Consider the following 72089-nt stretch of genomic DNA (forward strand, 5'->3'; position numbering starts at 1 on the left):
TTGAGTTTTATTTATGCTATGCTAAAGTAAGGCAGAGCATCCTTGTCTTATCCAAAACCTCATGAAAAAGTGGTGCTCTTCCCTCCGACTTCAGCAACCTTTGGATAAAACTGCAAGTGCCATGTCAGTGACAGTTTTGGCAATAAATCCAAAGGTCCTGCAGACAAAACTAGATTTTGTTGACATTTATAAGAAGTGGCAAATCATCTTCAGAAATTTCTGGAGGAAAGCCTGCAGTATGCACTGTGAAGGCATTTCTTGGTGTTCCAATTATCTTTACTGTATTTTATGATTTCTTTTGTCATTCTAGAGATCCATATTTCCTGCTTAAATTAAATTTGGAGTATCAAATAAAACTATGTTCTTCAATAATTATTTCTCCCACAGTCCTTCTCTGCTCCATCTTTGTGTTATTTCCCTCTCTTCTAGGCAGCGACCTTTTTCCTGCTGTGGGATGGAATGTCTGCTGATGATAACTCAAAAAAAGTAATGACAGTAGTTCACAACAGATTATCATCTCATCTTATCAAAAACATTCCCTGTAATATAGCTCATGGTAGATATTACCTTTTCCATCAAAACCTGGCACGTTTTACTCCTGTTTCTGCCTTTGGCACATCAGTTTGTTTTCTAATGGGCTCTTCTGAATCTCACCTGTTTGTGAAGTTGGGTTACATGAGTCGCATGGGACTTTCTCATGCCTAATTAGGGGGCTGTAACATCACATGGGTGCAAATGTTAGTTGTATATATTTTTTCCTAGCATGTAGATTCTGAACAAATGTATTCACATAATTGTGAATATTCACAGTTTTAATATTTATTCAAATATGTTTCCACACCAGTATTCAAGCATTTCTTGAGAATGTATGCTTGGTCCTATTTTTTCTTCAGCCTTGTAGATAGAGTTATCTGATGACCCTTTTCAATTTTTCCTCATTTTTTCTTCTTTTCTCCTCGCTGATGGAGCTTTTTACTTTTCATTCATGAAAATGATTCACTGTTTACTTATACCAGCACACTCTTGCTGAGACTCTGCAGGTCACTTTGTAGCCTACTGTGCCGGCAGTTAACTGATATTCTTTAGTCTTCAGTATCCTACCTGATAGCTTAATCCAGTGTCCTTTAAAGTGGAGTTATTTCTGCTAATAACACGTCATGGTTTAGTGGGTCGCTTCATGCTCTCAGTAGCATGACAGGTACTTCATGTTCACAGCCCAGCTGTTTGCCCTTCCTCTGATGGTTGCTCAGATTTTGTAAGGCTATAATTTTCACCTCTATGGAACTAATGAGAACTGTGGGCTTGGGCTCTTCACAGTACGCATCGCTGGCGCTATATGTAGAACTTCCACATTCATTAGAAAAAGGAAACAAGGGTATACTGATAAACATGTGAAGGAACTCCCTGTGTGCCTTTCTGGCAGATTAACAAAAGCTCTTTGGTTAGGAGTTAAGTCCATTGTCTGAGTGTGCAGTTTATCTATTTTTTTTAACTCTGCAGTCTGGTAGGCAACCACTTCATCCCCTTTCATCCTCACCATGGGTATTGGATGAAAAATTTTAAAGGCTATTGAATGTTAAGTTTTCACATTAGGTTGGGTGTTTAGCACAGCTCTGTGTGAAATAGCATTATGTTCATAAAGGGCATGGCTTGTGATAGCCTTGCAATTTCCACTTCCATCTGCACGTGAAGTGGGAGTCTTCCATATGCAACATAGGCTGTAATTTAAGTTTATTAACAGGATGGTTAGTACAAGGGAAAAGAATGGGTGGATTTATTTTTTTTTTTCACCAAGCAGACTTTCAGTAGGTGAAGCTGTTGGAGATCAGTTAGTCCCAATAAATCTGTAGTTGATCTCTTCTGCCTAAATTTTTCCCTGGTGAATTTATCTCTGTTACACTCCAGAAGTTCGTCACACTGAATTCCTCGTTTAGTTGCTTAGTCTGTCATAAAGGCTTGTCAGTCAAGGGTATGATTACAATCTAATCTGTTTTATTCACTTTTTTTTTCACTAAACATATAATTGTATCATATATATATAGTTACTGTATCATAATATTTGTATAATAATAATTGTATCATATATATGTATAAATGTATAAATATGTAAAAATAATTGTATCATATATATATAGTAATTGTATCATATATATAGTTTTTTTCTTGTATTTCCATTTCAATTATAAAATCATAAATTACAAGAAATTACAAGAAAAATCTGTGCTGTATAACAAGTACAGTAGTTCTGGTACAAATGATTACTTGTGCTGAGACTCAGGAAACTTGCAAAGATAGATGAACATTTTTACATAGCTGTCAGGAAAATCGCACAAGAGTGCAATGTAATTCAGTATGTCATAGCAAACAATGAATAATACAGCTGCACAAATAATGCAATCAGAACTCAATAATTTATGAATGCATTTGCACATTAATTTTGTATTTGTGTAGTCAGGGATGGATGCTTTGTTGTTCTTCCATGTTTCTTTTTTTCTATTGACAATATTTTATTGTTATTACTATTATTATTTTTTTTTCTTGTTTTTGTTTTACATTATACTAGAACTGCAGAGCCAAATAATAAACAAGGCTTTCTTGTGTGATTTGCTTTGCTAAAATATACAGTAGCTCTCCTGAATGTGTTACAGAGTGGAAGGAATTGATGGAAGGAAAGAAAATCAAGTAAGGCTGAGAAAACACAAGAGTGAAATGAACATATTTTGCATAGTGGTTAGTATATCAGACACTACTGTGTATTCATGCTTAGAGTTTATAAGATAAGCATAAATATAACTTCATTTTTGGCTCATAAATGTTGTAAGTAGGGGTAGGATTTTTGATGTTTTATCAGTAACTGAAATGGAACAAAAGAATTCAGACACAGTGGGCAGTCTCACATATGCCCTGAACACACAGGACGTATTTTCATAAATGTCATGAGAAGGGAGGAACTGAAGGTCTCCGAACTGCAGTGGAGCTTAGTAAATCATTGACCAAGTGGTTCAGAGGTAACTGTAAGAACGGAGTCGAGGAAATACATACATACAGGAGTCTTACCAAGTAGTCAGGTAATCATCTCTGTGATAAACCTTAGATGCTTTTTCTCTCACATTATTCTCAATTGTCCTCTTGTCAGAGCCTTGGGCCCGTTGTATCTGCTGCATAACTTGTCTATCTGTGGTCCTGCATGCATTTACAGCAGTGGTATGGATTTTAAGCTCATCTGATTGCTTTTGACAGAGAATCTAACGCTGAAGCAGCCAATTTGGGGATTTTTTTTTCACTTTTCAGGAACAAGAGCGAATTTTAAAATGGTCCTTCTGCTTTCATGCTCTTTATTACCTGCACCACCTGTAGCCCTCTTTGAATGATTTTAGACTTTCCCGTGCTTTTGAAATCCAGTCAAGTGTTTGAACCAAGGCATATTTTGTCTTTGTGACACTGTCACTCCATTGACCTTATGCCCATCTCTTTGATGAAAAATAAGCAAGAATGAAAGGCACATTCTGAATAATATCCCAATGCAGGGATCTCCTCTGAATGTTATCTTACATTTCAGCAGCTTTCTTGGCTCCAGGACTTGGAAGCATTTACATTTTCTGCTGGCTTTGCTGCATGCTTGTTTTTGTTTTTGTTTTGTTTTTTTCCTAAGTGTTCTCAGCTTGTTTTTCAATATGTGCTTGACTAGTTTATTCATACTCACTTTCTCAGAATGAGCCTGGTAGCTGAGGTCCAGGGAGCAAAGCAATGCTCTTGTGAACAGATACGTGCTACTCAGTTCCAGCTTGGATAGGTGTATTGACTTTCTCAAATGCAGCAAAGAAACTGAAAGGCTAGTGGAACATTTTGCAGAGTGGTCCCTCCTCTCCCCTCAAATCAATAATTTCCATTTTTCATTGTTATTCTCTTTCTTCCTACCTTCTTGATGAAATATCTGTTTTGTTTGCTGACAATGTTGTGAATAGCTTATCTGGATCTTACAGAATTAAGGTGAGAGAATATTATGCCAAAAAATACATTATAGGATACATGAATACAAGAAATCATAAATTCAGGCAGTCTAATGTGTGTTTATTGCTAAAACATCTATCATGCACACCAGCCTCAGCTTTGATTGTGGAATTACCTTCGTTGCGTGGTAACATGAAATCCAACAATAAGGCACTCTGATGTTGGTACAGCTTTGCTGACAAGGCAGGGAATTCCCAGCCTTTGCGAAACCAGGGCCCGTAAGTGATAGTAACTGAAGTAAAAAGGACATGGTTCTGCCACTGTCACCAGGAGCCTGTGCAAGCAGGGAATACTTTGGTCATAAAATCACACTGCAGAGGTAACACTTGTGACTGTACTCTACATATGGTCTTGAGAGTCTTCAAGTGAATGTAAGTATAGTTTAGTGAGTCCTGTGTGCTGGCAGCATGATGTAGGAAGATTTAAGGGAAGTAAGAATCAAACCCAATATGGATTTTTTTTCCTCTTATTTGGACAAGATATTTCCTAGTGCTAAGTCTTTAGAAATCTGTAAGTCAAGTATATAATCTGTATTTCACTGAGACTTATTTTCCATATTTGTGAACCCATGGGTATTTAACAGCCACAGTACTAGGGCTGTTGAATTGCAGGGAGTGCTCCCTGTGCTGAACACTTTTGATGGGAGATGTCAGTGTCTCTGGGAGGAATTTCCATGATGGAACATGTCCAAAGAAGTATGGAGGCTTTGGTGAGCTGTGAATGCAAATAAGCCTATAATCCTATTGGTGCAGCTATGAAAATCTTTACCTTATTTGACTATTTTTTAACAATCTCTTTGTAGATAGGTTTTAGTAATTATGAAAGTATGATGAAGGATATAAGGTGCTTACTTTTACATAACATTAGAATTCATCTTCCAAATTGTAGATCAGCTCGGTTCTCCTTCTTCCTGCTTTTATGCCAGTCCCAGAAGCAGTGTGTATGCAAGTATGCCTATTTTGTAACTTAAGTTTCCACTTGATAGGAATTCAGTCCATTTACACAACTGGGTACATGTCCAGTATTTCCCTAATGGCAGGGCTCCAGGCAGCTGTGTCATGTGGTGGAGGTGCACAGCTAACTGCTCATTTTGCAGCACAGTAAAGGTCCTTGAGATAAAACATGACTTCTTTTCAGAAAACATACATTTATCTTTGTAAATTCAATGCGTCCCGTCTGTATCTCTGATACTCATATTTATGCAATGTTAATAAGTTGAATATAGGAGAAGGAAATCCTGATTCCCCTGAGAAATGAAAACTTTCAGGAATAGTGAGGTTTAAAAAACATTGCCTTTACTTGCATGAACTGTCCCAGGTTTTTTTCAACAAGACACATTAAATAAAACCAAATCAAGCTCAATGAGGAAATCAATGTGATATTCAATAACTTTATATTGACCAACTTTAAAATTATGCTTAGATCTTCTTGGAAAAGGAAATTTTGGTTGACAGATGCGTGACTGATGGACTGGGTTGTGTACCATCTGTAGCAGCTTGTTTCAGGTCCAGGACTTGGCTGGAAGATGCTGATCTATGGGCTGGATTTTCTTTCAGTGTAAATCAGAGCAAGATGTCTGTTGCATGCAAAAATCCCTCTCCATTATGGAGTTTCTGCTCTCCAAAGAGTCAGATCGTATGCTTTGTTTACTCTTTTGACATGTCTCCAACTCAATTATTAGAACCTACCACGATAATGCTGTGATTACTTTGACAAGACATCATCATTATATTATAGCAGCTATCTTTGCTGCTTTTCAGAATAAGGATGGTATTAACAGGGCACAGACAGCACAGAGACCTTGTTCATTATTAAATGGCTTAAACTGAAAAAGTCTTTGGTAAAGAAACCTGGACTAGTCTGTATTGTAGTGATTAAAAAAGCAGGTTGGATCTGCATTCAAACTTCTGTTCTCTGATAGTCATGATTTGTTCCTGGTACCCTAAATGAAAAACATCCCTTGTCTGTCCAGTTCTGGGTTACCTTAATGCCTCATCAGAGTAAATATAGTGCTAATTTCCTGATTGTTTCAAGTATTAATTATTTCCTGTAGCTCTTTAGACATGAAATCCTCTCTTCATCATAAAAGCTTCCAAAATTCTGCCCCGAAATAACTTTCAGAAGTAACTGAAGTAAAAAGCCTCAACCAGTCTTTGATGTAAGCATTATGTAATTATATTTGTTTATCATTCATTCTGATGTTTCAAAATTACCAAAATACCATACTTCCCCCTACCTTTAGTATTCTGTTTTGCTTTAAAAGGCTCTCTGAAGTGTTATATTGACTGTAATTGGATCTGAACAACTCAATTACTTCACTGTTTGCACTGACCACCTGTTGAAACTTAGACATATATATTTTCAATTAAGATGCTGCTAATTCAGTTAGGTTTTCTTGCTAACCTATGCATAGAGAAATATTAGGAACGTTAAATATTAAAGTGGGAGTAGACAAATACAGGGAAAATAAAAAATAAAATGAGGACTGATTTTGAAGTTAATGAATTATTCAGTGATGACTGTGAAAAATAAATAATCACAGATGTAATTATTCAGTGACCCTTCTGGCCTCTTTAAATAATTACCTTTAAATAGAAAGCATCAAGTCTTCTATGCCATTCTGCAATGTGACAAAGCATTGACAATGAGTTCTTACTCTGTATTGTTCCATGTCGTGTGCAAATGATTCAGTACTATTCCATTTTGCATTTTCTTTGATCTTCTGTACTAATATAAATTTAGGAAGATATGATTATTAAATATCCAAATCATATTGCATTGTTATATAAATGAACAAAGTCATGTCTTTAAGATAGGCTGAGATTACAAATTAATTTTGGGATTTACATACACGATTCAGATGCAAATATTAAAATTACTGAGAATGTTGATTCTGAATTCTCTACAAAAAGCTGCAATTTCAAGCTTTTTAGAAGTATCATGTATGATTGTCAAAGCACATTATTTCTCATATTGGAATTAATTTCATTTTCTTCTTTCTGCCCCATGGAATAGAATTAGACTGTAAGCAGATAGATGATACTCAGCAAGAATTTAACTGGCCTTTGGATCAGTATGGTTTTGTGAGGGACTCTGGAATTCATCAAGATGGAAGTCATTACAAGCGTGACTGTTTTCTGCCCACATCAATTGTTACCACACGGCCTATAGTGGCATCTTCTATTCATATTCTAACATAAACTAGTTTATCACTTGATAAGAAAAGATGCATGTCATGTAATCAAGGAAGATGAAAAATATTAGCATACTGAAGCTCTCTATACATAAACTTTATTTTGAGCACTCAGCATTTCAAGCTGAGACCGTCCTTTCTGAAGAGGAGCAAACTATCATGTACGGAAAAGAAAATTAACTTAGAAGTAATTTTCAGTATTCCTTTTGTCATTATCTTTAGTATTTGTCTTTGAGTAAGAATTCTGTCTTTAAAAATGAAGCACTTCTCTACTACTCTGTCCTTGAATTAAAAAACTTTATGGAATCCCATTTTGTTGCCATGGAGAAGAATGATAAATTTATCACTGGATTCTCTGAAGGGAATAATTTTAAGGGGAAGACTGGGGGGGGAAAGGAAGGGCAAATTTTGAAGTTGAATAGATTTATTTTGGAATTAGTTATTATGAGAAGAAAAGATACTGATTGAAGGCAGAATGCCCCAAATACAATACGCTCAGAAGGCAGCTTGGAAAAGGACCTCTGATAACTTCTGACGTTGTGTCCTTGAGGAGGGCTGCATCATTTCTCTGCTTATTCATCAGGCATGGGACTGTTAGCCAACTGTTTTCCTGCCCAGATGCTCTGCAGAGATTCTGAGAGAAAATGGACTTGCTTTTTGTTGTATTTTGAGCATTTGGCTGGAGGCATGCACGTCACTACTGAATCACGCCAGTCTGCTGCATCTCTGCACATCTAGATTTTGGGAAGATGCCACAGACTTACAGCTGTGTCGGAGGCAATGGTTGCACAGGTCTCAGCAGATTCTTTGTTGGTGATTATCTTTCACTGATTAGACATTACTGAGACATCAGGCAGGAAGGACAAAGATGCTTTGTTTTCTTTTTGTGATGAGTAACTGTTTATGCTATGATGCCAGTTTATGCTATCTGATGCCAGTTTCTCCTGTTAGCCTGCTGCTCTGGCTAGTGCCTCCAAATACAAGGAAAGCTGCTAATTTTTTTGCTCAGAATAGTGAAAGTTTGGGTCATTATTTTTTCAATTTTACCATGTGAATAAAAAACACAGCTGTAGCTGTTGCCTAAGGATGCTTTACGGTTGTATCACTTAACCAGTTCTTAGGAAGGAAGATGGTCTTGCTGCTTTAAAAGCTGTCACCTTTTCCAAGCGCATAAGAATATTCTCTTTATTAGTAAATTAGTAGTGGGAAACTAGCAGTGAAAGGATATGCCAAGTTCTTCTGTCTGACTTGATCTGCCCTCTGGGAATTTAACTGTGGAGAGATGCTTTTGGTTCATTCTTCAGGATTGAAATGAGATTCTCTGATGTCCATTGTATGCCCTCAGCAATCATCATTATAATCAAGAACTCTCACTGTCTGTTTGGAGCTTCAAAGGGAGATGTTTCCCTTGCTACCCTACCTGGCTACATAGCTTTTCCCTTTTCATTAGTTTCAAAGCATGCCAACAGATTGGATGACTTTAGAGACCCAAATTTGTGGCATAACATAGTTCTCCAAAACAGAGAAATATTCTTAAACATTGATTCTCCCCATGACTTTCAATCCAGCTTAGTGCCAATCCCCCGAGGAACTCTCATCTCCCTGAACTGGCAGGGATCCTTAGAGATTCCGGGGACAGATGTTATCAGAGATCTGCCAGTCCTAACAATATATATAAAGGCATATTTTGATGGATACAGATTTTGTACAAGCTCATGACTTGCTTATTCTATACCTCAGTAACTGCTACTAAATTAAAAAAACTGCTTGCCTATTCAAATTCTAGTTTAATAGGATTTTTATCAGTTGCTTCTTGAAAGATACAGCTTTCAGATTTTTGTATTTGTAATCAAACTACATAAACTTCTGTCATTCAGTCTCAGCTATCAAATAATTACGATCTTCGATAGGTGTAACTGAAGCATATCTTAGCCAAAGCAAAACATATTTAGCATATTTAGTCATCAGCTGTGCACATTTATTTCACGCATATTTCACTTTGTCTCAGTGCTACCAGATGGAAGTGCCACAGAGGGTAATATGGAGGCAAGGGTCAGACTTCTATCTTCATTTTCCTGATTTAATCAACGGGGACCTTCAAATGTTTTTCCCTGCCTGTTCAGTTACAGTTGGAATATCTCACAGGTACTTCTGAACTTCCAGGATAGAGGCTTGACACCCCCTTATGTATTCCACTGCTCAACTCTTTTTTCTTCACTCGTATTTTCCAAGCTGCATTTGATGACATAGACTATTCATTTCATCTTTATAGTAGCCTTTTTGTATTTAAGGAATCTGGCACAGCCTGCATTCAGCTGTCTCTTCTTAGAACAATGGCTATATCAATAGCAATATCTTCCTTCACACATAGTGTTTTCAAGTCATTGAATGATTTTTTTTTTTGTTCACCTCTATGTTCCCCCTGATTTGTGCATATACCTTGTATGTCACTGTGCCTCACATCCATCACAGTCCTTTAGCATCACCTACATTAAAGCTTGCTGTACATAGTCCTTAGGAATGTGAGTACAAGGACTGCTGAAAGCAGGTGATTTGACATCCATAAGTACAGCTTGAAGCATGCCAGCCTCAAAACTCGGTTCCATGCTGTTTATGCATGCACAAAATTTCAGTCCCACTCTCTCAAAGTAGTGATTAGACATTACCAAAATGACACATTCCCTCTTTGTAAGGGTGAATTTCATCCATGAGATGTATACTCAACAAGACTTTTACAGTCTACCCTTTTACACCTACAAATATGTCCTTTGATCAAGTTCATGATCTGCATTTTGATGGATCAGTTAGGCAAAATTAATTATTGATGCTTTGTATTGAAGGCTTTATGAAAAATCAGCAAGGCAAAGCTTTTGCACATGAGTATTAAAAACATTTTGGCATTTTTGGCTTTCCTGAAGAAAATGTATTTTAATGAACTAGAGAAGTCAGTTGCATTTGAAAATACTAATAATCATTAAATTTCAAAGAAAATCTTTATGAAATTTGTATTTAGCCCATCAGGTTATATTTTCAAATGACCATCCACTGGCATCTTTAAAACATGCAGTTTTAGTGAAAGCTTTCATTGAAACACAGTTTAGATGCATCCTTGCAGGTTTGTGTTCTGGATGACACCATGTGCAGGCTTTATACTGAACTCTTCATTACATCTTCTAAAATTGCTGTATGTTGATTAATACATTTTAATGAAAAGAAGGGCTTTTTGATTTCTATTGCTGATGCAAATGGTCTTACTGGCAGTGCTTGTCTTTGCTTTGTTTCTCCTTTTACTGCTGAAAGGATGATGTTGTCTGCCTTGTACACATCATTCTATAGATCCTCAAAACCATTCCCATCAATGGATAGGAGAGATAACTACGTGTCATTTTAATTTAAATGAAATAATTTATTTTTGTTTGTTTACGGTCACTGAATAAAACCAGTGAAAATTGTTATTTGTATGTGAATTTGAATTGACATATTTAGCCTTTAAATGTGTATTTTAAACAACAACTGTGAATAAACAGAGTTCTTCATATGACTTTTAGAAAACAAAGGCAAAGATCCTCTAATTGCTGTAGTCTTATATAGTCAAGCTGCAATTGATTCTGTAATAATAGTGTCTTACCAAGGATGATGCGTATCAGATAGCAAGTCTTTTGTAGGAAAAGATTGTCAAGTTAGGTACACTGTAATTAGTCAGGGGCAGACAGTTTTGAAAAGCAAGCATACAAGAAGGTCAGGCTGGGCAATTATTTTGGTATAGAATAAACCTCCTCTGGAATATTATTACTTGCTGTAGAGTGTACACAGCTCACAATCAGTGTTGAGAAACAGCCAACATGCTTATGTTTGTGACTGTAGTGGTTGACCAAAGGCATGTTGTGAAGTTGATAGAGTGAGTCAGCTGTTGGATAGTAGATGGGAAGCTAGGAAGTCTTCTATGTGGGAATTTAAAAGTGTGTCTCACATAGAGCTCAGTGTGCTGGATTTTTAGTATTGTATCTAACCATGAGATTTACTGTTGTAATTCAGTTTGTTGATTAGCTGATCTGTAAAACAGGTTGGCTGAGGGTGGGACTTAAGAATGTAGATATAAAGTTTTTCTGAGGAATTTGAGCCTTCTGGGTTCTCAGACCATGATGTTCTTTATGCTGCTGGTGACAATAAAATGCAGAGACAATGGACTAAACTGAGTACATTTCACCTTTTCTATGATCACAACTTTATTAAATATTTCCATATATGTATTTAAATTTTATTAAGATTGAAGGCTAGAATTTATAACTAAATTCTGGGAACGACTAATTTTACAAATTTTAGTTTTATTTCTTTCATGAAGTAGTAAAGGAAACGTGTTTGTGCATACATACAAATATGTACAAATTTGTACATTTGTAAGATGACACAAATGAAGAGACAGAGATAGGAATGAAAAAGCTGAGCTTGTAGAACTAACTCCCCCAGTATTAGAGTGGCCCCTGGGGGATTTCAGAAGTCAATAATACTGTTTTTTCTCCCTCTTACTGGCAATGGCAAAATTACTTTAATGAAGCAGGTAAATATTGTACCTCAAACAAGTAGAAATGATTTGAATTAAAGCTTCTTATGAAACTTGCTTTCGGAGGCTTCAAAACATGACAGTTGCCCCTGACATAGCAATCAGACAGTACATAAATATTTCTGGAGAGCGATTCTGATCTTCTAGATGCATAAAATCCTCAAAGATTATCTGGAGGAAGAACAACTGCAGTTGTATTTTTGGTCGCTTCATTATCTTCCTCGAGTCTGGCCATTGGAGGGCAACTTCCTCTGTCTGTTTACATAGAAGTAGACCAAAACACACCTAGGCTTTACTTAATATATCTGAATAAAGTTCTCAATTCATGTCCCAGCATGCTGTGTGCTCAGATTAATATATAATGAAACCTGGGTTGGATTCTCGAGGGACACAGATTCTCATTTTTTGCAAAAACCTGCATCTAGTTGATGGTCTGGAGGGAATTCCTGCAGAGCAAAACAATATCTGTTTCAAAATATGACTGACATATCTAATTGGCTATTCATAGCAATGCTGCTTTCTTCTAAGGTAGAAATATGCTGAACTAAATATACAGACTGTGGAAAATGAAGTAGGTAGTGAAAATAAAAGGAAGATTGATTGTTTAGGATAACACTTTGTTGATTTTCTCTACAGTACCTGAAAAATATGGTATCATGAGTAATCTGTTTTAGTAGTCAGACACAGATGTCAAGAGTTAAGGCACAAAGATGTACAATTCTATTGAATAACTGTTTGCTACTCTGCAAATATTAGACGTAAAATGTGAGTATTTGTTCAGAAGTTACATATATGCAGAACAGAGATGAATGCTGTAAGGCTAGTATTCACTTATAGTGGCACTGCATAGAGGTGAGGAAACAGTTCGAGTGTGGGCTTCTTGGTTATCTTTTATTTTTGGATGGAGAAATGAATAACGTAAAGTGATTATTAAATATTCAAGTAAATTACTGTGTAGTAACAGTGCTGCGCTAGACAATTTGGTGCTGCTAGCCAAAAACTTATTCTAATCTGACGTGCTCTAATTCAGGTAACAAATCAGGGAAAAAATAAAGAAAAAATCCTTTTTAAATAAGTATTAACATGTCAGTAGAATGGGGAGCAGGCTGTAAGGTCATTGCAGAATGTGGATGAGAGTTACAATGCTGTGTAAAGATGATAACAGAGAAAGAGAGCAGATGGAATGCATAGGCTTACAAAAGTTCTGCCTCCAAAACAGAAATGGGTCATACAGTGTGGAAATAAGGCAATTTCAAGACAAGAGAATAGTGACCAGACAAAATACAGCATACTGAAAAGGAAGAAAAGTTCTGGGAGTGAGGAGGGAGGATGCAAGTCATGAAGACTGAAGCTGACAAATGAAGGGCAGAGACAAACAAGGGGATGAACCTGCAAATGATTAAATAGACAATTTAAAAGACATTAAGTTCCTGTGGGAGACAGATGGTGTTGGTATTAAGAGAAGAAAGCTCTAGATAGAAATGGGAGGAGCAACTGAACTTTGGATTTTTTTCTCTCCTTTTATATAGCCTTTTTTATTTTTTCAAATTAAACTGAATCAACAGAGGAATACAAACTCATGGCGAAAACATTATTTTAAATTCACTTGCAGTAGATCTTATTGGCATGTAGATCTTATCTCCACCCTGCATTGTATCATATGTGTCTGGTATGCTAGACTCTTAGACTAATTAATCTGCATTAACAGTGCTGATGCGTCTGATGGCTTATGCTCAGTATCACCAATAACTGCTTGAAGCAGGATAACATGGGTTTACTGTGGAAATAAAGATCCGTATGATTTTTGTAGGTAATTGTGGATTATGGTTGTGTATAAATGAGAAGCATTAGAAAGAGGCCTCTGCTGTGCAACTCTGGTGTGAGTCAGCAGTTTGATACTCCCCTCTAATTTGGATGTATTCAGTTTTGAGTTGGCTCATTACGAATGGAGAGACCAGCTGCAAAATTTAGATGCTCATCTAAATTTGGACTCTGAAACTCGCCAGAGGTCAGGGCCTCTCAGAGATGAAAGTGAGGTTCAGAATAATCTCTAACAGGAAGATGATATATGTTGTAGAAGGAGTAACTTCAGACTTCCTCTCAGCTGTGATTTACTAGGTGCATCACATAGTGGAGGTTTTTATGGAAGCTATGTTTGCTTGACCCTCTTTGACACTTCTCTTTATTGTCTGGATCAGATTCTTATCTTTTGCTGCCCTCTGTAAGCTGTAAATTTGATCAGATAGGAGAATAGAGTAGCATGATGGAAGATTATATATAGTGCAAATGAGTATATATCATGGAGTGGTAGAATGGCATGGATTGAAAGGGACCTTAAAGCTTGTCTGGTTCCAACTCCCTCCTGTGGGCAGGGCTGCCAACCACTAAATCAGCCTCAAGATCAGGTACTCCGTTTGAGGATTCTTAGAACTAGATCATGAAAGGACTTCAGTGCCTAAGACAGAATTTAAGAAAAATGTAGACACAAAATTCCAAAACTGTAAGCTGAATGTTCCTGATACTGGTTACTCATGTCTTTTCCACAATGCATTTGTTGGTGCTTCAGAAGCAGATTCTGTATCTAATTCTCTTAGCTGGGATCCTGGATGGCTGGTGTGTCCCAGACTACCTCACAGCTAGGCAGAGTTATATTTATCAGGAAATGCAGAGATTATTCACCCTTTCTTTTTGTTTTGTAGTACTCAGGCTCTCATCCAGGAAAAATCTAATCCTTCAATGTCAAACCCAAATGTCAGGCAGTGCTGCTGGGATCAAAGGGGGATAGGAGTGGGAAACCATGAGACCTGCAGAGCACTGCAGGGATTAATGAGTACTGCTTGTTTCTCTGTGCTGATGGACTTCTTTAAAGCACTGAAATATTGTGTTATGCTGGTGTGCTTCTGGGTAAGGAAGATATAGGAAACAGTCCTCTAAAGAGGCTTTGGCAGGAGGGGATGGAGAGAAGCACTGCGCTGTCAGGCTCCGCTGATCAATTAAAATCCACAGGGAATGGAACAGACCTTTGTCAGTGTCCTTGGCTCTGAGTGATGGCTGAAGAGCACAGCGTGAATTGCATACCAGGCTTGCCACATGACATTGCTAAATACCTAACACAAAGCTGAAACCTGAATCATTCAGGTGTCACCCCCCATAAAATTTTAGGTGCTCTCGATGGGCATGCAGTAGATTTTTGTTTCCGACACCTTGTCCCTGATCTATGGCCTATATCAAGGTTTCATGCATTTAAAATACCTTGCTGAATACTTCTTTTTTACCTCACAATAACCCTCTAGATTTTGAATCGATCCCAGCTTCTGCACTTAAACAGTAATACGCCATTCTTAAGGTAGTTTCATGGTAGCATTGTCTGCCCTCAAGGCTTTTTCCTATTTGGAGAGGTGTTGCCCAGTAGTAGTCTCTTTCATCCCCAATTCTCATTATATTTCAAGGACTTTAAAATCCCTTGCTGATTCTGCACACTCAAGTAGCACAATTTTATAAAAATTAAATTATTTCTGCTATCGTATGCTTAATTGTTTAAAACCTTGGACAGGTGGTGGATAAGCTTACTACTTAGATGTGTTTTGTCAGTGGGTAAATACCCAATTGGTGTTACAGTTCTTATCAAGTTTGAATGGTCTTATGTTCTTAAGAAACTATTATGGAGCAGGCTCTTTGCATATTAATAACCTCATTCTGCCCTGGAGGTATCCTCAGTGCCATACCTTCTCTTAAGAGGTAGATATCTCAGTAAGTCATCTGCCATAATTATTCCATACAGTCTACCTTGAGACTATTGTTACTAATCTTTTCAATATTTGAAAGAAATTGAAGAGATCACATGAAGTCTTGTTACGAGAATTAGACCTTACAGGGTTCTTGGGCTGCTCTCTCTTTATGCAGCAAGATAATTGACTCAGTCATATTATTTAGCAAGACTGTATTATCAGTCTGAGCAAGGCCTTGGGCATAACAGCCAAACAGAGGAAGAGGCTGGGGGTAGAGAGTAGCACACACCATCTCAAGATGGGTTCTGTGGTAAGGGCTTTCAGGAAGAGAGGAGATACAGAAAGATTAGGTGGAAGAGATTTACATCAGTGGGGGCATTTAAATTCTTAGTGTGCATTAGACATGTGTGCAAGCGCTGTTATCTTTTATATATATGCAGTTCTTTGAATTTGTTTCCTGTTAATTTTATCTGTGAGAAATACTAATTGGAAATTTTGATGAACTGCCTTTGAATAACAAAGGAAATACAGACCTGACTTGAGACACGCATCACAAAAGCATATTTCTGAATTGCTGCTGCAGTTGGATAGTGAGGATGTTCAGATTTCTGGGCAGGACAGGTTTCTTATTCTGTTTCATTTATTTGCTTTTTTTTCTTCTTCTGTTGTGTGGATTTGGGTTTCTTTATGTATTTACCAATTTTGTCAGATTTCTTAGAAAGTGGTTATTCCGGGGGCAATGAGCATATGAAGTCTCTTAGACCTTTGTCCCATACATGAAGTAACTCGCCAACTTTAAGTCTCATTTTAGGGGCTGACAAGATAGTAAAGGTTACCCTTGTTAAATGAGTGCTGCAAACCTCTAGATGAGGTATGGCTCTGACATGCACAGTTTGGCAAGAAACCTTGATCTGATAGTGCTCTTTGTCTTTCCATAAACATAGCTTTGCCACTATGCTCTCTCTGCTCCATAATATTTGAAGCAAATATGGCATTGTTAGTTGGGGGACCTGATCTTAGAAGCCCTATCATAAAAAAATGAAATTACTAATTTGGTGCTCATCAGCAGTAGCCCAAGCATACAACCTCTTCTGTCACTTAAGCGTTCTTGTCTTGATGCCTCCACACTGTTGGAGAACTCCTTTATGGTCTGGTTTGTGGAGTGTTGAGGTATAATTAAGTTTGGGTTTCACTGGTTCTGTAACAGAAAGGGGCTTTGCTGCACCAACATACTTCATTCAGAATTTCCGTGATATCTACTTATACACTATGCAGCCTGTCTGATTTTTTTCTTTTTAAGACAGAATAGAATGAATTACTTTTATATGCAAGAGGAGGTAACAGTAATGTTATGCTAATTAGTATAGCATTAAACTACTCAATAACCTCTAGCTCAAGTAAAGACAGCTGTAAATCTCAGAGCAGCTTCTATACCCATTTAATGGGAAGTTCAGCACCTGAAATGCTTTTAGAGACAGGATGAGGAGATAAGTGCTGATGGGCTTGACAAAGGCACGAGGAGTAAGTTTTACCTACTTGTGCAGTTAGTGGGTTTTTGGAATCCTTCTCAGTAGAGAGATGCAATATTGAAATAGCTGGCCACTGACTTGCTTGTCAGTGATGTGAGCAGAATACACAGAATGTTATCATTTTAGTTCTGCAAATCCAGACCTGAGGCCTGTATAACTTTTGAGAAGAAATGGGTGAGAAAATACACTCTGGATTGCTTTCATTACATGGAGATGAACGCTCTTCATTTCAGTGTCTAAATGGATTTACAAGCTAAGATTTCAGTTATCAGTTATGGTTGTTTTCTCGCAAGTACAATCCCAGCAAAATGTGTATTCCATATATCTCCACATTCATGGAAAGAACAGGAATTAAGAGAAGTACCTACCTTAAATGTAATTTAAAAGGGCTAAGGAATATAATCAGTGCTTGAGGCAGTATGTGGATTTTCAACAGGAGAGAATTTTATCAAGAGTAAACCGACAGTTACAGTTTGCAGCTTCAGCAGACCTGGTAAGAAAATCTAACAATTATATAAATTTGCAGAACTTAAAATGTAAACACTTGAGTTAACACGTTTGTTAAAGCCTTTCAAAGTGCAGCTAACTAAAAAAATTTAAGTAAAACTGAAAAATGTTTTAGTCAGTTTAATGTGAGAACAGAATTTAGTAACTTCTGTTTTAATTTAACTATACAAGAAAATGGAAATATTTATTTTAATGAGAAAACGAGATCAACTATCAGAGTCATAGTGCCAGGCTTAGGAAATTGCTATAAGGTTAATATAGGAAGATCTTTGTCCTAGGAGTGACTGAAAGCCAGGAAACATTTCCAGACTTGGACTCCTTTCCTGGTGCTCAGCTCCAAAGAATCTCCTCTGGAGATTTTTGCTGACATTGGTTCCAAGGCTCGTGGAGATGTGTGGCTAGTTCATCTTGCCAGATATGTTTTCTGTTTCTGTTTGCAAGGAAATCTTTGGAGGAGTTACTTGTATGGGAATGTTGTTTCATATCTTTAAAAAATTTGTTTTGTGATTTTCTGGTATCCTCTCTAAGAAATGTTGACATTCTGATGTTACTGGTAAACTTACAGTAGCTCTGTGGTATGTAAATGCTTTGTCCTTGGGATAACTAAAACAGCAAATTAGGAAATACAGCTGTAAAGCTCCTGCTGATTTCCACTGGATTAGATTCATCTTTTAATCCCATTGACAAAACAGAATTTGTAATAGCAGTCTATAATAATTGGGAATGACTGAATTATTCTTTACAACAAATTGAAATATATTTATGGTGCCATTTCAAAGTCAATAGCAGTATGAAGGTTTGTGCTTTATATCCATTTATAGTTTTCTAGAAAATAACCACAATAGCTTTGCAGATTTACAGAAAACGGGGGTGATAAACTTAAAATAAAATACTGCCTAATCTAAGTGCTTGGGGAAAAAAGGTGCTTTCCTTGCATTCAGAACCTGGAGGGAAGTAAACTAGCTAATTTTCAGAAACTAAGAACTCTACTTCAGTTTTATTTCTTCTAAATGGTTTAGATGATAAACGGCAAAAACTATAGTCTATGTAAATAAATAGCTGAATATATATTAAAAAAAAAGTAGCAGATGTAAAAGCAGAACAGAGTTGAGTAATCATTTTCTTTCTAGAAACAGCCACAACTGGAAAGAGACTTAATTGACGGCTATTTCTGCTGCTAATGTCTGAATGCATATTAACATGGCACTGTGATGATAAGGACCACAAATGAAAAGGCAATTACTGAGGGCATGATAGGAATTCAGTTTTTAATTCCTTCTTTTAGCTGCAAAAACTGATTTCTAAACTCTAGATTCCTTTCCTCTGCTGCATTTATACTAGCAAAGTTGTGCGGAGCTTGGTGCAGTGAGCTGCTGTGACCTTCGTTCACACACTGGTTGATTTGCTGAGAAAAAAGGGCCCATGGGATTCCACAGTATCAGAGGCATTGGTTAATGGTGGATATTATGAGTAAAAGTAGAACTGTGCTATTGTGCCATGACAAGAGAACTGTGCTTGGATAAAGGAGATACCTTGTGCTTCAAGGCAAGTGCTGTCTTCAGCCTATGGGAACCAGGAAGAGCTTTTAACTATAGTTCCTTCTAATGCTGCAAGGAATCCCAAGAAAAAGTCTTCAAAACTGCAGTAAAACAGTAGAGAGAGAAACAAGGGAGCTGCTTTTTAAGAAAGTGCTGAAAAATTTCTTCAAACTCTTCCAAGCTACTTTTAATAAACAGTGAGACAAATTCAGATTATTCATAGAACAGCAAGTGATGATTTTCAAATACAAAAAGTGAAAAAAAAAAACAACGTAGTTGATCATATTGGAATACTCTGTCTTGAAGTATATGTGATTGACTTAAACTAACTCAGTGAAAAGTGGGTGGCAGTTCCCAGTGCATTTATACGGAAGACGCTAATGGATTTGTTATAAATGAGGGTCCTGGAATATTCCTGATAGAGAGGTCAGCATGACTGCCATCAATAATAGCATCACACACTGACATGGCATGACCTGTGCTTCTGCTAGTTCTGTTGAATAATAAAAACTTTCTAGGACTGGAAGTGAGATCTGCACCTACATTAGCATACTTCTCATAGTTTAGGAGCTTTAGTGAAATGAAGAGGGTCTTTTGATTTTTAAATTATGCCATTAGCAAATACAAGTAAAATCAACTTTTACATGGTATCCTACCACCATTCATTACCTAAAGAAGCATGTATATGCTGTCACAGTGTACTGTTTCCAGATTTTATTTCACACACGTTTTACTAAAAATAGTTGATAAAAATATTTCAATGTTATGATTCTGTCTTTCTGTGAAAATATATGGTAGTTAATTGTCCTGTTTTTGATCATGGGGGAAAAAAATGCGGAGAAGCAATGAAATTTGTTTAGGTTTTTCAATTTCTTTTTTTGGTATACAATTTATCTGAAAGGAAGGCATTATTTTAGCATCTGATCAGCATTGCCAAAATTTCTTTGAACTGGCCTTTGTATCTGGTGTCTGCTGGTCGATCACCAGAATATCAGGTTCTCTGTTAAATTCTTCTCTGAAAGATGCTTAGGAGAATATCACCAGTGCCAAATGCACAAATAAGAATTTCTTTTGTTAATGTTTCCTTCACTTTCCATTAAATTTGACATCTCTCAGGGAAAACAGCAGAGATTAGTATTGTACAAAGCTGATAATGCTCTGGTACATCGCTTTGGGGAGCTGCACTGATGGCTTAGGTGTCACGTGGAATTCAAAATCTACTTTTTCTGAAGTAGCTACTCCAATCCAGCTAACACAGGGAGAGCCTAAGGAACCTGTCTTAGGCGTCTGAATGGAGTGGTGGTTGCGGAGGTGGAGGCTGAGCTTCGTGTATTTCATAATGCTCTTTTAACTCCAGGCATAATGGTCTTTTGAATTATAGCTGTGCAGATTTCATTTTAAACACAAACCTATGGTTATATTTGCAACAGGCTACACATTCTCATCTATAACTCTAAAAAGGCACAGGCCAAGTAATATCAAAACAGAACAACATCAGCTGTTGTCAAATTGTGATGAAGGCTCTGATAACACATTATTTTTTGCTGGAAGGAGCTCATATGTGAAAACATCAGTCTTCCTGACCAAGCTTCCACTCCAAGTAGAAGAAGGCATTATTTTAGCATCTGATCAGCATTGCCAGAATTTATTTGAACTGGCTGTGGCAGCTGATATCAGTAGAATTTAGGCTTTTGCTAGCATGCAAATGAAGAAAAAGAAAATAATTTATTGTAATAATTTTTTAGCAGTTTTTCTATCCCTTGTTGACAAATGAAAGGCATTATTAATACACAGAGCAGCTTTTTAATTAAAAGCTTCCTATGTAAGTAAAGTGCCAGACTAACTTTGGTTGTTTATTTTTTAATTTATTTTTAAACGCAGATATTAAATAAAATAGATTTGTTCAGGTTAAGATTTTTTTAGATGTACAGTATGAGTTTGTTTGGAAGTGGATTGCACTGACATCATATTCCATGCTGATTTGATTCTACACCCTCTGAAGGCAAAGAAGCAAATCAGGCCTTGCTGAAATGAACCTATTTTACCTTTGATGTTTCAAAGAGATTCACTTCCTCAAGATCTTTCTGATCTTGAACAAAGTAATTTGTTAAAAAAAAAGTCGTATAGCTTTAACTGAGATGGCAGAAACACTTAAAGTCAGGATAGGAATTAATTGTAATAATTAAGTCTTCTGTGCCAGATTTTACTTGAGCTCTTAGAAAGATACTATCCTACTCAGTAATCATCAACATTTCCAGTACCTTGACCCCACTCCAGTTAACTCTTCATTAACAAACAGTTTTGGAGTTCTAGAGAACAACAGAGTGGCAGAGATATTCCTGGAAATCCAGAGTTGTAACTTCATGAGTACTGGAAGCTGAAATTGCTCAAAACTCAGATGCAAGTCTGAATCTTAGGGTTTCTTCTTAAGCTGTTTACTTTTCTTAACTTTATCTTCCATTTGGTTATATAGAAGTCCTATGGTATGAGCTCTGCAGTGGTCATTGTTTGGGAAGGAAAAGTGGGAGTTAAAGTCTCTAGGTTATTTTCTTTGCATTGATAATGACTCAGAATTAGAGTTTCTCCGTGTCTCCCTTCAGTGATAGATAAACTCATAAGCCTTGGAGACTTGCACACAGTACGCAGAAAAAAATAAGTTAAAATGGTTGCTTGTTGAGGTAAAGAACGATGGAATCAAAATATGTCCCCCAAAAGTGCATATGCACCACTGTTAGGCTCAACAATCATGGTCAGTTGGCTATGCTACATTAAGTTTTATATCAGCACAAGTTAGCCCTAACTGATTTTATTTATAGTGCTTTTTGGTAGCAGATCCCTAAAATGCTTTGAATTATCCACAGCTTGTATCTGAATCTTTTTCTGCAGTGTATTTGTCCAAAAAGTCTTGGAAGCTGCACGTGACGTTTGTGAGAAAGATCTGAAGGGCTATTTATGAGTTGACTTTCCACTTTATCTTTTCCAATATGTGAATGAAACACAAAAGACCTACTGGATGCTCTTTTTTTTGTAACTGGAGAGGAAACATTTGTTGGCTCTCCCAAGGACCAGTAGTGTGGATTCTTATTAGTGCTTACCTAAAAATGAATGAATTTTCATTTTAGAGAAGTTCGGAGAGGTGTTACTTTCTCATGCTGTGGGAAGCTGCTGCTTTTCGAGTGCTGGGGTCTGGACGACCTCTGATAATTCTGAGCCTTTCTATACCTGCTTCTATGCTGTGATTCCTGTACTTTCTCCATTTGAGCCAATCTTTGTCTTTCTATTAGGATTGCAATCAGCAGCATCACTGGTGCTGCAGGGCAAGGTGTAGAGAGGTGGTTCCAAGACGTCTGCCCTGACACGTGACACTGCTCAGATATGCTCACTACTCAACTTATTTACTTGAAATTGGACAGTATTTTCATGTTTCTTCTGCTGATTAAGTCTATCTTGGTCAGAAAACTTTACAGGTAGAGGAAAGCTTTTGTATTAGTGATAACCAGTAAGTTATAACCTGAAGTTTTTAAAATGTTCTGCCTGTCTGTTTAGTAAACAGATTAAAGGGCAGTTTTGAGTTAACTCAATATCTGAAAGAATTCACTCAGCCCTGTAAAAAATATGTGCATTTTGATATGGATTAAAAAGGAAAAGAATAAATCGTATGAAGTTAGAGAATAATCACAAAATTAAACCTTAGAAAAAAAGATGATTTTTCCAGAATAAACAGTTGTTTCTTAAGAGCTTCAGGCTCTATAATAAACAGTAATGTTGCGAAATTGTGAATAACATAATTAACTGCCAAGGCTGATTTTAAAAAGTGCTTATATAAACTGGCTTAAAAAACAATAACAACAACAAAAAAACCCAACCTCACTCTCTTGTGATTCAGCTAAATTGACAATAAAGTAGATTGACTCCTTTATTGAACTGAGTTCTAGTGTTTCACTGATATAAAATGTAATTTTGAGGCAATTGAGTGCATTCAGATAAGTGGTATTTCTGGAAACAAGATGTGCTTTTCTTCTGTTGCTGCCCAGAACTGTGGCACTGAGGGACGTGGTTTGAGGGAATGTTGTGCGTGGATTGACTTGTAGACTGAATGATCTTAGTGGTCTTTTCCAACCTTTATAATTCTATCTCATAGCAGTGCTCAAAGGACTTGTTGCTGTCTCTGATTCTTGGGCTAAGAATGTAACTTGAAGGAGCAGAAGAGCATTTCAATTTCTGGTGGTCCACTGCGCACTGTCTTGTGGTCGCTTTGTCTGATTGCAGTGTGTGCTTTTAAGTTGATTCGGTTTTTTGGGTGGAATTTAAGAGGAAGAGAAAAACCACCTGTTGCTTTGTGTTTTGGTTAAGAAAGGTTTTTCACTTTTTTCTATGCTTAGATCTCCAATTCCTGGGAGCAGTGCTATTTGTGGAAATGAGCCAGTTACATACATTTTGTAAAAGACAGCCTGCAATCAGTACTATTCTTCTCTTTCCTATGCATCTGGTAGTTAGCCCAACCACCATTCAGCAATCTTGCCCAGCTTTTATGCTCTATTACTGTGTGTTACCTGTATATTTAGTCTTCAATGACTTGCATAAAAGCATTTTGTATCCCGCCTCATTTTGCTCTCATTTACATCTTATGATCATAATGGCATAGCATCTCACAGTCGTCATTTTATTTAAATGTTTTGAAGCATCATTCAAATGGCTTTATTATTGGAGTACTGGGGCATAATATTTCCCACTCCTACAGCAAACAGACATGTGAAAAGGGATGAAGTTTCTCAGCAAAACCTTGGGCTGCTGTTGTGCTCAAGAGACATTCGGCATGTTTGAGGATTTATCTTCCTATCTGGTCTGTTAGCCTTCAAAATAGCTGATACAAATGTGTTACAATCTTGAATTTCTTTCTCCTGCATGAAGTGGCAGGATCTTAATCTAGCTGATCAGTTGCCCTCAGGGAGAAAGAAGGCAAGCACTGGAATTTTATCTGCATTGGTTTAAAGGAAGGAACCGTAACTTGGATAACTGACTATTTAATTAACTAAACCTGAGAAACCTTTAGGTTTATTACTTTCAGTTTTAGAGGCAGAATAAGTCTCCAGACTCTCACTCAGTTTCAAAACCTTTTCTGTAATAGTTTTAGGGGAAAAAAAAAATATCAAAATTTAGGAATCACTTCAAGAAAATGATAATATTTTCTTAACGCTCTGAACAACAAAGTGTGTTTCTTGGTATAGATGTGCACAATGTCCCTAGCTTTCACATGACTCAAACTGAACAATAGTGCCATTGAAGAAAAGGCCATGCAATATTGCCAGATGTGTTGGTCTCTGATGTTATGATCTTGGGTTCCTGGATTTGGGAAAGTTCTAGCTAATATTTCTAGCATTCTCTTTGAAATAAAGAACAAACTAGAAGAAAAGGTGAAGTGGCTGCCACAAAGTTAAATCTTATTTTCAAGATATTTTCTTTATTCTACCGCAGTTTCCATCAATCAAACTTTTTTTTTTTTTTTTTTTTTTTTTTAATAGGATTTGGTACTTTTTTGCATTGCTTGCATTTATTATTTCCATGAATATCATAGTATGCTATGCTTTGCAAGTAGATCTTCTGGAATTCATTTCCTCCATTGCTTAGGGTTTACCTGCCTTGTGCTGGTGACATGCACACATTTTTAGAATCTCTACTGATGTTGGTACTTTTTTTGTTTTAGTCTTGTTTATGACTATTTAAACTAACTCTTCATCTTTTTTGTTAGGTCCTTCAAGGTAATGATGAGTAATAGCTTTGTTCTTGATCATTCCTGATTCTTTATTAATACTGCCTATTTTAAGGCAATATTTTGGCTAATTATCTGTGAATACTCATGTGAGAAATGAATTGCTGTATAATGTAGCTTGACTGTGGTATGGTATCTATTTTTGATATTTTTTTTCCTGGTGGAATAACTTGCATTTTTCATCTTGCAGTGAAAAATCAAGCTCAGTAAAATATGTTGTTGTGCACAGAAAACTAGAAGGCAATTCTATGAATAAATTTAATTTCAATGTCTTGTTAAAGTTTGAGAAGATAATACTTCTTATTGTGAAATACAATTGATATTGGATGTTACGTATTTAATATACTGAGAGGTATGGAGCAGATCCCATTACTTCAAGATACATAATGAGTCTTTGACAATGAAGTTTAAGAGCAACTGTGGACAATGAACCCTATCAGAGTAAAGGCTGATCCTCCTGACAACCAAGTGAGCTTTTGTTCAAACTTTTATTTCCATAAATACTAAGAAATCCAAGACAACTAAACCAAACACTGAGCAGGGCAACACTTTGCAGAGGCTAAGCATGTAGGAGCTTTAAGCTGTTGAACTGTCAGTTTACAGGTTGCTGTGTTCTCGTTTCCTATTGTAGAAATAAGTTTGTTTGTTTGTTTGAATCCTTTTGCTGTTTGAGCATCCAGCTGTGCCCGATGTATTTGATATATAATCCTTGTGAAGTTCAAAGTCCACGAGGAGTAAGTAACTTAGTGCAGGTATTAGGTCTTTTAGGTGCTGGAGATTAGAATTTAAATTCCTTCTCTGAAGTTTTAGCCCCACATAAATCTGTGCACTTGAATCATGCTTTTTAAGTTTATACTCCTTTCCATACTTCATTTCACAACTCTTATGATTTTGTTTTTATTACTTTACTAGAAAGGTATGTGTCTCAGACAGAACAGTTCAGCATTACACCATCATCTTTGTTTGAAGCGCTTGCCTCTACAAAACAGAGTAGAAGACATTTTAAAGAACCCATAAAATATAAAGCTTTTCTGTTTCACTCAAGTTTTCATGATACCAGTCAAGTATATACTATCAGGTCCAGAAACATCTTAAAGATCATATTTTATTAGTGATGTTATACTGAATTCTCTTCAACCTCCTTCTAGAATTCTAGTTCTAGAATTTTGGTTCAGATGAATGTTTAATTGCAGGAAATACATCAGTTCTTTGTTGGATTCAGAGTTTTTGCTTCCTCTTATAAAAACTCTATCATAACCTGTAATGTTAAAGTTAGATCAGGATATGAGCTATTCAAGCTAAAACTCTCTCATCCCGCTGAAACCGAAAGCAGGAAAAAAGGGATGAAAAGAAGAAAAAAATATAACAAAGATGAAAAAGAAGAACTGAGAAAAATTCTCTTTATTTCAAAGAGAACCTGAAATTTCACATGAAAGTTTCATGTGGCTTCTTTTGATTATAGCATCATGGCCCACTGTTTAAAATGCATCCTTCGACTGAGAATTTGCACTTTAAAAATAACCACTCAGAACCAAGTTGGATAGCAGAGAGCTTGTGAGAATGGGTAGGCTTCAAAGAGTCTTTCCAGGATAAGAAAAAATAATCACTGGTACTTGTTAAAGCAATGGCTGAGTTCAGGCTTTGGAGACCAAGGCAGTGACTGTTCACCTGGAAAGCATCTCCTTCCTACAAGCCATGGGGTAGAAGGAAGGGTGCTGACAGATCATAAAGGTAAAGCTCCTTCCCTAAGCAGAAACTAATTACAACCTGAAGTCACCAGACTAAAAGTGTGACTCAAAAACATGAGAATAACTAGGGACCAGTTCTTCTTTTTTTCTCCTCTGAAGTGGGAATATTGCTTAATTCTAGCCATGAGAACCAACTTATATTAAAACGAATAGTAACCTTTCTAAAAAGAGCTGGTAAACAGTAGAGCAACAAATAGCAGTTGTTATGTACCTTGCTTCAGGTCCTTCTGGAATCTGAAGCAGTAAAAATAGAAACAGCAACGTGATAAACATTGGCCCAATGAGCCCTGGTTTTATCATTATAAAATTGCTTTCTTACCACTGGCAGAATTTGGTTCCTTATCTGGGCCAGAGGGATGGAAGCAAACAAAGTCCTTTGTAATTTGTTTGTTTTTCTTTTTCTTTCTTTCTTTTTTTTTTTTCTATTTCTGAACATTACCCAAGGAACAGCTAGGAATGGAATAGTTTTATTTCTTCTAAAAATCTGATGCTGTAATGCAATTGCACATCCAGAAAGAAAAAAGTTAACATTTAAAATAGAAAGCCAAACTGCTTCACTTCCTCTTTATACTGAAGATCCAAATACTAGCTAACACCAGCAGATGTCTGAGAAGTGCCAAAAAGCTGTAACAATTTGGAAAAAAAAATCTAGACAATGCATGCAGAGGAGGTCATCCATCATTTTACACTGTTAAGTTGACTTTGCTTAGGTATGCTCATCTAAACAAAGATGACAGAAACAAAAAGAAATGCTTAAGTAGTGCAAAGTATATAGCGATTTTTCAGATACATCATTTTGTTTGTATGTAGCCACTTCACAAACAATAAACTTTACAGCCACAAAACTTTACAGCCAATACAGCCGCTTTACAAACACTGCTGTTCTTATGCAGACGAAGCAATTTTAACATAAGGTGTTTCAGCAATTTATTGTTCTTGTGGTTAAGAATTAATTTTATTAATGGAAAATATCCTCCATGCTAGACTTCATCTATTGATTTTTGTTTGGGTAGCGTAGTGGCACATTGCTAAATGTTCAGGAGAGCTGATGGCAACAAGAAGAAAGACAGTCTCTCTTAGGAAAATTTAATTAACTTGACACTGAAACTGCATCTTATTTTAAAAATTAGCCTACATTCAAAAAAAGAAATAACAGCTAAAGCTGAAACTCCTGTCATGTGTTATTTGAGAACATGAAATTTAAGTGCAGGAAAGAACGATTGTATCTAAAGCCAAGAGCCATGATGTAATGATAAGTGTTTTGACAGAAAAATAGGTGAAAGAAAAAAAAAACAACAATCATAAGTTGGATCTCTGGAAAGGAGCATTCTCAGCAAAATAGAAATACACGTGAAGTTCACATGAAACCTGAAGATGTATGGTGCTCTGTCTTCTGCATGACAAAGTCAGAGATCAATAGAACAAACACCAGTAAAAAAGGGCCAGTCGCATGTTTGACAGCTTTTCAAGCTCTTGATCTTTCCAGTGTGGAAAGGTATGAGAGCTTTCAGTAAGCAGCTTCATCTCCTCTTGGCCAAGAGAAGATCCTTTCATCTTTTCCTCAGGGGATTTCTGACTGAGTTGTTATGGAGAATGGTCTCTGTTCTTCACTTGTGTGATTCTGATGTATGTGAAAATTTAGTCTGATGTTTACAAATGTATAGCAGACAGACAACATAATATACTATGGTATAAGTGTGTCCATATATCTTGTTAATTAATATATCACATACAAATTTACTATGTTATATGTGCATAAATACCCTCTGTATGCAGAAAGCTGTATTGACAATGTAACGTAGGTAGCCGTTTTAAGACAGTAATAGGCTAACCCAGAGACATCTTAAAATAACAGTCTCTTATTTAGACTACAGTAAGCAACTACCTGTTTTTTCTTCCAACACTATGATAATATAACGTCTGATCAGTGCCAGGGCTGAGTTACCACTCAATTTGGATTTTTTGTATTGAGGGATACGGTTTAGTGAGAACTATTGGTGATAGGTGAATGGTTGGACTGGGTGACCTTGTAGGTCTTTTCCAACCTTGGTGTTTCTGTGATTCTCACTTGCCAAAGTGAGATCCTATTTAATCTTCTGTCTGGGTGGTATTTAATCCTTTTGCTTCATTTCCAGTTGATGTATGACTTTGAAAAGCTTCAAAAATCAAAGGATAATCTAAAAATAAATCTGATCAACTTCAACGTCAGATTTATTTTTAAGTGTATGTAAAATCTATGTAAAAATAGATGTGATCAATGCAGAAGAGGAAAAAAGAAAAAGAGAAAAGAACTCTGGTTCTTTTTTTTAAATTTTATAAAAGTACCAGAACTCTTGCTAAGTAAATCTGATGTATAGATCTAGGTGACTGCTAGGATGGCAATGAGTGCCTATGGTTAGTGATCAAAGGATAGACCTAGAAGTCCTGTGGATAAAGGAAAAGTACAGTATTTATATTATGGACATGTCGGACATAGCTGGATGATGAAAATCTTTTCTGTATCCGCTTGCTGACATGCTATTTTTCTTAGATAGCAGTGAAAACAGGAATTCTTTGTGTGTTTTGAGTGTATATTGGGTGCATATATTCTATCAACAGTAAGAGTTTTCTTTGAACATAATAGCTGGTATATGAGATGTCCAGGCTACTTCTAATTGTACCTTAAAGCTACAACATATTCCAGTGCTCTGCTGAATAACCTCCATGGTCCTGCAGTACTTGGGCTGGAAAAACCTCTGTCAAGGGGTTGCTTAGAGACTGGGGAAAGGGGAAAGCACATCACCTCAGAAGTAGGTGATCCTGTGTTGTAGGATGAAGTCTGAGTCTGCTTGAGTCTACTATTGTCATTCAGTGTCACATCTGCCCTTTCTGTGAAGGCATTCAAGAAATATGTAAATGTGTTATGGAGGGAAGTGGTTTAGTGGGCATGGTGATGAGCTGATGGTTGGACTAGGTGGCCTTAGTGGTCTCTAACCTTAATGATTCTATGTTTCTATTTGTAAGCTTTTTACTTTTTGCCTGCAAGTGTTAAAAGCCCACTTTTGGAAGCCTCTGTCAGACTGAAAGTCCTTCCTGCGATTTTTCTTTGATCTTGATGCAGGAGCATGAAGAAGTGAAGACTTCCCCTTGGGGCTGGCTAGAATGAGGCTGTGAAAATTTGATTGGGGTTGCATGGAAGTATAAAGACTGCAAACATTTCTGTTTCAGGTTTCTCCTCAAACTAAACGGATCTGAAACAAAGAAAGCTGTTTAGACTGACCCATCCTACATTGATATTGAAAAGGCCTTTTCTGTTTTTTTTGTTGTTGTTGCTGTTCTTGTTTTTTTCCAGGAATACATTAACTATAAATTAAATTGATTTCTGCATTTTTTCTTCTGTCCATATCAGTAACAAGATACAGAGGATGAAGTGTCTGACATTTGTGGTCAGGCATTTTTATAGGTCAAAACAAGGTATAGGAAAATTGAGATAAACATATCTTGTTTGAGGAGAGAGCTTTTCTAGCAATGTCAGAGTACATGTTTGAAAGAGTGGTCTGGCACTGAATGGGACTGCCCAGGGATTGATGGAATCACCATCCCTGGAGGTGTTCAAGGAATGTTTATATGTTGTAGTAAGGGATGCGTGTCATGGTTTTGTCGTTCTTGGTTTTCGGTATTCCACATCATAACATCATGTGGGGCTCTGGGAGTTTAACTGTTAATGCTCAAATCCTGGATACCTGCCTAGAAGAGAAGGAGAACTACATTCCCTAGGGGACTTTGCGGTCAGGGAGAGGAGATTTAACTCCTGGCAAGGTCACCTGATGCGCTCTTTTTTGCCTGCTCTTCATCGTGGGCGCTGCTCCCTTCCCCCCTCCGGGACGGAGAAAAAAACATGATAGAAAACATGATATGCTTAGCGTAATTTCAGAAAATACATCTAGCAGTGGTTTCTATCTCATTCTTTTAACCTACTGAAAAGATGGGAATAACCTAGTGTATTTGATGTACCTGAATAATGATCATACAATATTTAGAAAAAGGCGTATTGATTTTTATTATATGCTTTGGCTACTTTGTTACTTAGCATCTGTTTGGTACTGGTTTGGATGCTGTTTGCTTATTTTTCTGCATATCTGTATTAGGTCCTTGCAATGCTCTTGTTCATGGATACATAATATGCTCTTTATTGCAAGACCCTGACAAGCTATTGGTAGGTGACAGAAAAGTGTACTGTCTTTGTCACTGAATCTGTTAGTAGATGCACATTTGCCAGCACCAGTTTTTGGAGGAAATGTTCTCTGCTGGGTGACAGAAAGGAGAGGAGAGAAATGCAGTAATGTTAGTGCCTGTCTCAAGTAATCTTGGTGACAACAAGGGGTAATTAACAAAATTAGCCATGCCTTATGCATTTTTATGTAAGTACGTAGAATATTAGTTACAGAGAAAATAGCTCTTGCATTTGTATTGAGGGAAAAGGACTGTGCAGCTTTCACCAAAGCTTGGGGGAAATGAGAGAGGAATTGTTTTTGAACATTGGCTCAGCCTTAATATTTCTAGCTATTATATTCAGAAACTTTAATTATTAGACTTGGGATCAACTTCAAGTTCCTCTCCTTTGGCTTTGTTTTGCCCCTTTGGATTCTGTTTCTCATAAGATATTGAATCTATCTCTGCACTCAATTGTTTTTGTTTTTTTTTTTTTTTAGTCCTTAACAGGATATAGATTCTCAGCTGTAAATAACTGTTCAGAAGGGTTGGACCTTGAAGACTGTTTTAGTTCTCTGTTTTTCTTTGCTTCTATTTTTTCTTTTGATTGCTATTAGAAGGAAACAGATTTGTCTTTAATACATGATTAGTTAATTTTCTCATCCTGTTTCAGTCAACCAGACACAGAATAGAATAAACATTGTCCCCAAAATCTAACTGAAAAGGGTAGAAAGGAGTTCTCCTTCCACTGTCTCCTATTACATTGCTACCATGTAGGAGAAAAACATTTGAAGGTACCAGTGAGTGCAGAACATTAGGAGATCATAGGCATTTTGAAGTCTCATTGTCAAATACTGCCTATAGGTGTTAGCTACTCTTCAGTGGTTTGTGTTTTAGAAAGCTATTGATAGAAGCATCATATGAAATAGTTGCTGGTGACTGATGAATTAATATTTCCTCCCTGATTTACGGTACTTGGTGACAATTAGATGGCCACATAGGGAAAACAGTCTGCTTCCCACATTTTGGTCACCTTCTTTTATCTCCAACTGCAGACATCACACAACCCCCTCAAGTGCCTGCCTTGATTTTACTGTCCTCACCCATGAAATTCAGGCTTCTCATTATCTCCGACAGTGCCATATTTTGGAGCATGGTGTGCATTCTGCTTCATTTGCAATGTATTATAGAGAGGAATGGGGTGTCTTTTCAGAGGTCAGCAGGCACACACTCATCTCCTTGGAAGCTGTGTCTGATGAATTTATGTAATCTGGTACAGTCAATATGTGTGTGAACAGTCAGGAGAATAACACTAGCAATTTGTGTGAAATGATTGTTTTTCACAGTAATAATCTGTTGCTTTGGTGATAGTCTGTTGAATTCTGGACAAGCTGCTTGACTTCTACTATTCAGCACAGAATATGGAGCAGAGGAGAAATAGAATTTTGTACAAAGTCAGTATTTTTTTCTCCTTCTGCTAATCCTTAAACCAAGTGGTTGAGATTTAGATTTAAGTTTTTTTGATGATGGTTTGTTAGGGTTGGACAGGGAGAGAAATGAAAGTAAGCTGTTCTGAAGCTCTTCAGAGATTCAAGCTATCTGAACCTCATTGATGTAGCAGAATGGAGCCAGAATAAGCTCACTTCTGTTAAAGGAGAAGCCCCTGCTGATGCACTGCTGCACTGTTAATTGACCCAGCAGGGGACAGTGGGGAGACTGTGGGCATCTTGTTCACAGTAGTCTTGTTTTCCTTTGATAGAAGGCAACACTCACCAGCAGAAAATTAAGAAGGGAATAGTTCATTAAACACAGATTAAATGCTGAGTTAATTACACTGGTTGAGAGTTTTGTGTAATTATTCTCCTCTACTGGTAAAGACACTGTTTCTATATCTTAAAGCATGAGTCGTCATCTTTCCATCTGCACCTCCCAAGGTTTGAAGAATAGAACCCCCACGTCAGATCTCAGGTCTCACAGTGATCAGGAGCTGTATTTGCACCATCGCATTACGTGAAAATAAGACTATTCAGCAAGTGAGAGGCAGCTTCTTGAGACTGTGTGAAGTCACTGCACAGAGCATGAACAGACTGCTGGCTGAGAAAGGGCCTAATGATAACTGCTGCAGCTGAGTCTCCTGGCTATTCAAATAAGAGAACAGCTATTTTCTCCTGATTATTCTCATCACCTTCCTTTTCAGAGAGTTTGCTGCAAAAAGATGATGGTGACAGGGCAAGGTTCAGATCCTCTTCTTCCTTTTCAGACACAAGAGCTTTGCAAAAATCACAGGTTCAGAGGTTTAGAAATCTGAGATTTTTTTTCATTTTTTTGTATACATGCATACACATGCTTCAGAGTGAATACAGAACTGCAGCTGGAAGTGGTATGAGATAAAATGAGAAATCAATCAGGGACAAGATGATGGTAATAAATGGAATCCTTTCTTCAGGGTCTTCCCCAGCTGATACTGCTTTGCTTTAGACAGCATCAACCTTCTCCACACTCAACATACTGGGAGACAAAGCCTGAAAAGCGTGAGATTGAATAGAGAGGGAACTAATTTGAGCTGAGTACAGAGTAAACATGGGCAAAATCTGTGTGTCCTATCTCCTGCAATTCCATGAAAATGTCCAAAACAATGCAGGCTGATCTGTGCAAAGGATGAAGATCATAGAAATCATTAAGGTTGGAAAAGACGTCTGAGATAACCCAGTCCAATGATCAACTTGTCACCACTGTGCCTACCAGCCATGTCCCTCAGTGCCACATCTCCACAATTCTTGAGCACCTCCAGGGGACAGTGTCTCCACCACCTCTTTGGGCAGCCTGTGCCACTGCATCACCACTCATTCTGAGCAGAAATAGTTCCTAATACCCAACCTGAAGATTTAGTCTTGAAGAATTTTGTGGTTTTGCTAACGCGTCTTTCTTTAAATAGAGAAATGAAAACTCTAAAATGCTTTGCAAAAGATTTATTTTATTTGGCTTTTGCTAAAGGAAGACAGGCTCCATTTTTGAGTGTGTAATTCTAGCAGTCAGAATCAAGAAGCAATCAACATAAATTTTTTACGTTACATCTCTCCCTGCAAAATGAATAAATGCATATACACCAATAAAAGATACGGGTTAAATTTGGGAATATAAGAAGCAATACAAAAATGAATTTAAGAGACTATTTTTACCTAATAATCTAATGTAGCTGAGACAGATGAAGCAATATCATATATTTCTAATATCAACATATTTTGTAAGGTGCTGAAACACAGAAGTGATTTCAGGAGCTGGAAAAATGTAGTGTTATGGAAGACTTGACTCAAATCTGTTTAGCATCTCCAGAAGGAGGAAGATGATTTGATAGCCATTTATAAGTATTTTCACGTGGAGAAAATATTAGATAACCTTTAATCTCACCATGAAAAGTAGGATGAGAGTCATGCCTGGAAGATTTGTAAAATTTGTATGACAAGTTGTGCATAAAGCTTTAAGTGTGACCACGATTAACCTGCAGTGTATAGAAAACAAGGAAAAATAGTAAATTTTTTGTCCCTTGATACTGCAAATGAAGACTGGTGCTTTAGGAAAGGGATGGTTATGCTGCTTTTGTGCTTAATAGAGGAGTAGCTGAATGTAATAACATATGATATCCTGAAGATTGAAGTTGATCACAGTTTTTCTGGCCTTGATGTTTATGATTCCCCAGAAAATCCATGTAAACCGAATCAAGAAAGAATTTACTTCAGCCCTTGAATGCTGCTTTTGATAAAATGTTTCCAGACTGGCTAACACTATGACAGCCAGGTTAGATGCCTGGAATATTCATATCCTGGCATTTGATCATATTAGGAAACTCATCCCGAATAACAGAAAACGGATTTCAAGAGTATGGGCAGGGGAGCACTTACTGGGCTCGTTTGTTAATGAAAATGCTTACATGACATTACTCTCTGAACAGAAATATGCCAGTAGATATTTGTGTGAAGTAAAATGTACTGTTGCATCAATTCCTTGTTTGCTAGTCAGCCTGGCTTGCATGGTAGCCATCTGTTAAATCCTGATATGTTTATTGTCATACTTCTGGGTCAATATCACTTCATTATTGGGGCTGGTACTGAGCATGGAAGTGAAGCCATCTACGTTTGCCCCTTTCGAATTCTTCTGTAATAGAGATTTCTCAGGGTGTGATGCAGAGAGGGCCAATAGCTATTATTTGCTGCTATATAATAATGTCTGTTCCATTTTATATTATTTCTTTGTAAATTAAGCAAGTGTTAAAGACTTGCATAGTGTGGGTATGATTGCCCATCTGAAGCATAGAAAAGCTTGTCTGTTTCATTGGTAGCAGTTTAATCTAGACACTTTAATGTTATTTGAGGGGAGGAAGCAGCAGGGCTCTAAGTGACTAAGGAGACTGAAATGCCCCAGAACAATCCCAAAGATGGGACAGAAGTAAGATAATTTTATCTAGGCAGATTTTTAGGTATTTTGTCCACCAGAGGAACTAGGTGGGTAGCCAATCTAGTCCTGTGGTCATAGTTTCTTAAACTTTTGTGACGTCTCCAGCATTTTAAGATTCTGTTGAATTAATCAAACTCCAGTGCCAGCTCTTGAACTCTACATTGATTTTCCTTTAGAGTGTCCTCAAATAGAACATATAAAATAGGCCCATGTCTGAAATTCATGTTCCTGCCAGAGACAGTTCTTAGGATATATTGCAACAGTACATCAGAGAAAAGCAGCCCCAGTGATCTATTACAATGATGCTGTACATTCTTGTAGAAGAAATGAACAGGAACTCTAAACTGAGGAATTGAACAGCTTTTTGAAGTTATCTTCTGGCAAAGGTTCTAACACCTATTGTGTTTGTCAAAAGATTATATATAAAATTTAACCCTACTGGCACACTGATTAGTTATTGTTAAATACAACAATATTTTCCACCTGCATGGATAAATTAAAAATCTTCAAGACTTTTTATAGGGAGAAGAGAATGCCTGAGATATCTCCTTTAATTAAGTGATGAATACATCCTGTTGTAAATGGGTTTTGTGTTCAGAAAGAAATAAAATTTTCTTTTAACTTCATTCTCTTGATGCCATTTGAATCAGAAAAGACAAATGCAGTGTTTCCCATCAAGGTTTATAGAAAAAGCTTACTTATTAATAACTGAAATCTGTAGCATAACGAGGAAAGATTTCTACAATATCTTATTCCTCTCTCTCTCTCAAAAAAAATGAAACTTATGATTCATTGTTGACCTTTGTGCTCAGCAGTGCCAGAAACATTTCTTCTTAGTGATGTTTTACTCAGAACTCTGTCAAGGAGAATCTGAAGTGTGCTGTCCCTTGAAGCCACCCTTTTTTGTTTCATTTGTCTGGAAACTCTTGAGCTTTGATTTAGAGTACTGAAAATCTTTATTGTCTCCCAGCTCGCTGCTTTGGCTCACTTCACCTGGACTTTGGGATGTTGCTGCTGTGATTGCTTATGTTGCCATAGTGGGTCCAGACTTTTCAGTTTGTGTTCTTGGATGTTAGCCAATTCATGGCCTGAAAATTCAGATTGTTTCTTCACACACAATCAGGTTTTCCTGTAAGTTCAACTTTCTCCCAGTAAAGAAATATTATCACCACACTGCAGTCATTACTGAAGATTCTTGTGCTTGAAACACTGTGTAAAGGTGGTGTCAGTAATGGCTGTGTGCAAGAAAGGCTTTACAATGGCTAGGTGCTCACTTCAAGGTCCCTGTTTCCGTTTATAAGTGACTTTCCCAATTTGTCTGAAACCACATTTCATTTTGTGCTGTCTTTTACAGGGACAGATTCTGTACTGTTTACTTTCCATCTGGAGTTCAGCTCTGCTTCCTTGTGGCCAAGGATGCGGCTATTGGTGCTCCACATCTCTGGTAGCTGCTCTGGCTTCCTGCTAAGCAAAACATCTCTCTTTCCAGTTTTGACCAGACGTTGTACATCAGAGCCAAGAAAGCGTTTCTGGATATAAACTCACTTGAAACTTTTCTGCTTTAGTATGGTTCAGAATTACTCAATCAACTCTTTTCCAAAGAAAATATTCTGCCAGTACTGTTTGGAGATACTTTGGCCATAATGCTCTGAATTATTTGATGTGCCAGAATAGCCATATTGCACAGGACATGTGTGAAGCTGGGAATGAGATCAAGGCAAATCTCTAGGTCTGGAGCCTGTGTCACAGGGCTGTTTTTCCTCTATAATGAGTTTTAAGCCCATTTCTGAAATTCAGTAATAGTCAGGCAAAGACAAACATTAAAGTAATAGTGGCAAAGAGCTATTACTCAGTTTCCCAATTTTCACCATTCCTTTGCTTTCATCACACCTAGCACTGATGTGTTGTAGTCTTTGGTGCTTTCAGCAATGCTTCTGTCTTGTTGTTGCATACTTTCTCTGCAGTAACTTTCCCAGGTCTCTGTGGTATATTCATCATTCTCATAGTTTAGAACTCAAATTTTCACATTGATATTCTCCCCATTTTGGAAAATTTCCAATTGTGTATTTTGTATTGAGAAGACAGTAAGTTTCTTCACATGTGGTGCAATATATAAGATTAGTTCATGAAGCAGACAAAACGCAACAGTCTAACTGTTGCAAGGGTACCAATTATAAATATATGGTTCTAAGATGCTCACTTCAATTATTTACTTGCTTATTAGAGAAGCATTTAATGTCATAAATTTTTAGTACAAAATCATTGACAATTAGAAACTGTGACTGGATTGTTGTTGTTATTGCTGTCATTTGCTTTGTCATTTTGGTCAACTGATTAAAAAATAATTTATGACTGCTTTTGTGGAGAAGCCAGAATGTAATTTTTGGCCAAAATTCTTAACTTGGTTCTAATGTATTTGCATCCAACTGACTTCTGGTATTTCTTTTCTGACTCCTGTTTTCTTCATAGAAAGTTCAAGCAGCAAAGCAAATATGTTTGGACTCACTAAACTGAAAGTTACATAAGAACTTAAACTGGCTGTTAAATTTTTACTGTTTAATTTAAAATAGTCAACATAAAATGTACATTTTTTCACTAATGTTCTCTGTAGAATTATAAAAATCCTTCTCTAAGTTGTTACATCCTGATGGTAAAGAGCTGTTGTGAAGCCTTGTATCAATATAATTTATACCAAATGACATATGTCAGAACTAACATGTGATCAATTTCAGTCAAGTACCAGATGGTACTGTGCAAAGACCAGTTTTCTTAGAAAAGTGTTATAACAGAGTAAAATAATATGAGATTCCAACTGAGTGTACTAGTTGTAAACTTCCCTGTGTAAAATCAGTCAATGAAACCAAGTAAGGTAAAACAGAAGAACACAGTTAGGATGTTATTTAATTAAAGTTTCATCTCTTAGATCCACAAGTTTCAGTAATAAGGAAAGTTATGCCCTCTCAGGAGTGTAACACACATCTTCAGGAATCAAATTTACAGTAAAAATAAATTCCCCACAGATTACATTCTAGGAATCATAAGTAGAATTTTGGCTGATGCATTTATTATTCTCTACGTGTCTATATCTCCAAGAACAGAATTCTTGCTAAACACTGGATACTTATGTGGAAAAAATCCAATAAATCTAATAGGAAGTTTTTTTAAACATAGGTACAGAAACATTATCTTTTTTAAAAGCCTATCTAACACATAAGCATGTTGGTAGCTCTATTTCTTAGATGAAGATATTCCCAACAGTGATAAGCAAAGTTTTAGCTGGTATGTTTTTATACTCATGTTGAAGAAATTATTAAATGAATTTTGTTTCAAGTTAGAAAGCTTTTAAACAAGTCATCTGCCCTGTATTCAAAATAGGTGTATTAAAATATATTTCTGCATCAAAGAATATAGCTACAGTAATGCCTTTTACACTATATACTTTGATGTCTTTGCTGCATTTTGCATTCTCAGTAGTTGGATACTTTAGCAGAAATTTACTCAAAATACATCATACTTAATAACGTTTGAAATTCCTCCCAGCGAATGTTGAGTTTTTTGGTTTTTTTTTCTTTTGTTTTGTGAAACTAATTGTAATTTAAGGTTGTGAACACAGTGTGGTCTCTTCATCTTATGACTTCTATAACCTGATTCTTTTAAATGCTTCTCTTCCATCAGCTTTGAGGAGGAAGCATTGTCAGATCAGAGGAACTTGTGAGCCATTTGTTCGCTTGGGGCAGAGGACGGTGGGAACAACAGGGTCTGTTCTCTTACCTGGCACAAGGTAAGGCACAAGGATTATGTGAAATAAGGGATGCCATTCCTTCGTGTACTCCTTTCCAGCTTCCTAGATCCATTGTAGGCTGAAGTATTTTTCCCAGTTCAGAGTTCAACAGATGGGATAGTACACACTAATGCCATGCTCTATTATATCTTAGCATCATAACTGATGCTGTTCTTTAAATTGAAAAAAATGTTTTTAAATTTAGAAGTGAAGGAATATGATAAAAGAGAATCACTAGTGTTGGTCTGCTGATATAGAACAGTTAAGCTAATAGAAAATGATTGTACTGTAAACAATGAAATGCCAATTTTATACTGTTTTTCCTGTCTGTATCTGATAGAACCACAGTTTTACTCAAGAAAATTACTTTTAGGTGAATCCTAATCCATTGTATTTATAGCTGTAATTAAAAGAAAGAGTAGTTACAAGTTCTTAAATATTTTTGAAGATATTATCATAGGTAATGAAATGCTATGCTAAAATTGCTCCTACTTAATAGCATCTATTTATTCAAAATGATACCAAATTATTGTGATTTTCTTTGTTACCGCTCATAATGCGTTTTCTACTGAACTGTTGAAGCAAATTTTTTTTACCCAGCTGTTTTTACTGAGTGAGCAAAAGCACACATGTCAAACTATAGCATGTACCAGTGGAAAATATTTTGAAGGTACTGTCAATTATTTCATTTTCTTTCCATTATATTCAGTTATGAAAATTTTGTTGCTGTTTTGTCTGTTTTTTTTTTTTGTTTGTTTGTTTTTTTTCTGTATTTTCCAAGATGTCTTGTAACCATAGGTTCAAAACATAGTAGGGTTTGTTAGGATTTATGTTTTCAGGCAGGTATAAGTATAATTATGAGAACTGTATTCTTATTTTTATTTCAGTACAAATTCATGTAAATGCTGTTTCTCCTGTGAAATTTTTCTTTGCAATACAATTTCAAACATTACAATGATGTTTCAGAGAGCTGGCAACTAGGAAAATGATATTCTGCTACTGTGTGACATAAATGAGAGAAGCTCTGTGATTGCTCTGAAGCTTTGCTGAGTACTGTCTATCTCATGGACTGTGCTAAGATTTTTATTCTTTCTTTTGTTTCACTTTTTATTCAAGCCAGTTGAGGACAAAAGCACAAGGGAGAATTCTCCTGAAGTGTTCCTAAATCTGTAGTCTGTTTTGTGCTTTGTGCAAGGAATACTTATGTATCTACAGACAGAGAGCACTTTTGTTTACCCTTTCAAACAAAAAGTCAGGTTCTGGTATTCAGAACCTCTAAAGCCCACACTCTCCAGAAATAGACTTAGAAAAAATGTGCTGGAGAAGGCCTTCCATTGTTAGCACAGTAACTGGCACAGCGTTAGCCAGAGGGCTGGCTTTTCTTTATCTGTTATGACAAGAATAGGAAGATGGAAATTGAATGAAAGATCCAAATTTGACCTCTCTATCAGCAGTAGGCATCAGAAATCTTTGCCGAGGAAAATACCTAAATGAACAGGGGAAACTATAGCTAAATTCTTTTCAGCTCGGCGCCAGGGAATCAGTTACTCACAAGCTGGAGAAATGTGATCTTCACATGCCAAAATATCCCAGGTCATTACTGCACTGGCTGTCAGAACAACATAAACTTACAAATGCACAGGAATTTCTATGGTTTTACACAAACTAGTTGGAATTCTGCCTTGTCCTTTTCAGTAACAGAAAAGGTTGTTAAAAATGAGAAGCAAATGGTAGGAGCGTGAGGGTGCATGACATTGTTAATAAGACAGTATAATGCTCTGTAATTTTCATTGTTTATCTCAGCTAAGAACTGAGATAAATATAAATAAAAACAGATAAATTCAGGTTAAATGAAGGTACTTTTAGATTTTAACAAATAGCTATCCAAAGGAGATTGTTGTGAATTGTCTTTACCTATTCTTAATATACATTTTATTAACTTAAAAATAATGATAAAATTTCTGATTTCCTGATAAATTAGTTTATGTCATTTTAATAACATCCACTATCTTATTTGTCCCAATCTCAAATGTAATATGTACTTTCTTGTTTTAATTTTTTGTGTTGTTTACCCGTTTTTCCCTCTCATTATCCTGATGGATACCATTCCCAGCCCTTGATACTGACCACATGATTTTTTAAAATCTGGAATAGCTTTCTTGTTGCTTCTCACTACATTTTTCTAATTACGTCTCCTCATAATGAAGATCTTATCAAGAGATATTTTTAGCTGTATACTTAAAACATAGGATTCGAACAGCAAATGTTTGGAGGAATCATGAATATGAACTTTATATCTTGTCCTGAGCCACTAACATGGTTGAGCAGGTGCAATATTGATCTTTCTATCCCCTTGTTAATTAAACAAATAAGATTGCCCTTCTAAGTGATTTTTTTTGTGTTTCATAGTGGAAGAAAATAACAGAAAACAAACAAACAAAAAAACCCACCCCACATGCATGAAAGCACTGTCAGAACTTCTAGACTTAGTAAGAACAAACAAACAACAAAAAAAACCCCACAGTATAGCTGTGTTTCTTTCAAATCTTCTAACAAAAATGCCTTCAATATCGTTGTTTCTGGATTGGCATTTTTCCTTGTTACTGGATGCTTTCAAGGAACTATTCGTGATCTTCCTAAATTTCATTAATTATCATTGACATAGGTGGGAAACTTATTGTTAATGCAGTATTATAGTGGTCCTACTCTGAAAAGCTTAAAACGGAAGAAACAAAGCTCAGGGGGAAAGGAATACAATGCAATCAGAGTTGTCTGAAGCATCCACTTCAGTGATAATTTTGTGAGAGTGGCATCAAGAAGCAATGACAGTTGCCATTTGTTTTAAAAAAGGTATATTTTCCAGCTAGTGTGAGTTAAAAACAAAGTCTGGTTATGCTCATCATTAGATATAAATTAAATTGAAAGCTATCAGCTTACTTAAATCCAGAACTTAACACATGCCTTTGAAAGTATTGCTACTGTTGAACACTTGTAATGTGTTTGTCTTTCCATGATGTGATGCTGTTTTATCTGAACAAGTTTGTTTACCAGTTTTCCCTCTTCCGTTTTATGTGAGCTACAATTTTGTCAGTGCCAAGATATCCAGAAAGTATCTTTTTTTGTTGTTTTGGTAAAACTGCAGATCCCAAAGTACCATTATTACCTTTCTAGGACCTGAACTACTCTGATCTGAGCAAAAAAAAAAAAAAAAAAGTTGGGTGGGATGGGAATCAAAGTTACTGTATTGGTGCACCAAAGTTTCATCCCAGTGGATCAAACGCTTCTCTGCTTTCTGGTATGCAGAAGCTTTTTTTCCTTCAACTTCAGTCAATCTGCAATCCTGCTTCAAAAACAGATAGCTTTCAGAGGACAGAAAGTATTAACATCACTGTTGTCCAGAAGGAAGGCAGGATACAAATTCTGCTTGATTCCTCATATAGAAAGGGGAACATAAAAGTAGTTATTTTAAATAAATTTTTCTCCTTTGGCTTTGATTCAGATTTTGAATACTTGTACTGAGCTGATGCTTTTTAGAAGTGCCAATAACCCAGCATCATTTGGAGTGCAGGGTTCTGCTGTACTTTTTGTGGATGGTAGAAGATGAAAGTATTTAATGGAGAAGTTGTGTTTTGGTTTTATTATGACTGGCATTTCAGAGAGCTCTGTGCAGGTAGTATAATCCCTCCTTTTCCACCATAGGTTCCCCACAGCCTTGGTTCCCAGCACAGGTCAGGGACAAGTGAATCTAATACCAAACCCCAAGGGGTATAGGTGATGGAACTACTGTTGTAAGCTTTATGCTCCCTAGAAGAGTCACTAAAAGTTGGAAAACAGTTACTATATTCAGTTTTCTACTGCTTTATGTTCATTTCATGAGTAAGCTGGTAATAATTTTAAATACCAATTTGATCTATCATCAGTTCAGTCAGGTTAAAAAGGTTCTTAATTTTAACAGCAGTTCTTCATGCCATTTCCCCACTGACCCTTCCACTTATGAACCTGAAACATTTTGTAACTCTTAAGTTGAGCCTTATAAAAATAACATTGCTGATAAGAAATTACCTTCTCTTCTGAAGCTTCCAAGATACATTTGAGTTTTCTTTGTAAACTCAGATTTTTTTTCAAAGCTTGAAGGAGAAATACGTGAGGGGGAGCATGATAGGAAAATTAAAGCCAACAGAGAATGGGCAAATAACTACTCAACACTTTATTGTCCAATTTTCCGATATTTTGCATTGCTCTTCCTTAAAGCAGTGACATTACCTCCAGCACAGTGAATAGGATTAAAATTTGTTCATTGCTGCATGCTTTTGCAACTGCTTTTCTATGGACGCTTAGCGATGACTTTCATTTTCCTTTCCGTCTGTTAGTAAATAGCTTTAGAAAAATCTAGTTAAAAATAGAACACAGTCTTAGAGAATTTGCCCACTTCTAAACAAAAATTGTAAAAAGTGATAGCCGGACCACCTACTGTCACTTAAATTGCTGTGACTGCATTCGTTTAATTTTAATTCACTTAAATTCAGTTCATGCCTCCTTGTATTTCCATCCTCATAAGTAGAGGAAGCAGATGGTGGCTATTTGCTATAATTAGATGGATTTTAGCAATGTGTGAGGCAGAGCAGACTGTGGAGGAGGGAAGTACAACATTCTGGGGTGGGTGGATGTGCATTCACTGCCCTGGTGTAATGTTGTCAACACTAATTGTTAACAATTGTGTAATTTTTATGTTGTCGATACTAACTAAAACCTCACATAGAGAAAAGGAGTAGTTCTATTGTGTGAAAAACTGTAGGCTTGCATTGGCTTATTGTGGACAACTTCTCCAGAGACACTGAAAAGCCTCAAACCAAAATGGAAACTTGATCTCTTTTAAGTCCAGAAGCATTTTGCCACTGTCTTCAGTGTCAACAGGGTTTCCCCAATGGGCTTCCCCTACTGCTGCATGGGGAAACATCGGTGTTTTCATTCACCTCATGAATTCTATGGAAGTCAGCACAAAACATCTAGCGTCTGCTCTATTTGTAACGAATGCACTGAATGAAGTCAAGAGAAGGGTGTGTAATAAATTTTTAAAGGTATTCATTTTCCTGGCCTTTTCTGTGATTTCTGTCTCTGATCTTCTGGAGGAGGCACTGTGCAGTGTTTTATATCTTCTACTGCAGTAGTCAATGATTGAGAAGATATGCATGGTATTAGCAGGCTTTTAAGACATGTTTTATTTATAAGACTATTATAACAGGAATTTTTAAGATCATGATAGAATCCTTTAGTAATTTCATTTCTGAAGTTAGATTTTGTGTATTTATCTGATTTAGTAGTAGGATGTAGCACTTTATGTTTCTTTGAGCTTACAACTATACAGAACAAAGTCATAGATATTTAGTGGTGTTAACTACCCAGTTTTAATAAATTGATATTAAGGCACAATGAAGTTTATGCCATTTTACACTAGTTAGAGCTGCATGCTTTTAAGTTACTGATAATAATATGAAGTGTGGCAGTAGAAATAATATAAGCATGGATGTTGAAAAGCTGAGTGATTATTTATAGACAAATGATTTTAAATGCTTGTTTTCTCTTATATTTAAGTATTTTCAATCCTCTGAGTTTTTCAGTCAGAAAGACAAATACATCTTCAGTAGTTACTAGGCAAAATAGAAAAAAAGTGAGTCAGACACAGGTCCTTTAAAAACAACCATTAAAGGTTATCATTTATGCTTTATCGTTACTTACATAGATGGATGTTTTCTTCAGTACAAGGAAATGATGCCCAAGTTAAAAAGAAACAATAGTGCTAACACTATGTGGTACTCTAAGAAGTTTATTTCTTTTCCTAAGAGTTAATAATTCATGTACTTGTGTCTGGAAAGCTGTTCCTCACACCCAGAAACTCTCCTAAGTTTAGGATAACTTGCATTAATAAATAAAAATTCATCACTTATATTTGACAGGTTTGTGGTGGGAGGAAATCAGCGTAACTAGAAACTACAGCGTTTGTAGAAAATACACCTCAGGGTCGCTGCGGGTCTGACTCTTTAACGCAGGAGCTGCACATCAGAAAGGCTTTGCAGGACATGTCAATAGGGCCTGGGGGAGAGCTGTGTGCTGGAATGCACCTTACCCTTCTATCATGTCCATATATCTCATGGCCTCTGATATTTATTCCTGTGGCGATGAACTACTTAATTTTATATAATACTTAACCGTGGTGCTATATGAATATTTCATTTTATGCAAAATGCTTGTCCTACCAAAAGCAAAACTACCTGTTCAATATTTTAACTTTGCTTCTAAATATGAGTGTCAGTTAACTGACACAAGAATGCTAATTAACACCAGTCTTTAAGATGTAGAATTGATCTATAGGCATATTTCTTTATAAAACTTTACCTTGTCTGTAGGTGTCAGAAATATTTTCCATGCTTCTCTCTGCACCCGTTCTGAGTTTTGAGTAACTTCAGTAATGATTACTGTGAGGTCTCTACATCATTTTTTCATAAGAGAGAAGTTGGTAATTATAAAGAAGAAATGGGGATAGAAATACCTAGGTGTTTGTGTTTGCAGTATAATTACCCAAATTGTATTTGTGTTCTTTTTCACTTTTTATTTTTAAAGGTTTTCCTTTTCCTTTTTCTTTTCCTTTTTCCTTTTCCTTTTCCTTTTCCTTTTCCTTTTCCTTTTCCTTTTCCTTGCTTGTTTGTTTCTCTCTGATATACTTACATAGGAAATTAATTAATACTGTAAGTTATAAAAAATCCAGATTGGTCTTAAAACCAAGGGACCACCGAAATCTTTCCAATCATTGGTTAATAATCAAATCTATTTCTATGGCCAAAATGAATATCTTCAGTATGGGTGAGACAGATTTGTGCATTAGTGGATCCTAAAAGAACCACCTGTGGAAGATGTTTTCTGGCACTGGATCTTCATGTCAAATCTGACCTCATTTAGCCTCATTAGTTTTCCATTATCTGGTTTGTACTATTGAAGGGTGCTAACTGGACTGTAATTTCTCAGCTAACATAGCATTTTGACTGTGGTATTGATATGAAGAAAAAGACTTGGAATGGAAGATTCAAACCTTTCAGTCTGTTATGCTCTTAGCAGGCTGACAACAACCACTTTTGGCAGTAGCATCTGGTTCTACCCTGCCAGCCCATTTTTCTCAGCACTTTCAGTAATCCATAACACAAATGAGTTGATGGTAGATGTTGCTACCCGGCTCATGCATGCTGTATTTTGATGATTCTGTGTCTGTCAATCACATCTCATGGTTGGGGCCACTGATCCAAGTATATGGATCAATAGAAGACCTCCTGTCAGTTTTCAGAAAGTATTGTTTCTATTACTGAGTGCCCTTGGCGGATAAAGTAAGGTGCTCCTTAGGAAGGGGAACCCAACATGTTTCCCACTGTTATATGTCAAATACTTCTTTCAGCTTCTCTCATTCATGTATTTGTCAATGGGTCTTGACTCTGCAACCTTTGATCACGTCATCTGCAGTGCCCTTGGTCTGATACTGTCCATAAAGAGAAGTCAGTTTTTATGGGTCATTTGGAGTGCAAATCTATTTCAGATTATATGTGCCCTGACATTTTCTGAGGGACATGCACAGATAAACAAAGACAAGATGGGGAAAACATAAATACAGAACGTGCACTGGAATGACGCTTAAAGGCACTGTAGACTTTTCTGTAGAAGTGAACTGAGCAAAAATTAAAGTTCATAACCTCCCATTCACCCTTCAAAATTGAAGTCTGGAGTCTGTTTTGCCTTCCTAAATCTCTTACAGATCAGAGAGAATTGCAAGGGGCTGTTTTCTATTGGAAAGTGCACTCATACAATTCAGCATAAAGTTTTCACAGTGTAACACAGTTACGTCATTCTGCATTTGCTCTATTACCAACAGTCATTTCAGAGCAACTATGTTCCAAAGTTACATCAGACCTTGATGATGAAAATAGTTTTATAAACTCTTCCAGCCCAGATAGATATTGATGGGTACAGACAAAATGTTGAGAGAAGGCTCTTATTTCTAGTGCAGATTCTGTGCCTGTTTAGTTTTAATTTCCTTTTATTGTATTTTTTTTTTTTTTACTTGTACCAAAACTAGAATTGTTCATTATTCCCCAAACTGAGTTGTTTCTTCCCAATGAAATATTCAACTTGAAACCCAGATCTACAAAGAGAAAAAGAGATTACAGAAACAGCACAGATGGGAAGTACTGAGGAAGGACAGCTCACCATGTCTTGGGATGCTTCTGTTTTGAGGAGGAAGGGATGAAAGTGATTTGTTTCAGAACCCATATTAGCATTAAAAATCACATTCTGTTTATTTGGGATTTGAAAATTTTTCAAAGGTTGGTTTACCAGTGTTGATTTCTGACTCATATTCACTCACATAAGAGAAAAAAGATGAAAAGAATAGATGGAGGAAAAAGGTGATGATTTCCATTTCTGTCAGTAGGGGTGTGTTTAATTTATTTGTTGAACAGTTCCATCTGCATAAATTAGCTAAAATGGTGCTATGCTCATCTTAAGTGATGCACCTTTTCTCTTCTAAGCTTGCTTTTCAAATTCTCTTCTTATATGGAGAAAATTATCCTTTATCCTTTCCATTATGCTCAAATATTTAATAGAAAAGAGGGCACCAAACCTTTTTCTGAAGTGTATTTCATGATTTCTGCTACATTTTCCAAAGACGGTCCTACACACTTACCCATGTTCTTTTAAGTTTAACAGGTTCTTTTAAGTTTTCTTTTGTTGGAAGTCATCTTCAGTTGAATCCTGAATAGGATCAATAAGCATATATTTAACGTACAGGAAGTTTCTTTGTATTTAAGCAGCAGATACTTAAATTATCCAGTATTCTTTCCACTCTGGTGAAGCATTCTCCTGCTTCTTTACAGTAGTTGTTGACCTTGATATTATTGCACACCATAATTCTGTTATGTTTCATAGCAACAACACTGAAAAAAGTGTCTGCTTATTAAACCTATTTGTTGTGGAAGCATAAAAAGATAGTGCAGCATTAATATACAGCTGGTTGCACAGGCTGAATCTCTACAGGGAAAACCTTAGAGAACAGCTAATGTCAAGAAAACTATTTTGAATTGCATCATCTGAGCATCTGACCCATCCTCTTAAATAATGGATGAAGTGGCTGGGGTGGTATTCTTCTATCTGAAAGCACAAAATTATCATGGTACAAACTGAATAAAAGAAGCAGCTCTAATCTTTTCTCCATCTTTCTAGTGAAAATGTTTAGCAAAATGCAATGTATTTCATAGTATTTTGCAGTTGGCTCAACTTTGTGAGCAGAAAAGATTTCATTCACTGCTACAGCAGTATCTAAGCAACATTTTTTTTCCTCTAGTTTATTTAGGCTGCCTGCTTCTTCATAGAAGCAACTTGGGATTCATATTTTCAATGATCCAAGGGATGGAACCACCTCCCCCTATGAGCACAGACTGAGATCTGGAGAAGAGAAAGCTCCAGAACAACCTGAGAGTGGCCTCTCAGTATCTAAAGGGAGGATTATGAGAAAGAAGCAGACTCTTCAGCAGCGTCTGTTGTGATAGGACAAGTAAAAATGATTTCAAACTAAAAGAGGAGGCATTTAGATTGGATATAAGGAAACTTTTTTTTTTTTTTTTTTTTTCTTTTTTTACAAGAGTGTTGAGGCACTAACACAGGTTGCCCAGAGAAGTGGTGGAGGCGTTCAAGGTGAGGCTGGACCAGGCTCTGAGCACCTGATGGAACCGTATCTTTTTGTGCTCATTGCGATTGGACCAGGTGGCCTTTAAGGGTCTCTTCTATTTCAAATGATTCTATGATTCTATTATCTGACTAAAACTTCTGATTGCCAAATCTCTGGAATGATCACAAAGAAGTAATAGAGGAAAAATAGTGTATTCATAAAACAGTTGCTGACTGCTGAGCTTTTTTGGGGGGGGTCAGCAAAACTCTGTAGCCAGAGAGTCTGCTGAGACTTAGAAACTTCCCCTTCTTCAAAACTTCTGCAGAAGTATGTAAAAAGAAATGTTTCAGAAGTTGGAACATCTACTGTATCCATACAGCCTGACCTTCAAAAGTTCATGTTTTGCTAAAAATTATATGTCTGAAATTGTCATGTTAATTATATCTCTGCAAAAAGCTACAATTCACTTCTTTAAAAGTATTGTAATAAATGAGCTGACAGGACACCACAGCCTTCCTGGACTTGACCCAAGAGCTACTTAACTGAATGGACATTTCTTAGAGACCCCAGTGCCAGAATGAGAATGATACATCATGTTGCTTAAATTTCCTGTGCTGACAGGCCAAAGGATTTCATTCTCTTCTCTCCTCAGACTAGTCTGGTGCATTCTACTAAGCAGCATCTTTTGTAGAGAAGCTGCAGATTCTCTTTGTTTCTTTCCCTCCTTCCTTTTAGTTTTCAGTTTCAGTATTCATGGCAGCCCTGGTGAGATGTTATTATCTTAACTCTTCTGAGTTTTATGAATCCGTATTTGTTACTGCAGCCAAGGTGTAGTTTAATGACTCCTTATTTATGCCTGGTGTAATGAGTAATATCAACTACGCACCAGCTCTTGCAGCTGGTGCCACTCTACAGAGGTCTTTTGATCTCAAAACTACAATGATTTTATGCTTCATTATTTGGCCTCTCTTATAGAACAGCAGTGTCCTAATATCATAAGAGCCACTTGAGAAACACCATGAGAGAGATTTTTCCCTTTTCATTGCTTGTTTGCCATTCATAAAGCTTAAGCAAATAAACCTTAAGTCACTTTCATACTATGATATTACAAGTAATCACTTGTTTTTTTTTCTTTAACAGCTCAATAAGCTGTATATCACTTTTACTGATGATAAGGATGACTGTGTGTTTGTACTAAAAAATGGAGTAACATATGGCATCGTTGGATATCCAGTGAGATGGATATTGTACTTGTCTTTTTGGGTGGAGAGTAAGTTCTGAATCTGAAGGTCAGTTGTTCCCAGAAATGGATCATGGAGTCTGCTAGGATGATCAATTCAAGTCTCGGACTCCAGCTCTAACATGTGTTGAGGAGAACAGTTTTAAGAAATAGCAATTTGCATCCCGTTAAGAAGCATTTCCAGGAGAGTTCTCAGTGTCAGGTATTCAGCAGTGCTTTGTGTCCAGAACCTGTGGAGAAGTGCCCCTCAGTTTCCCACATAATGAATACTGAATTTAGTCTGTTCCTTCCAGCCTCACATCCAGACTTAAGAACTGTGCTGAGTAATGTGAATTGCTGAATGTCACTGCGTCTGACTTTGTAAGAGAAATTCTCCTGTGTCTCTCTGTTGGTGATCTGTAACATCATGCATCCTTCTGTCTCCCACACGGGGAATGACGCCACTGACTCCCTTGTTCCCAGGTGCTGTATTTCATGGGATTTGTCAATTCAGAATTATTTAGCAGATGAAAAGGTAAATGGCATCACTGGTCAAAGCAGTGGGCAGCAGAAGGCTTTCAGGCCAAGACTGGTCTGTTGAATGCTATGAAGGTCAGATTTGTTTCCTTTTCCAAAAGTTTATGTGAAAGTAATTCAGGGGGAAGAAGTAGAAAACAAAATCTATTTTTTCATTTTCAGGTGTGTAGAGTCATTCTAAAGAAACAACTGATGCTACAAAGACAGACTGTTGTTAGAGTCCTTATTTTTCACCTGGCATTTGTAGCATTCTTCAGAGATGATGTCAGGTAGATGAGAGCATATTTTGTAGAATGTATAGCTTGCCACATTTCTAAGCTCAGGACAATCAAATTTCCTTCAAGTAATAATGTGCAAACATTAATTTTCTCATTTATGTTTTTATGCATGTGCATGTGTTCTTGCATCATTTCTCACTGATCGCATGACTTTGGGCCCTAAATAAGCCACAGTGATAACACAGAGTGCTTTAACAGCTCCCTACTTTCTCATATAAATATATTTTTATGAGTGTATAAATATGTTTTATATACTTTAAATACGTTGGAAAAGTATTTATTACAATTATCACTTGAGGTCTATAGATCGTGTGCATCAACTCTAAAAAACAAAATGGTGGTGCCCTATTTAGGAAAAATCTCTTTGATGAGAAGTGCAGCCAATGATTAAATACATTTATGAACCACAAAAACAGGAAAAACTACTGAACTGAGGGACAATTCTACTTCTCTGAAGGAAGATACAACTTCCCGTATCCCTTAGTTAAGAAATTAAATTATTTAGCTAAGTCAAATATCACCTGAATTTAGGCTAGACAGTATAAATTAGTGCCTTAATTTATGTATTTGTTTATCTTTTTTTCTGGCATACATTCCTTTTTTTTTCCCCCCCAGATAGGAGAGAAAGCATAGAAGAGGGATAATAAAAGGAGCATAATCTCACATTATTAGGAGCCATTTTGTTTCTTCAACAAAAAAGAAACTCCTGAGACTATTCCTATTTGTCTTTCTGGTGTGCCTGGGTTTGCCCCAAAGTGCTCTGTTAATTGGCAGATTAATAGCAGTGCTCCTGATCTTCCAGGTATTTTTGTATAGAAATGCAGACAGGATCAAAGTTTTTTGGGCAATCTTCAAGCAAGAAAATAAATCTCTTTTTAAAAAGTTCAATACCTTTCTTTGTTGTTGTTGTTCCTTCAGTAACAAATACAGTTAAGCAGAGGGGGGTTTATTTGTGTTAAGATGTTGATTTTACAGTTGCATTCTCACTGGCAGTGCCAGCACATGTCAGTGCCAGCCCCACTGGTGTCCATTGTGCTCGAGCTGTGTAGGGGAAATTGCTTTCCCTTACAAAAGGAACTCGCTGTCAAGTTGCTGCTGAGTTAAACAATGGATGTAGGTGAAGCTTTTGAACCATCACTTGAAATTCTGACTTGATGCCAAGAATACTGTCAAGCATTTGAAAGAAACGCTCCAAAAATAAGAATAATCACCCTAAGCACACACTGTATCTTTGTGTTCAGGCAGTGTTCCTAGGCACTGGGGCAGGAGCCTTCTCTTTCTGCAATTGATCATAAAGGCATCTTCCAGAAACGTGAACATGCTCCTTCTGCATGTGATGGGGAAGGTGTCCTTCACTGTGTGCTGTAAGTGGAAGCACATCCCCTTTAAAATATTGTATTGGTGTCCAGCAATCTGATCTCAATTCAAAATGAATTTTGATAGTTCTTAAAACGGGGACAAAGTTTCAAAACTAAATAACCATATATTGTGAACATGGGGTGTATATATATGCATATATATAAAAATCTTGATGTAGAGGATAAACCTGCCCATGGCAAGGGGATGATTGGAACTAGATGATCTTTAAGGTCCACTACAACCAAAGCCATTCTATGATTCAATTGTTTTACTTGCTCATTTGAACATAGGATTTAATGTTTCGACAATCCTAATCATGGCAGGTTTTAAATCCATGCATTCATAAAACTATGCTAGGAATAATTCATCTTTTATTCTTTTTCATGCTTACTAAAGCTGCAATTTATTAGTATAATTTCATCTGCCTGCTTGCCGCTGCAGAGCAACCAGTAAATACCCAAGTGGAAACAAAATCTTCTCTATCCCTACAACATCTCTGACTATTTCTTATATTTCTGTCAGTTACCTTTTGGTAGACTGAGTTTAGCAAAGAGAAATGATATGCAAAGAGTTTCTTTTGAGCAGAGGCTCATTTTTAACTAATCCTTTTGCATCTGATCTTTGCTTCCCACACACGAGGTTTTTCTTGCCTTGGTCATTGTGAGCCTCCTTTCTCTGACCCTCCCTACCCTGGAGCTTCAGTGGAGACCCCTCAACCATTTATCTCCTAGCTGCTGAACCATGCAGTTAACTTCTGTATGAAGGTAAGATGGCAACTCACTGTTTCTTTTTAATTTTTTAAAAATGAACACCTCAAAGGATGGTCTCAATCAGGTTTAACTTCAGAGGGAAGTTCACAAGATAGAAGGATATTGAAAGTTTTATCCCCCTGTAAATAGGGTCTAGTGTCCAAGATTGTCACGATCAGTAATTCGTTGCATAGTGTGCAAACAGATGTTGCCACAGTGGAAGTCCGTTGGTTCTTTATCATTTTCTGTATCATACATGCAATGCTTCACATTAGCTAAGCTGTCATCTTGGAACATGGAACTTGTTTTAATAGCTGTCATTGTATCGAAATGAATCGTCTGAATATCAGTGTTTTATTTCTGTCTCTAGAATTCAGAAATGTGGCTCTCATGCTGATAAATCTCTAAATGAACAGTATGTTACTTGGTTTTGTATTGGTTTGAGGACAGCACAATAGAAAACATTTCATATGAACATACTACAGTGCTTCAAAAGTAAAATAATGATCCCTTTAGTTTCTTTCATTATTCAGGATTACATGGCAGTTCAAATGAAATAAATCTAACCTTAGCATTAGGAAGTTTTAGATTGGCAGTGTTTACTGCCAAAAAGTTCTCTGTAAAGTGCTGAAAATAACGAAACTTGAAATATCATTTCTTTAGAAATATTTAGGTTACTATTAACACTTTCAGAAATCAAAAAGGAGGAATAGGCACTTCCCTTCTTCTGCATATCTACTTGTTTCCTATACTAAAGGGTAACTTTCCAGCCTGTGGCAGATTTATTTGAATAAAGAGCAGTAAATATGGTGTTTGATACACTGTAGAATGAGAGAATTGACATTACGCTGCAAGAGAGATGAGCTCAGTGATCCTCCTTGGCCTTTGCTATGTGTTCCTGAAACTTCTGTGTTCAGAAACAGAATAAAATTCATTAAAATCTACAATTTAGCGCTGTTAGGTAATAGTATGCTGTGAGGCTTCATTTTCTTAAATGAACTCTACAAAGTAGCAAATATCAGTTTACCAGCGCCTCTTAACCTCTTGAGGCAAAGTGATGGGTTTCTGCCCATCAAATGTATTTGCAAAACAATATAGAAAGGTGCAACAGGGATAGTCATTCAGTGAGTACTAAGGGCAGACCAACTCAGCTTTCCCATGGCAAGGATAGCTCTGTTTTGATTGCTGCTTTAGGCTTGCAGCTCCTGAGTGGAACAGGGCACTTGTGCTTTACTCAGCTTTTAGCGTCTAAGGGGAGGAGGATTTTATTTGGTTATCTGCTCTTTAAATGAAGTGTATATTGACATTCTTAGAGCTGCATCTAGGCTCCCTTTCATTGAAGGTGTGTGTGTGTGTCTGTGTTGAATTCTGTTTCTCTCAAAGCTTTAATATGAGGCTATTGGTTTAGTGTAGGGGAAAATAATCTCTCTTTATTCATTTTTTCATTTTTTCTTCCCGTATCGCCAAACTAACTTGTCAATATGATAAGGACAGAATAATTTTAGACAAAAACCTAGTGGTTGTTATTTAGTGGTTGCAGGTTCATCTCGTCAACTTTAACTTCTTGCATATGTTCCTTGCACCCCCAGCACGTCTTCTTTTTCCGGAACCTGTACAATTGCATGTTGATGATAAGTCAACATGATGGTTTACATGCAGTAAGGCACTGATTGCTGTGGAAACCATTAAGCAAACGGATGAGACAAGTCAGTAGAACTTGAGTGAAATATGAATTATTGAAATATGCAGCTGAAAGTGTCACAGCCAAAGGCTTCTACTCTGATTTAGTAAAGCTATTATAAGACCTATTTCCAAACATAATACTGTTAGTAGTGCAGCTGGAAGATATTGAAATGACAAGAGTGGGCAGAGGTGAGCAGAGCAGAGCTCTGTATCATATTTCTAGCTTTCAAATTATTTTTTCTTTGAGGGGAAGGGAATTTTTAGGGAGCTCTACCCCAGACAACGAAAGCTGAGTACTCAAGATTCAGAGGTGGAGTAAATGATTCAAACACGAGCTGTGTCACGGGAACTGAACCTAGCTGTCTTATAGAGCTTATAGAGATCTCTATATAGTGACTAAGGGGCCCTTTGACTTCAGAAATTCTCCTTTGAAAGCTTTATGCAGACAGAAAATTTAAATGAAGAGTTCAAACTGCAAGGAACTATGAATTCTTGGAAAATTCTGTCAAAGAAATTTTTGGAAATTTCTTGATCATCTTTGTATGAGACACTTTGTATGAGAAACAAGCCTGATTGTATAACTTAGATCCACAAAAAAAAAACTCTCTGCTTGCATACAAGTGAAAATGTACCACACATTGAGCCAGAAAACTTAAGAGGAGCCTGCAGATGCTTACATTTCCTTAATTTAGTTACAAAATTGCAAATGAGGAATGTTTCTGCACAGGCATTTCTTGAAAGGAGCAACACACTCCAAACTGGCCCATCCCCATCTGAATCTGGGTGGATATTTTGTATCTCTTCACTGTTCTGGAGAAAATTAATGAATATGCACAGCCATATGTATTTATAGAAATGGAGACACCTGAAGAGTTCTTGAAGCCAACATTACAAGTGAAATTAGAATTGGCAAGAGACAAAGACAGCCTTCAGTTTATCACTACAAATAAGGGGTGTTTGTTCCCATGCGCTGTGTGACACCAACAATGGGATGTGAGCTGTATTATCACCAGGGTCACTCCAGGTGACCCTGTCTAGGAAGAACCATTTCTGCTGTTTTTTAACAATGTTAAAAAGATCTGGAGGCAATTCTATATTCTCCATGTAGGACTTGGTAGTGCTCATAGATCTTCATTCTTACTTTCTCTTCCCATTAACTCCAGTGAATATTGTCAAGAATATTTCACATGAATCCAGGAGGAACTTCATCATACATCTTAGCTAGAAAAGGAGTCCTGAGACAGACATCCAACCATTCTGGAAAGCTTGCAACTGCCCTGCACCCAGCCTGAGCTATGCCTGGAGGCAGTCATATCTCATGTTCTCTCACCTTTTCAAAATTAAGTAGAGTAAGCTAGATAAGTGAAAAAGATCTTTCCAGAAGTAAGAACCTGAAATATGTGAACATGGGAAACTGCAAGTGTATGATATGACTTGCTGACACTTGGAAAGTTAAGTATTTATCAAGACTGAGGAGACATGTAAAGAAGCAGGGCATCAGGGCTTTGTTTTGCAATGATGTGGATGGCCACAGAAATAGCAGGGCTTATGTGCTTTGGCTCCATGAACAAAAGTGAGAAGATTAAAGTAAGTCTTGTGTGGCAGGAAAATGAGCTGATTTTAGCCATTGTAGTTTGACCCAATGTTAAAATTATGATATATGCAATTAATTATATACTTATAATTTATAACTTATAAATGAAATTAGTTTTCAAATAAGGTATGTCAAAATTCTTGCCTATGAGAGGATCAGAGCTTACAATTTGAGACTTTCAGTGATCTTTTCTGAGTTATGATAAGACACATGGATGCACTGTCCATTGTCAATATCATCCTGACAAAGCATTTTCTTTTGAAAATTCTGGTAAATATCTTTTTTTTTTAAAAAAAAAAAAAAAAACAACAACAACAACAAAAACCTGTGCACCTGGAAACTCACTCACTGTATGATTTAACATGCTGAGAGATCATGTGTTTCCAGGTTGTTTTACTTAGGCCATAAGAATGTGGTCTTCCTTTGTAAAAGTTGATCTTCATTTGAAAAATTCTTTGAATACCATTTCTGTTCTCTCTGATGGCAGAATCTTTCTAGGCCCATCAAAATCCTGCTGGAAATCATTGAGAAATGTTTCTGTTCTTATTGGACAGCTACTGGCATAGCCCAGTAGCTCTTAAAAGGATGTACTTCTAATACATAACAGTTCATACAGGTATGTCGAAAGGTGATGTCTATACCACAGGTTCGTGGTTGATTTGTGGTTGGTTTGTGGTGTCAAAATCAACTCTTCCTTACCTCAGATTTAGCATGTGAAGCATCAGCTCCATGCATTGCAAAGACAATTCTCTGAGTCATTGGTGTTAACTCATTTGCCCCTGTGGAGACACAACATGTCATAAACGTAGTGTTGAAATAGGATGTTCTGGGGGAATTTAATTCGTTGTAGGAACGTGTTCTGTAAACACTATTTGTGAAATAAATCTGCATTGATTTAATCAAGATAATTCACATGAGATTGCTTTGAGCATAAGGTAGATGAACTCTCATTCCTCATCAGGATAATTTTTGGCCAACAACTTTGGATCTTACTGAGTTTTAACATAAAATTGCAACCAGAGACTAAATGTCCTCTGTATTATTGTAGATTTTCGTAATTCTACGTTTCCACCTCCATACTGCTAATGACCTGCTAACAAACTGACAGCTACTATGTTCATGTAAATAAGGAGGCTGTTGAAACCAGAATTAATTTTCTTAAAAAAAAAAAAAAAAAGAAGAAAAAGAAAGAAAAAGAAAGAAAATGCACTTCTAGTCTGATAAACCCTGCTTAACTTAACTTGTAATAGAGAATATGCATCTCCATCCTTGACTTGCTATGTTGGCAAAGACATTTGAGTCTACATAGATTTGAATATTATGGCAAATCATAATGTTGGTGTATTAATGATTATGACCTTTCCAGTGCCTTGTGTTTCTTACATGAGTAAAGAACACAGTCTAAATCAGAAAATCAGAGTAAAACCTGTAAGGTGCACATTAATATCATCCTGAAAGTTTAGTTAAATGCTGGGAAAAATTGCAGTAGTAAGAATGTTGAAGCATGCAGTGGATGGGTGCTCAGTCTTGGAAGCCTTTGATCTCCATTTATGTGGTGTATATAAGATATAGTATAGTTATAGATTTAAGTTATTTATTTTATGCTGCATAATTAGGTAATAATTTTTGTTATTAATAATAAAAACACTTATTTATAGCACGTTTTGTAAAATGTATCAGGACTGATGAATGCCAAGTGCAGAAAACTATTACTGCGGCTTAATGACAGTTCAGATTTTTATCTTCTTTTCCGACATTTTCACAATGGTACTAGCTAACACACGTATTTTTGTGCCTTTTACCTGATTGTTCTTAGAGATTTCTGTTCTATTAGTCTCTCTTCTGCCTAAAGGTGAGCTGTTTTACTGTAAAACAGGACAGCCCACTGTTTTAGAGGTCAAAAACATACTGTCCCTATTATCTTGAGAGTTAACCTTTATGACACAGTGGGATTATCAATAGAAATGTCAGAGCAACAACAAAAACCTGTTCTGCTTTACCTCCTCTAAGATAGAATTCTTTTGCTGCAGATGTCTTCACTTCCTTAGTTTGTGTGCTTGAGACAGTGACGCTTCTGTTTGCACTTGACTATGCTCATATAGGAAATGTATGCTGGTCCTCAGGGGACTACCCACTCCATCCGTTGCCTGGCCTCCTCCAACATCTTTTCCTGGCTTCTGGCAGATGCAGAACAGTGGATTACCTAATTATGAGTTCAAATAGGATAAGCCAAAGACAGCTTTTTTTCTTTCTCTTTTATAATGCTGCTTGATAATTCTGGCTCAGTCCCCCTTTAAACCTCATCTTTTCTTATTTCCTCTAATCAACCCCCTAGTAAGGGAATGAGGATGATGACAGAATTAACAATAACAAGATGCTCTGTGTTCCCATGAACGGAGTACTTGTCTCTAGTTTATCTCCACCATAAGGGCACACAATTGTATATTTGCAACATTTCATCTCCAGATAATATGACCTTTTAATATTCAAAGTATCTGTGAGCCGAATTTGTGTTATTAGTCATTTCAATCAATTTGAATCTGCTGTGATTTTTCCTTTTTTGATATATAATGAGATCAACATTCATTATTCACTCGGTTCTCTTTTATCTTAAATGTAGTCTAATATTTTGTAGTGCTGATTTTTTTTCTTTTTTTTTTTTTTTTTTTTTTGTTATTTTTCCTGTCCTGATTTTTGTTTTCCTTCTTTCCCATTAAGGTGTTAATAAATAATCCTTTTCCACTTGAACACCTTTTCTTCATTGTTGTGTTGGTGATGTGTAAGGTATACCAAATACAGAACAAGATATGCACTCATTTTGGTAATTAATTCTATTACATAGAAGACTTTTTGGAGACTTTTTAAGAAGTTGATGGGATATTTAAGTCGCATCTTGTTTATGTTGTATTTAAATTTAATTTCATGTAGTACGTATGCATTTAATCTAATGCTTATTTATTTATTTAGGATTTGTGTCTTCATTGCTCATTTAAATCAGTGATATGAAACTTAACAGATTCTGAATCAAAGCTCTCTGTACTCATTTCTCTCAGCGTTTCTGGATGGAGTACATGTTGTCTCCCAGAAAATATCTCCAAATGTTCATTTCTTCTTTTCACTAAGCATGCATATAGTATTATTTTACTAGCAGACTTTTTTGCATATTTGAGGCAAGATCCAGAACAGGTTAATGTCTCACCTGACTTAAGAGACTTTGAATTAAACCAGTAAAAGAAGGAATTAGTTCAAGATCATGTCAATATCCCTTGACAGCTACACCTCTGAAAGTTGCGCTATATTCTATAAAGAGCAGAATACAGAAATTGTATTCTAATCATCTTTGCTCATAGCTAAGAATTAGTGTTGAAGTTCAGCAGTGCTAATAAAATTTTCTTCAGAACCAAAAGATAGTTTTCAATTACCAAATTTGTAACGGAAAGAGCATAAAATTAACGATTGGATTTGCACTCTGTAAGAGGCAAACACATTCCTGAAAAATTACTTCAAGTCAGATACTGTCTATTTAATCAAACTCCTGAAGGTTTTCCATTATTATTGCACTATTTTGTTGGTGGTTGGAATTATAGTGACTGAATTCTGGCTTTTTGTGCATTCTTTTTGTTGTGTATATATTTTGTCCTAGAAAAGTTTGGTCATGTGTTGCATGTGGAGTGAAATTTTGGAGTGGGAGCCATGGGAAGGACTGGGTGCAGTAAGATATCTGGGAACATTCTAATTTAGAGTGTCACTAAACTTAGGTAAATAAATTTGTGGCTGAGTTTGATTTACAAGCTATCTGCATAAATACAGATGTGATGTCAGCATAAGACTTGAGATCAAATGACATTCAAAATAATATCAACATCTAAAAATATGTAAGGCTGTGAGACGTATCAGATTAGATAGAGGTGAAGTGACTTAAAACTCTTGCTTTAACTTTGATTCTCAGAGAAAGTGGTTCAAGAAGTCATTCACAAGTGTTATTCTGTTGCTTAAGAAAACCTAAGAAGTTGCAATCTGCTCATTTTTAATTAATGTATTTGCTTTTGTAATAACTGGTCTAAAATTTTCATTAAAGCTATGATAAATAAGTACTTAATTAGACCTATTTAAGTATTTTTACTTATATGACCCACATAAAGGCCAAAAAGAAGATTAAGTGTCTTCTTTTTGGAACAGTGAGTATCCTATCAGTAAACCTTGATACCTTACGTCTCTTATTCTGGCTTAGGGAGCCATACAGCCTGCAATTTTGACTGCAGCAGAGCCCACCTGAAGGGTGAGTTCCTAGACCTGGTTGCCAATATCGTTCTCACCTATTTTGATGGTGTAAAAAACAACAGCAAAAACAACAAAAAAACGTAATACTCTGCCTGCCATTCTCTAAAAAAAACAAACCAAAACAAAACAAAAAACCTGAAAACACTGAGGGTCTGAAAGTTAAAATTTAACATACTATGGTTTTCTTTCTTTTTTTTTTTTTCTTTTAGTAAAACATTTCTTTGATTGAAGTTAATATTTTTTTCTAGCAAACTAAGCATTTTTTCCACATTGAGTGGTATGCAGGATGGTTTGCAAAAAAAAAAAAAAAAAAAGACTGCTGAGCTGTGCAGACTTCTTAATGTTATTTGTCCTCTTAGATATTCACGAACCTCACATTATCTGTCAAGAATAATTTTAAACTCCAGCCTTGAAATTCTGTAGAGCAAAATAAACTCTGAATAAATTAAGCCATTTCTTCTCAAGACCTTGAACAAAGTCATTGAGTAAAGGGAGATAAACAGAAAACATCTGCAAATTTTGCCATCTCCTGTTTTATTCCCTTTGCCCAGATTATTCAAATTTATATGAAAGAGTTATGGATGTATTATCAAGGCTTGGTCAGCCTTAACATTTCCTGTGCTCTGAATCAATATTCATAATAATTCATTCCCATCTCTCATCTTGTTGCTTTATTTTTTTTATTTTTTTATTTTTTTTTGGTCCTCAAGGAGAATTAACCTGAACTTTGAACTTGTTTATGTGCTGTCTCTGACAGACTTCTATGACTGTTAGAAAAACTGTTCCATCTTTCTTTACTTGTTCCATTTTCTTGCCAGGGCCCTCTATGAACTCCCACAAAACACAGTCCCATCTATGTCCTCTGTCTCTGTAGGATTCTTGTCCATGGTTGCAGTCAAAGGACAACGACAGTTCTAAGGCTGTCATTCATATCAGTGTCTTCTGCATGTCCATCAGCACCTCATAAGGATGACTCTTTGTAGTCAGTCTGATTCTTTCAGGTTTTGAATGAAACCATTAGGAAGTGGGATAGCAGTGAGGACAGAGGAAGCTTATTTACTGTTCAATTCCTGTTCATATATTGCAGTATATATTTCCATAATATATGCTGTAAAGCAGAATGCATAATAGCCATGTTCTATCTGCCACTGCTTTGGTTGAAACTTACTCACATCAGTAGTTTAGATTCTTACTTCTATTCAGCCATCAACTTTCCTGAAATCTGTTTAAAAAAAAAAAAAAAATTATCTTTGACACTTTTATTTTTACATATATGCTCTGTAATTAACAAATATATGCAGATTCATAAGTGAGAAGGATTGGCAAATGGAAAAGCAGATGAGCAGCCATCAAAATCACAGGAACTGTATTCTTTTACAAAATGCATTCCCTTAGAAGATCGGACTGAGCACTTGTTAGAAAAGTTGATAGCTCATTCTTGTACATTCAAGCATTAGATTTTATGCAAGTGAATGCTTTAATTTATAGCTGGTTGTCTGCCTTACCTAACCACAGTGCTTGGGAAGATCTAGCTGAGCTGCATGAATGCTAGATCTTTGAACAGCAATATAAATTTGTTCATGGTTAATGTATACCAATGACTATGTAAAAAGAACCAAAACAAAAATTGCTATGTTAAAAGATAGGGTTACAAGGTCAAATGAAGAAAAGTTAGGAAATGCTATGCTGATAGATATGTGCAAGTTCAATTTGGCTCTGTTACATGCATACGTTATGATACAGTCTTTAATTACCTGATTGCATACTGCTTTCTCCATGGGGCTCCTACCTCATTCAGTGCACTGGATGAATCTGCCTCACTAAATGAGTAGCTATTCAGTGTTTTCTTTATTCTTATAATGCCGTGTGTAGCACCATGACTTATTTACTGATCTTCTAATTCTCTTTGTAAATTCAGACTTTTTAATTTCCTCATGGCCTTTTCAGCTGTGCTCTCCATTGATGTAACTATGCATTTCTCATATATTGATGCTTTTACCCTCTCAAGGCAGCCATCAGATAACATGAAGTTGATAGTCTTTGGAGGGAAATGGAAGATGCTAAATTCTATTAGAATTCTCTGATGTTGAATATCTGCTTTAAGACTTAAAATCTCTGTGATTGTGTAAACATTTAAACCAATGAGATGTATTCTTTATCCTTAGTAATCTTCAGTATCTTATTTTGTATGATATGTTATAGCAAGGAATAAATTATCTTTCTGGTTGGTAAGAAATTGAACTTAAGAAGACCTTTGTTTTAATCACTTGAAGTTCTTCAATATTAATGGAAGTTATGCACCGAAATGTGTCTGGTGTCTGAGAATTTGCCCACTGCTGTTATCCCCATGATGTCTGTTCAATGGGCCCAATATTTATATGTAGCAACACTAAGGTGTGATTTGTTTGATGCATCAACAGTGCCAGTGGCATTCCTCTTGCTATAAGTGGGTCATAAACAGATATGCAAGGGGAAATTTTGCTCAGTGATCAATGGTTTCATACTTACAGGTCTCTGCCTCATATTTCTGTCTCATATTGGGAAAATATCAGATCTGTCTCATATCTTGGCAAGATCTTCATGTACTTCTTCCCCTTTAAAGCCTATATACGGTCTTGCCTTAATATTCTTAAGATCACAATGCTCCGAATATCATCACCTTTGCAGAAGCATTAGTTTGATTACTTTAATATTGCAAATAATGTTGTCATTCATCTTAGTTTGAGCTGGTATGTATTCCATTACTTTATAAATGCCTATTGTAAATATGACTCTGGTGGGTAGCTGTAGGGAGAGAATATGCAACATAGTTGAGCCAAAACATATAAATTCTTTTTTGCTTTAAGAGATTTTAGAGAGTTGTCATTTAGCACAATATACACTCTTCATTTTATATATTTAGTATTTATAATATGCTATGTAGCACATGTAACTCAACTTTGTAGTGGGCAGTACATGATCTTAAATGGTAGAGAGTAAAAAATGCAGAAACTGCTGTCATTCCAGGTATATGTAAAAATTGAGATATGCATATTTTGTCTCTGGCAGAATCTCAGCATTGAAACTATTCGGGGCAGGCTTCCCTCTGAGCAAGTTGATCTAACATGCCACTTTATTTAAACTGCATTTATCACCATCTCCATTTTTGTACAGCTATGAAATTGACTTGTTCTGGTACATCCCACAATACCTGATTAACCCTCCTAAAGCAATTGTGAATGGAGATATTCAGGAGAAGTCTTTTGTGTGATTTCCCACGCTGCTCTGTGATCGCGGCTCTGAAGTAATGCTTTCTCTGCTCTGTGCATTTTAAGTATGGCAGGCACTGCTGTTTTCTTTTCTGCTGTTTTCCTTTTTTCTCCCTCTCTTTGTTCAATACAGGAGAGTCCAAAGTATGTTTTCCTTCTTTGAAAGCAAGGAGGCAACAAACCCTTAATTTTAGACCTGTATTTGGGGAAACAAAATGAATCCTTGTCTTCACAAGTGGTTCTGAGTCCTGTCAACCTCAGGCTCTGAAGTCCTGATTTAAAGACCTAAGCCTGTAGAGTCCTTAACCTTGAGCTTTACTGAAGGGTATACTACAGAATCTGTGAGATGTAAAATTGTTTCATTTATGTCTGCTATTTCCCTATCTATAGAGTGACAGAATATGTGTTTCGTGGGAAATATTTCACATAAGATTAGAGATTTTGGTATCTGTTAATTATTGCTACGCTAATCAAAGTAAGTAAACCTTTGACCATTTCCATGCTCTTAAGCTTGAATATCAAGAACTTTTTCTAATGATTGTGAATTAGCTGTCCTATTTTTAGTATTTTATTTTACTTAATTGTTATGAGAATACATCATTTAAAATTTATTTCAATTTAAAATTTATTTTAATTTTTTAAAACAAATTGTTTCAGAAAAAGGAAACTATTCTTTTAAAGTTACTTTCTTTTAACAGTTCTTTTTAAAAGTGGGAAAATTGGTATTTTTGGAAAGAGTATTTTGGATTCCCCTTTCTTAGAAAATTAATAATACTTTTTCTTTTCAGTAGATTAGAATTCTTCCAGGGAAATTCCAACTAAGCTTTTGTGGCCATCACTGAAATGCAGGTCTCCAACAATTTATTTCATGTTTTTTCTCCTTTGCTGATGTGTACAGCATTGTAAAAATATGAAGTACTCATAGAGAGAGGAGTTACCATGTTGCTCTAGCAACAGGGGAAGAGGATAGAAGTGAAGTAAACACTTCTGTATTGCCTTCAGTTGAGTGTTTATACAGTAGCCCCTCAACAGGTGAATCTTCATTGTGGGGAATAAAGGTGAGAAAAGCTTCTGCTGGATATTCTGGCTAGGCTCTTTGTCAGACAATAAACAAGAAATCTTATGAAGGATAAATGGCTCTCCCTTAGAGAAATCCTGGGACATCAACCATGAAAAATCAGCTTTGAAATTAGCTCCTCCGTGTTTGTGAAATAATCAGAATCACTACATAAAATTACAACTGGAACCATTGTGAGGCAAAGAAGGAGAAGCTGAATTTTGCCTTACCCTGTGCTGGAGCTGTGACCTGGCTTATATAGAAAGCAAAGAATCTTCGATCTTCACTGGCTCTTACATTTCATTTAGCAGCTGCAAGATTTAGTAAATGGCACAGAGATTCATGAGAGTGGCAGCGTAGGGGTGTATAAAGCAGAGGGACTGTAGCATAATGCTGCAATGCCTTCAGAGCATCTGGGTTCACCTGCTGACTGCCAAATACAACACAGTAGATATAAATACTTATTTCCTCTAATTTCCTTGCAGTCAATGAGCAATGGATTTTTTTGGCAAATCTTGAAAAGGTTTACTCTTCAGATACTTTAGAAAGTTTTTTTTTCAAATAAAACTGTGTTTTGCAGTAAGTTTATCCAGCTAAAGTAATTGCAGAAGATGTATATCAACAGCTGATGACTAGTGAACAGATAAGGTTGTTACCAGGTTTCTGTGGCCTAGTCATCCTTGCTAAGTGTGTACGTTGTACCAAGTGTCTCTGAACGTCTGATATTAAAGCAACTCTGATTGTAACCAGCATCCCATCCAATCCTCATCAGTAAGAAGGAGTCTCCTGCTGTTTCTGAACGTCTGCAAGGAATTCAGATAATCTTCAATGCCTTCAAAGGCATGGAAGGAGACTTACTTCTTAGCAGTGTCAGATGCCAGAGATGGTAAATATTTCAAACTTACGTAGAGGAAAACAAAAACAAAAGAACAGAAACTCCTTATCTTTGCAGTTCTTAAGAAAACCTAACAGCATGATCTTTATGTTGCAGTCGAGGTAGCCTGAATCTGGAAAAAGCTTAAAATCAGGACAAGAAGTAATGACCTCAAGTTGTGTCAGGGGAAGTTCAGGTTGGATATTAAGAATTTCTTCTCTGAAAGGGTGGTGATGCATTGGCAAAGGCTGCCCAGGGAGATGATGGAGACACCATCTTTGAAGGTGCTCAAGAACTGTGGAGATGTGGCAGTGAGGGAATGTGGTCAGTGGGCATGGTGAGGATGGATTAGGTTGGACTCATTGATCTGAGTGGTCTTTTTCAGCCGTAATGATTTTATGATTCTGTTCTGTAATCTATTCTCTGAAAGTCATAACCAGCCCCAAAGCCTGCTTCTAAATCATACCACCCTGTAGATCTGCCTGTTCAAAGCATGCTAGGAACTACAAATAATTCTCTTTCCTAATTGAAATTGATAAAAGCAAAGGATTTTTTTATTTTATTTTATTTTATTTTATTTTATTTTATTTAAACTTCAAACCGCTTCCTGATTTTTCTTCTAAGCATATGGGGTGAAAATCTGCCACTGGCCTCATTTTACAATTCTGCCAAAAACAGCACACCTCTCCAGATCTTGGCATGAAATTTTAGGATAGCTCTATCAACTGAAGATAACATGAAGGTGATAAAACCCTTTTAAATTGGCTTTTCCCTCTCAAAGCCTGATTGAGCACAATCCTGAGCTATCTAATTCAGGTGACTGCTCTGAGCAGGACCAGGCTCAACAATCCTGTTATTTGACATTCTGCCTATAGGAAAGCTATAACATTCCTCCAAAAAATTCCAAGCAAATATTCTTTCAAATGTTAAATACCAAATGCTCCTGATCTCACTCCTTGCTCACCCCTCGTCAAATCTGATGCCCTCAGAAATGACATGACTGTTGTCCTCTTTCATAATTAGTTGCTAGCACAACATAAAATCTGGTGGCCGTTGGCTTTTTTTTTTTTTTTTTTTGGTTAAATGATCTGGATCTAAAGCTGAAGCAGAAAAATGCATCTCAATAAATAAAGATGTACAAGCATCTTGCAGGCACGATTAACTGCTTGGTGCTTCTCAGCTCCCTCTGCAGACCCAGATAGAATGGAGCTGTGATAATATGTTGGAGCATTGCAACAGCTGTAGAGGAAGACCAGGAGCAATCCAGGTACTGAGAGGAGGCTGAAATTTGTTCCCAACCCTGTGCTTTTATGCAAAAGATAGAGGCCATTGTAAAGCAGGTAGAAGCTGTAACCTCCTCTGTCATATCCTTGTGTGCATAAAATCTGATTTTTTTTCTGCCTTATTAACGTCCTTTCAGTGCTGTCACTGTTTGAATTTGCAGAGGTTTGTTTGTTATGATTAGGCTTCTCCTGCTGAAAAGTGCAGCTTTTCTATAACGGAGCTCAGAGTGAGTCCGTTTAGCCCAGTGTGGGAGAGGAAGTTTAGTAAAAATCATTCTCTGAACTGAGATGGCCCTAGCAGCGGCACTCCAACAAGATGACATGAATGATATAAAATATAGTTACTTGTATGTCCAGGAGATTATGTTGTAAGGCTGTTTAGCTTGGAATGAACAGCAAGGAAAACGCAGAGTAGTTGAAACTACCTAAAAGGTGATTTCTTTATCTCCTACCTTCCAGCCAGAAAATTTATGGTTTGAGTACATCTTGTTGTGAATGTATTGTTATCATTGCTTCATAAAGCAGCAGCATCTCTTTTTAAAGGCTGTCTAGTCTCTCTCTGACCTCTGGAGCTATAAAGATGAGTGTTTGTGTCATTTTGTGCAGGAGATGTCTTATCTTTATAACTAGCACATTTTCAAAGCAAAGTCAGCTTCTTATTGCTTGTATTTCACTGTGGTAAAGTTTATTTAAAACAGAAAGAAATCTTACCACTGCAACATCTGACATTGTTACAATACTGTTTGCTCCTTATATTTAACATACTCACTTTAGACACAGCACATCTGATCAGGAAAATATTTGCATATGGCTAAATCCACTGCTTGCATTCTTTTTCACAGCCTGCATGTTCTCAGCTGCTAGCAAATGATCTTTAATTTTTGTTTAAATGTAGATTAAACTTGCAATTGACAGTACAAATCAAGGTCATCTTGAGATGACTTTGTTTACATGCAAATGTTTGTGAGTTATATATATATATGTCTATATGTGTCTATTAACTAAATTACTCGTAAATTAAACAAGATCTTACCCTGTTACTTTGGGTATACTCCTGTTTTCTCACAGTCCATTAAGCATCAGTCCCTGAAGGTTTACTTTTTTAGAGTGCCTGTTTTATTGCATGCAATTTCCTCATGAATGACTGCTGTGCTGAAGGAAACATCATGTCTATAAACTAGATGCTTATATACTACCGTAAGCCTTGAGCAAGGTAATATGGTTTACATAATTACACACGTGCGAAAAAAGATCAATTAAAACTATAAATGTAGTTACTTTCTTAGATTTGTACTCAGTACATGCTGGCAGCAAGGCATGATTTGAAAGTCCTTGATCTAGCTTGTTAAGGAGTTAAAGCTCTCACTTAGCAGAGATGTTAAGGTTGACACAAATGAAACACTGACTTCTTTAACAAGACCAGAACTTCACCTTAAAAGAATGCTAAGCAAGTGGATGCCATTATTTTCAAGCAACCACTATGTTTACTCATCCACTATGCAGCTGTCTGTTAATCATATTGAACCAAAACAAGTACAAGTTATTGCCCGATATTTCTCTTTAGTCTCTATAGTACATTACAGGTTACTCCTAGGATTTAAAAAGTGGTTAGTGGTAAGTTCAGGTGCTTGGATCTGAATTTTGTTTAAAGGAGCTTGAAGTCGTTAAGGTAACACGTTCTATGGAAATACAACCCCTTCTACTCAAAGCTCAAATTTTAGGGCTAAATATTTGAGAATGCTTCTTTAAGTGAGTATTCATCAAATGAAGATTACAACAGTTTGTCAATTCAAGAACGATGAGAGACTAAGAGGTATATATTTACCAGTGTGAAGAATTTTGAGCTTATCAAGTAGGAATACATATCTTGATTAAAAATCAGAAGGGACTAAGATAGAAAAAAAAGCATGAATATCTGTGTCTTGTATTCTGCAGTCACAGCTCGTCCTTCTGCAGGATCATGAATAACTATTCGTAATATTGATAATTAGAATCAGAGAGGTGTTAAGGTTGGAAGAGATCACTACGATCACCAAGTCCACCCCTAAACCACCCCCACCGTGCTCACTACCCATGTCCCTCAGTGCCACATCTCCACTGTTCTTGAACACCCCTCCCTGGGCAACCTGTGCCACTGCATCCCTACTCATCCAGACAAGTTTTTCCTAATGCATGCTACAAACTAAAGAAATAGTAGAAAATGTTCCACTGATACTAACTTTTTTTTTTTTTTCATAATTTAATACTGGATTTCCTATTGCCTGCATGTATTTTTTTTCAGCATTTCCATCCTGCAAAAAGTAGGAGCAGAGGAATAGTAAAACAAAATTAATATCATTTGTCATAGTTTTCCCCCTGGATGTCTTGATGGTTTGAATTTCCTTTTCTAGTACTACTACTAACAATTTTTAATAAGCATAATGGAGCCATACAATTTAGCACGTTGGGGTAAGCTGGAAGAGAAAATATTTTTGTGACAGAAAATAAATCTGAAATATTTCCAAATGGAAATAATGATAAATTTTTATTTTTACTTCCTAAATCTCTTTCGCTTAGCCTAATTTCTGCTTAATAGTTTGCACAGTGAAATAAAATTATATCTTTTATTTTATTTAGCTCTTAAAAATGAGCTTTTTTGTGTGTGTGTGTGCATGTGGAAAGGGGAGCTGAAGAATGCCATGCAGAAAAATCTACTTCAGACTTTAGAAACTTTATGAGTTTCAATTGATTTTTCCTTTTCTCTGAACTGTGTTTGCATGCTTTAAATGATTTATTGGTCATTAGTTCAGGTTAGAGAAAACTTTTACTCTGTTATTGTGAAAAGGAGAATTGAATAAAAGAAAGGAAAATGCTTCACTTGAAGAGATCTGAAAGAAAAATTATGGTACTTAGGAGTTTAAATTGGGATATGGCACCAAGCTGCTTTCTTTTTAATCCTTACTAATTTAAAAGTGTGAGGCTCACAGAAACATAATGGACTTATGAACTGAAATCTTTCTCAATGGGAATTTCATTGTCTGTATTAGGTAATATTGTCCCTGTTCCTGTTTTACCAGAGAGACCAATAATAGGAAATAAGCCTGGGTTTTACATCTCTGCTTGGTTTCTGCATTAGTGAAGGCAAAGGAAGAATCTGAATTTCTTTTAGCTCAGCCTGGAGTGATACCTAGGCGTTTTGGACAAAGTGTTAACTCCAACAGTTCAATACGGTCCCAGAATAAATCCTTTGTTGAACTCCATTTAGTGAAGTTGATATTACTGCTTGTGGCTGCTTTGTGTTGACAATGATGTCTTTTCTGGAATAGTGAAAGGGACAGTGAAATAATGGGGCTTACAACAGAGTGCCTTTCCTGCCTATGAGCAGAGGTGATGCACTGGTTAAGATTTGTGAGCAACTGCTTTGTGCCATTATCTGTTTTTTAAGCATGCAGCAAACTAATTTTTAATTGCAAGAGAAAGATTTGCTTTTCCATTTTCAGCAAACTCCTTAATAGGTAGCATAATTCTCAATTCATCATAAGTTTTAATTATGGCATTTTGCTGCATTTTGTTATGAGAAAAGCATATTAGTTAGCACTCAAGTACTTCTAGACTAGATCTCTTAGAGATATGAGTTGTCTGAGATTTCATTCAGTGTTGCTGGAACTGTTGCTCAGTTCCTGCTTTTCTCCTGAGAATTTGTGCTACTATTTTTTTCCTATAGGATGCAATATTTAAGTCAAGCGATCACATTCCCAAGACAGTGCCTGCCAGCTTTATTAAGTAATTGGATTGCAGGAGTCATGGTTACAGTTCAGCCTTTGTTGACAGAAATTCAGCAGGGAAAGCAGAACTTGAAACTACAGCGCAGCACTTCCCCAGAAGGGCCAATGAACACAAGAGAAATATGTGAGCAGGAAAGTCTCTCTGTAACAATCATTGCTTATTAATGTATAAAAGAGAAGTGCAGTAAGTTATGAGTCTGTCTCCGGTTTCTTAGAATAGCTTAATAGCTGTTTTGGTTATGTTAGCCACATTTCTTTCTGGGCTTTACGCTATTGTGGCTACAGTGAAAAAGGTGGAAGGAATTCCTGTTGTCAATTACAGTTACATACTGCCATTGCCTTTTTTTGTTTTGTTATCTTTTGGTTTGGATTAGTTTTAAGATGCTTGAGATTTTTGTAAAGGAAACTGATACTTTAATGCAAAAAGTTGCAGCACTTGTTTGGAAAATATTTTTGTTTATTCTGTTTATTCCCCTTGCCTTCCTCCATGTTTTATCCATAGAGATTTTCAGACTTGTTGGTGGTTGCTTTTTGTAATCTGTGACTATCTCACAAATTTTTCAAAAAGTTAAATTTGAAGACTAACATCATTTGTAGTTGTGACCTCTTAGAGGAAATTTCTGTCCTCTACTCACAAAAAAAAACAAAACAAAACCCAACAACATTGGTGTCTTCTCTAGCTTTCCTCTAGTGCTACTTCCTTGGTTAGACTCATACATGTAGGCATCAGATCCAACTTCCCCACCTTAAACAACTTGCTAAGTGAAACTGGGTAAAACTCAGCTAGAGCAAACATAATACTTGTAGTAGCTGGCTGCCCCAATTTCTTCTCCATATAATTGACCATACAAGAATTTTTTTCCTGCTTCAGCAAGAAAATATTCTTTTTCTTAAAATGTTCAGTATTCTATTTACAAAAAAACTAAGTCCACTTTTCTGCAGAGTTACGACAGACCTGAACTATAAGCCACAGAAAGGAGTCAGTGAAGCAATGCTGAATATCTGTGAGCTTGGTAGAAATGAAAAATAAAAAAATGAGCTCTTGGGCCACTTTCTTGGAAAAACATTTTGGTTCTCTATGTGTTGCTATAATATCATGTCTCTAGTATTGTAATAAGACAAAACTCCTGAGACAGCCATGGAACATTCTCCAATAGGCAATCAGAAGTCTTCTTTTGGCTTGGTTTGATCTCAGTATTCTTTATAGAGCTGGAGTGACATTTACTGTTGCTCATACAACCATGAAAATAGTGTACTGACAACAGTCTCTTTTGCTTTCAAAAATTCAGATCTCTCAGTTGCTGTTTGCACTACATGTCTTTTCCTGGAGGACCTCATGTTCAGCTAATCCATTATTTAAAATTCCTGCTAAAATCAATGGGCCCTCCAAATATAGAATGACTGCCAGAACATCTCCAAATCTGCAAAAATAATTGCTGTTAATCATCCAC

Source organism: Centrocercus urophasianus, unplaced genomic scaffold, assembly GCF_019232065.1.
Source record: "Centrocercus urophasianus isolate 14NV4802_14NV808 unplaced genomic scaffold, USGS_Curo_1.0 seq_28, whole genome shotgun sequence".
NCBI lineage: Eukaryota > Metazoa > Chordata > Aves > Galliformes > Phasianidae > Centrocercus > Centrocercus urophasianus.